This window comes from Solanum verrucosum, unplaced genomic scaffold (assembly GCF_900185275.1).
Source record: "Solanum verrucosum unplaced genomic scaffold, falcon-dt-bn FXZP01000435.1, whole genome shotgun sequence".
Taxonomy (NCBI): domain Eukaryota; kingdom Viridiplantae; phylum Streptophyta; class Magnoliopsida; order Solanales; family Solanaceae; genus Solanum; species Solanum verrucosum.
In genome coordinates this window covers 327,766-399,854 of record NW_026020465.1, presented here as the reverse complement: position 1 = coordinate 399,854, position 72,089 = coordinate 327,766, and the positions used below count along the sequence as shown (strand labels likewise).

Below are 72,089 nucleotides of genomic sequence, written 5' to 3'. Positions count from 1 at the left end.
TAAGGAAATTGTTAGTAGAAATCCCAACCTTACTTAACGGGGGAGCTTCCATATCATGAGATTAACTTTAGAAACCCGGCCTTTCATAACGGGAGAGCCTCTATCTCGTATTCAATATCCACTCGGTGCTAAGCATTACTTCCCACAGTTACATGCTTAATCTTGAATTGAGTTTACTTGCATGGAAACTCTCTTAACCCTACATCTAACACAACCCATAAAATAGCTCCTAGATTCAATAGGTGAGAATGGACTTTCAACCTTAGAATCATCATATTGTGAGAAGAACTTTCACATCATGTTCATTATGTGTTTATGGGAATGGACTTTCAATCAACACAACAATTAGATTATAATCATGTCCACAAACATGTATAATAAGTCTACAATTTGTATAATTATCATGTTTTACCCCTCTTGGGTCAATGAATACATTCAATCCAATACATCTAGATTTACAACATTAGATATAGAAGACAACATGATTCAGATCACCAAATTACTACAACATAATCTCATAAGATTTATCTCACCACAATTCACCCACTTCACAAGTTCATAAATTGGGGACATGGGGTTATCATGGATTCATGGGAGATTTCATCATAAAACTATAATAATTCCACAATTCAATCATAAATTAATGTAATTAAATCATAAAAATCATTTTTAGGAAGAATCCATGACTTGGAGTCAAAACCCTAGCTTTTAGGGGTTTTCTACTTTTGAAATCAAGAGTTTGAGGGGATCCATGGATGAAAACTATCCATGGATCAAGACTACCATACCTTAGGTGAAGAAATCCAACAAATTCGTGTGAAAAAAACTCATTCTTCAAGCTCTAACTTGATCTTCTTCTTCTTCCTTGGAGTTCTAGAGAGAAGATTTTTTTGGGAAATTGATTTTGATTTGGGAAGTTGGTAGTTATGATTTAGATGACTTAGTTTAGGGTCTTAAAACACTTATATAGTTAGTTGAAAATAATACAAAACGACATCACTTAATAATTAATTAAAATGGAAAACCCAAAACTACCCTTCAACTAACTCCCAAAAACCACCTTCCAGGTGTGACCCACAACCACCTCACTTACGAACTGTGGTTGGAACCACGGCCCGTGCTGGTGAAGCGTGGGTCAGGGTTTGGGCTGGTTCTGGGAGCTGTTTTTGGCATGCTTGACCCACGACTCCCATCTACGGGGAGTGGGCTGACCCACGAGGCGTGGGTGCCCTCTGTGGGTCACTGCCAGGCAGCGTCCTTGAGGCTTTTCCTCAAGGACCTAGGTTTGGTCCTTAGGGTTTAGACCTTGACGTTCTAACACTAACACATGGATTTTAAGGTATGGGAGGGTACGTTCAAGGCTCTAATCCTAACGTCAAACTCTAGCTATGTCACGCCCCGAGCTACCCCCGAGACGCGGATACAGGACCTAAGACCACAAGTGATCCCAAGCTAACCCTGCTGGCATGATCATGAGCATACTAAAGATAATAAACTGATGCGGAAGCTAAATCATAAATAAACTGAAGAGATGGGGAATACCCACATACTATAACTGAGATATATGAAAACTGATGAGTTTAATACAAAGAAGTTATTAACTCAATACTAAGCTGAATCTATCTATGTCTGAATTAAGCCTCTAAACTGACTAGAAATGTTGGGACATGCCCCAATTAGATCCAGTAAAACTGAAACTAAAGACTAAAAGCAGTAAGGATAAACATGTCACTAGTCCTCGAAGAATGAGGACTCACCACTGATGCTGCTGAACTGAAGATCGGGAATCGATCTAAGCGTGATCTGGATGCTGAGAACCTGAACCTACATCACGAGAAGATGTAGCGCACGTATGCGTCAGTACTTGAAGGGTACTGAGCATGCAAGATAGAGTAAAGCTGAAATAACATATAACTAAACAAAGCAATAAAGCAATGAAATAATCTGAACATGATATAGATACTGAAAATACTGAATACTGAGCTAACTGATGCAATGACCAAATTTATAACATGCTGAGACTGAATACTGATTGTACTGAAATATGAACAATGCAATAGAGTCTGACTGAATTGTGGGAGCTACTAATAACCGACATAAAACCACATGAGCTAAATGTGGAGTCTGATGTATACGCCCCATCGAAAGGACCCAATATACCCTGCCAGAGGTATAGAGGCATGCTGGCGTGATCACTAAACTGATGTTGCCCACATAGGGGACTTACACCTACGTGGCTCGTAGTTCTAGGACTATATGGGTACGCTGAACCCTAGTCCAACTCGGTATTATGCTACTCCCAATAGATTAAGTGGTTAACACATTATGACTGAGTTTCTGTAAATACTGGATAGCTCGAAACTGAACATGCAAACTGAGAATGCAACAATTAATCTGATAATAATGCATTCATAAACTGAGGCATGTATAACTGAATACTAAAATATCTGACCTAGCATGTGTAATTCAAGAACTAAAGAAATACATAGCTAGGGTTCTAAAATTCATGCGATAAACTGAGCAATAACATGATAATCTGATTTGGAACATTTAAATAACTAATTCATGATGATCTATTGAAATTCTAGAAACCCTAGGTCTGTTCATAATCATGGAATCAAGAATCTGACTGAATTCTAAGGACCTAATGGACGAAAGGAACCCACTAGTGAAATCCCACATACCTGGTGACGAATTCTACGGAGAAATCTTTTGATTTCGGGGCTGGAACTGATGGAACCTTGTTGCGTTCTTGAACTAGGGTTCTTGACCTTTTTCTCTTCTCTTGCTTCTAATTTTCTAAGTTTTGATTAATGAATTTGACTTAGGTAAGTTCTAGTTATGTTTCTAGGCTTAAACTAATTAAAACCTCATGATTTAGGGTCTAAACGACGTATCTTAGGGGTTAAACGAAATAGGAAAAGACCAAAAGACCCCTGAATTAACTGATATCGAAGTGACTGACGGAATGGACTGACGGTCCGTCAATCAATCGACGCTCCGTCGATTGGGTCCGTAGGTCGAGTCTGCCCGACAGGGCTTCACTAAAACGGGCATAACTTTTTACTCAGATGTCGAAATTTAGAAAACTCAGTGGTGTTGGAAAGATAATTCAATTATCTATATAACCATAGGTCATAGGACACATAATTCATTTTGTGCTAAGAGTTATGACCATCTGAAGTTGACCCATCAACAATTTTCAGCTAACTGGCTGCTAATCCTCATCTATGGTCAGACCTACGGACCGTGGATCGATTGCTGGTTGACTGTAGTTTGTGTCAGAGGCTGGTTAGGGAAGTCTCGATCCACGGACACAGACTACGGACCGTGGTCTGATCTACGGACTGTGGGTCTGTCCGTGAGTCGGGACTTAGCCAATTTTCTGAGCTGGTTTGGGGAGGGGTTGCAGTGGTGAACCACGGACCACCAGCACGGGCCGTGGTCTGACCTACGGTCCGTGGATGGTGACCGTAAGTTGCACCTGCAATTTCTCATAATCTGCATTTTTGTCTGTTTCGAATACGGGGTGTTACAAGCTAGGTCTACTAATTTCTGGTTTGTTACAATATCTCCCCCTTGGGAACATTCGTCCTCGAATGATGATTAGACACCTTACGGAAATAAAAACTTAAGCCCATTATGCATGAAACATCAAAATAATGCACAAATCAAAGGAGGAAACATCAACTCCATCTCAAAATATAACAATGCAACACAAGGGAGTAGGAACTACATCTAACAACCCAAATATGCATGAAACTCAATATTTCTCATAATCATAGGAGGAACTAACTTCTCGAACTTAAATAATGTTCAACACATTATCATGGTGCCAATAAGCGATTACTCTCAAAAGCATACTTAAGCATGTTCATTAACCCATCTCATGAAGTCAAAATAGGCAATTCATACTAAATGCACAACGACATGAGGAACATAATTCATTATGACTTATTTTCTCACTAAACATGAATTTAATAAGGAACATTCATAACATAAGGAAATCATGGAAAAACTCATGTAACACTCATGACCTCCAAAACACTAAAACTCAAGAGGAACTAATTGCCTCAAGCTTGAATAGGAGTAGAAGGAAATAGATGAGGATATTGGGACTTCATATCGGCCTCGGCCTCCCAAGTAGCACCCTCAACTAAATGATTCCTCCACAAACCCTTTACGGAAGCTACTTCCTTGTTTCTCAATCTCTTGACTTGCCGGTCAAGGATCTCTATCAGGACCTCTTCATAGTAAAGGCTTTCATCTACTCCCAACCCTTCTAGGGAAGTAATGGATACCGGATCTCCAATACACTTCTTTAGCATAGAAACATGAAATACCAGATGTACCAGTGCCAACTCATTTGGCAAGTCCAATTCATAGGCAACTTTCCCAATACGCTTCAAAATTTGATATGGGCCCACATATCGGGGACTAAGTTTCCCCTTTTTGCCAAACCTCATCACACCTTTCATAGGTGAGATTTTCAAATAGACTCAATCATTAACTTAAAATTCTGGATCCCTTCTCCTCACATCGGTATAAGACTTTTCTCTACTTTGAGTTGTTCTCAACCTCTCTCTAATGAGCTAAGCTTTCTCAATAGCCTCATAAACCGATTCGGGATCAATAAGAGCAATATCACCTACCTCAAACCAACCAACCAGAGACCTATATCTCCTACCATACAAGGCTTCAAAAGAAGCCATAACGATACTTGAGTAGTGACTATTATTGTAGGAAAACTCTATTAATGGCTAGTAGTCGTCCCAAATACCCTTGAAATCTATAACACACACTCTTAACATGTCTTTTAAAGTTTGAATAGTGCGCTCTGCTTGACCATCCATTTGACGGTGGAAAGCGGTGCTAAGCTTCACCTTAGTACCAAGCCCCTTTTGGAATTACTTCCAAAAGTGTGAAGTAAATTGAGGACCCTGATCCGAAATGATGGATAAAGGAACTCCATGTAACCTCACTATCTCCCTTATATACAAATTTGCATAGTCTTCCGTCGAATGAGAAACTTTGACGGGAATAAAGTGGGTTGATTTTGTCATCCTATCAACAATGACGAAAATAGAATCATGTTGCCTTCAAGTACGAGGCAAACCCACAATAAAATACATATTGATCTCTTTCCACTTCCAAGTGGGAATTGGTATATCTTGCAATGAGCCTCTCTGCCTTTGGTGCTCAACCTTGACTTGTTGACAATTAGGACATTTGGCTACAAATCCCGTAATATCCCTTTACATTCAATTCTACCAATAGACTTCCCGTAAATCATGGTACATCTTGGTGACTCCTGGATAAATAGAATACCGAGAACTATGAGCCTCCTCTAAAATTTGCTCCCTTAACCCATCCACATCCGAAACACATAATCGACCTTGGTACCTAAGTACCCCATCTCCCCCTTGGGAGAAAGCCTTAACAGACTTCTTGAGTACCCATTCTTTCAATTCTACTAATATAGGATCAAGATCTTGTTTAGACTTCACATCCACCACAAAGGACGATTCAGAGCCATTATTAACCATGAAACCACCCTTGGTGGAATCCACTAGTTGGACACCTAGCCAAGCCAACCAATGTACATCACAGACTAACTATTTCTTTTCATCTTCTATATGAGCCACACTACCCATGAACAATCTACTAAGTGCATTCGCTACAACATTAGCTTTTTCGGGGTGGTAAAGGACATTCATGTCGTAATCCTTCAAAAGTTCAAACCACCTTCTTTGTCGAAGATTTAAGTCCTTTTGACTAAACATATATTGACGACTCTTGTGGTCGGTGAAAACATCCACATGGACCCCATACAAGTAATGTCTCTATATTTTCAAAGCAAACACAACCGCTGCTAATTTAAGATCATGGGTCAGATAATTCTTCTCACAGACCTTAAGTTGCCTCGATGCATAAGCAATCACCTTACCATGTTGCATGAGCACACATCCCAACCCCACTCTAGAGACATCACAATAAAAAACAAAACAATATGTACTCTCCGGTAAGGTCAACACTGGAGCGAAAGTAAGTCTATATTTCAATTCTTGGAAGCTTTTCTCAAAAGTCTCCGACCACTCAAACTTAGCTTTCTTTTGGGTCAAAGCCGTTAACGGAGAAGCAATAGAGGAAAATTCCTCAACAAACCTCCTATAGTAATCGGCAAAACCCAAAAAACTTCTAATGTCAGAAGGAGTTAGAGGTCTAGGCCAACTCTTGACCGCATCCGTCTTCTCAGGATCTACCTCAATACCCTTGTTTGACACTATATGACCAATGAAGGCTACATACCTTAACCAAAACTCACACTTACTAAACTTCGCAAATAGTTGGTGGTCGTTAAAGACTTGTAATACAATCCTCAAATGGTCCATATGGTCATTTTCACTCCTTGAGTAGATCAAAATATCATCGATAAACATGATCACAAACATGTCTAGGTATTGCCTAAACACTTTATTCATTAGGTCCATAAATGCCGTCGGGGTATTAGTTACGCCAAATGACATCACAAGGAATTCATAATACCCATACCTAGTTTGGAAAGCCGTCTTGGGTATATCATCCCCTCTCACCCTTAGTTGGTGATACCCCAAACGAAGGCCAATTTTTGAGAAGTAACTAGGCCCTTGGAGTTGATCAAACAAATTATCTAGCCTCAGAAAGGGATATTTATTCTTTATGGTCACTTTGTTCAATTGGCGATAGTCGATGCACATTCTAAGAGAACCATCCTTCTTTCTAACAAACAACACTGGAGCACCCCATGGAGAGATACTTGGTCTAATAAAACCCTTATCTAGCAAATCCTTCAATTGCTCCTTCAACTCTTTCAACTCGGTCGGAGCCATTCTATAAGGAGGAATGGAGATAGGTTGCGTATCCAACAAAAGGTTAATGCCAAAATCTATTTTCGGTTCGGGTGGAATTTTGAGCAAATCATTGGGGAAAACTTGTAACACCCCAAAAAAAATTTCGAATTAAGACTTGAACCATCCTTCGTTGTGAGTAGGATTTTACCAAGGAATTAAAATTTCTTAAGTGTTAAGTTCACTAGATGTAGCACCTTAAGTTCGAAAAAGAACTAAATTGGAAATAGCAAAATCTGAAATTTTGCAAGTTATGCTTAAGTATGAGTTTTGGGTCGACTTCAAACAACCATAAATCCTAGCTCAGGATGAGTTAGGTGTACTACAAGATACCGTAGCGAATATCTTTGAATTATCTTTCCAACGCCGCTGAGTTTGCTAAGTTTCGAGGTCGAATGAGTGAGATATGTCCTTTTGAAGATAGGCTGACCAGTTAAGGAAGGTTAGCCGAAAATAGAAAGGGGTATTTTGGTCTTTTCCTTACCCAATCAGATTTAATTCGTTTTTAGTAATATTTTAGGGGTCTAATCTGATTAGGTTCAGTTTTATAATTCTAAAATACACCTAGGGTTTTAGTTGAGAGTTCAAGAAGAAGAGAAAAGAGGAGAAAAGAGAAAGGATGAAAGCATTCGTCGAGATTCTTGCATCTTGTTGCGGATTTTCGCCATGGGTTTAATCCCTAAGAGGTATGTAAGCTTCCATAGTGTTGGATTCTTTCACCCACACGCCAATCATGATTTATTCAGCGTAATTTCGTTCTTGAAATTTATGGATTTAAGTTCTTGATGAGTTCTTGATACGTGTTCTTGAAGTTTATTAAGTTTTGAAGTAAGATTCTGCTTAGGTCAACTTTAAACGACCATATCTCTTAGAATATTAAGAGTTACGTGAGCCATAACCTATCCAATTAAAGGTAATTGAATCTACTTTCCAACCCCATCACTTTCACGTCAATCCAATATCTGAGTAAAAAGTTATGACTATTTTAGTAACTTATACAGTGCTGTTACGAATTAGCCGACGGGAAAATATTGAAAATAATCGGTTTTTGTCTTTTTACCTCCAAGAAAACCATCAACGAATTTCTTGACTAATAAAAAGCTCAAAACAATCAGATTTTCATCTTCACTCATGAAAATCATAATTTTTGGCTATAGAGATTTTAAGAAACTAACTCGAGAATCTCAAGAAAGGTCTTCTTGATTGTTTACCTTCAAGCTAGGGTTTCAAGGCTTCTAATCAAGTTCTTCTTCAAGATTTTTAAAGATTCTTCAAGATTCTTCAAGAATCTTGTTCTTCTAGGTATGTAAGGCTATCATAGTGTTGGACTAGTTCGTCCTCACACCCTATATCTACTTTCAGATCAGTAAAAGAGTAATCTATGATACTTTCCCTAGATTTGAGTATTTTTGAGATAAGTTGATTTTGAGTTCTTGAATTCATGTTTCTTTTAAAAGTTCTATTCCTAATTATTGAATAGCTATATTGTTATTGAGATCCTTCATATCATGAATCATAACTCTTGAATTCATAATTCATAATTCAAATTCAAGAGAGAGTTAAGAGTAGAGTTCAAGGAAGCCTTTGAGTTCAATTGTGAATCCTTTGAGATCAACTATCGATTTGAACTAAGTTTTGAGGAAGTAAGTCAGATAATGAGAAGAGTCACATACATGAGTTTCACAATGTTATGTAGACCTACGAGTCAAGTCGTTCATGCCCATAAATTCCGCATGAACTCCAGAAGTTGAGTATCTTTGAGAGGAGTAGTATCTTCAAGTTCTAAGTCTTGAGTATTGAGTTCCTAATCCCCTTTGAGATTATATTTCTAAGCATGGGACTATTATATGTTACCCATAAAGTCTTTGAGTTGAATTGTTCATGCCCATAATTCCGCATGAATCCTATAAGTTGAGCAGTCTTGAGAAGAGAAGTATCTTTGAGTCTTTGAGTTGAGTCGTTCATGCTTATAATTCCGCACGAACCCTCTGAGTTGAGCATTCTTGAAATTAGTAGTTCAGGTCCTATACCTTTGGCCGGGTATAGGATGCGCTGGCAGCGTGAGGTAGATCGCTGTATCATCACTATAGCTCTTATGTGATGGTTGTCGGTTAGAGAAACTCCCACATAAGTTATTGTATTTTTATATACATCAGTTTATTGTATTTTTATATACATTTCAGAGTTATGTTGTATCCTTGCATACACACAGATTTGACAGCATGTTTTTAAACAGTTTGTTTCTTTATATTGCACTTGCTTTAAATTGCTTTATATTGAAATAAGTTCAGTCATATTTAGTTGAGTATTCAAAGTTGAGTATCCAGAGTCGAATATCATATCTTTGAGTAGAATATCATATTCTTGAGTTGAGTATCTAATCTCGGAGTTGAGTATCTTATCCTTGAGTACTTCTGAGTTGAGTATCTTTGAGTAGTTTTGAGTACCCTTGAGTATTCCTTGAGTTGAGTAAGTTTGAGAAGAGGTAAGTATGTTTCATTTCTATCAAGTTTCAAGCTTATGTTTATGTTTTAGAATTCCTCTTACATGCTCGTACATTCCACGTACTGAGCCATTTGGCCTGCATCTTTTCATGATGCAGACACATGTATTCAGGATCATCAACAGGAGCTTCGTTGATACATCCGAGAGTTCAAGTTAGCTATGGTGAGCCTCCTTGCTTTCGGAGGATTTCATTTACCTTTCAGTTATATCAGTTGTTAGGATGTCGTGGGTCTTGTCCCGACTTCCATCTTTATCAGTTAGAGGTTTCATAGATAGTCAGTACAGTTGAGAAGTCTGTATCATTTATTTTATTAAATGTTTTAAAGACTAAAGTTGCCTTTTTATGGCGAGTTGTATATATTTTATTATACATAGTTTTCTTTGGACTTAAAGTTTGTATTTAAGTTTTATGAACTTTTATTTCAGTTTTTAAACTTTGTATGCTTGAATCAGTTTTTCGCTTGTAGTCAGCCAGGATGAGGGTTCGCTTGGGGACCAGCAATGGTCTTCGAGTGCCGGCCACGTCCAGGGTGTAGGCTCGGGTCGTGACAAAACTTCTGGAAACTTATTTACTACTGGAACCGACTCTAGAGAAGGGACTTCAGATTCAATATCCATTACCCTAAAAGATGGTAAATACACCCTTTGGAGATCATTCTTCTATCTTTAAGATAAGAAACAAATTGACCTCTAGGGATAGAATTTCCCCCTTTCCACTCTAGAATAGGCTCATTTGGAAATTGGAATTTAACAACCCGAGTCCTACAATCGATAGAGGCATAACTTGCATGCAACCAATCCATACCAAAATCACATCAAAGTCTAACACGGCTAACTCTACCAAATCCACTAAAGTAACTTTATGGGACAAGGAAATGGGACAACTTCTATGAACTTTTCTAGCCACCACTGAGTCACCAACCGGAGTAGAAACCGAAAAAAGGTTTAATAACACTTCAGGGAGTATTTCAAACTTCATGGCCACAAAAGGTGTCACAAAGGACAAAGTGGCACCGGGATCTAACAAAGTATATACATCAATAGAAAAGACTTGTAACATACCGGTCACCACATCCGGGGAGCTCTCTTGGTCTTCTCGGGATCGAATAGCATAAAAAACGGGTTTGCTTTTGAGCATTGGAGTTTGAACCAATTGGAGAAGTTTGCTTATCTTCTCTCCCCTTGGTAGTAAGTGTTAGGCAATTTTTCAATTGATGACCGATCTTACCACAACCATAACACACACCCAAACCGGCCAAACATTTACCATCATGCTTTTTTCCACATTTGGCACAAGTAGGCTTTGCCACAGTAGTTCCCTTATCATAAACTCCTTGAGGCTTAGGGTTAGACACCCTATCCTTGTTGACCATTGGGGAAGCACTAGAGGAACCTTGGTTGGAAAACCTTTGATTGAACCTTTGTCGACCTTGCCCTTCGAATTTAGCATTGGAGAAATTTCCATCACTGGTTCTAGTTCTTTTTACCTCCTTATTCATTTTCTTGAATTTTTGAACCTCAATTCGTTCGGCATGGACCATAAGACTTGAAATATTCATACTTGGGATAAGCATTGCCGAACGACATTCATTGACTACCAAGTCGGACACTCCAATCACAAGTTTATTCATTCTATCCCTCCAGTCCACCACCATGGTTGGAGCATGCTTGGATAGTTGGGTGAACTTTAGAAAATACTCTTTCACACTCATACCTCCATGTTGAAAGTTTATGAACTATTGCAGTTTTTGTTCCCTCAACTCTAGGGGAAAGAATCTATTAAGAAACTCTTATTTAAATGATTCCTATTCTATCGGGCCCGCTCTTATGGGTCTCTCACCTTACCATTGATCATACCAAACTTGAGCCACATTTTTTAGTTGGTTGGCTGCTAGCTCCGCCTTCTCCTCCGAAGACACCCCATAACATCAAACACCTTGCCAACCTCATCTATGAACATTTGGGGATCCTCTTCCACCTTGGAACCAAGAAACTCGAGAGGGTTCATCCTTGCAAAATCTCTCAATCTAGAAGCCGTGGAATTCATATTAGGGTTCACATGAGTCCCAACATCTCTATTGTGTTGGGCCGTCATGGCTTGAGCCAATGTTAGAAAATCCGACCTAATTTCCACATCCGTCATAGCCGGAGGATTAATCAGAGCTTGATTGACTTGAGGAAGTTGATTACGATGAATAGCTTCCTCATTCACGTTGTCACCCTCCGTTTTTCTTACGTTAACCGTTCGTGTATTCATTTTATGAAGACATGAGAGAAGGATTAAGAAAGTGACTTTTATAGAGTTAAACTCTAAGGAACGACTTACGAGTAATAAAGAAAGTGAAATTTCCTAAGATCTTATAGCCACTCATTCATAAATGTGGCGCGCTTCACACTCATGAACAAGACTCTACTAGACGTGGCTTATGAGACATCATCCTAGAATCATTCTAAACCTTATGCTCTGATTACCAAGTTTGTCACGACCCAAGGGTACCCCCTAGACGTAACAAGGCACATAATGCCCCTAAAGGCATCATGTAAGCCACTTAGCATATCATAACATAAGTAAAAAATAATAAAGAGTAAAACGCATTTCAAACACCGGAACCTACACTTTGTGATAAATGTAGAAAATATGGGTTAGTACGAAAATGCACTAAGTATGATAGCCATGCATAAAATCCTTTAAAACATGCTAAAATGGACATTTTAGTTAAATGCATGCAATTTGTAAGTTAAAACCTCATTTAGAAGACAATGGAAAAAAACAATTCATAAGCATGTTCAACATTTAAATCATCATAGTTTAATGGAATCTTGAATTGAGTTTACTTGCATGGAAACTCTCTTAACCCTTCATCCAACACAACCCATAAAATAACTCATAGATTCAATAGGTGAGAATAGACTTTCAATCTTATAATCATCATATTGTGAGAAGAACTTTCACATCATGTTCATTATGTGTTTATGAGAATGGACTTTCAATCAACATAACAACTAGATTATAATCATGTTCACAAGCATGTACAATTAGTCCACAATCATGTATAATTCTCATGTTTTACCCCTCTTGGGTCAAGGATCACATTCCATCGAATACATCTAGATTTACAACATTATATATGGAAGATAACATGATTCAAATCACCAAATTACTACAACATAATCTCATAAGATTCATCTCACCACAATTCACCCACCTCACAAGTTCATATATTGGGGACACGGGGTTATCATGGATTCATGGGAGATTTCATCATAAAACTACAATAATTCCACAATTCAATCATAAATTAAAGTAATTAAATCATAAAAATTATTTTAGGAAGAATCCATGACTTGGAGTCAAAACCCTAGCTTTTAGGGGTTTTCTGCTTTTGAAATTAAGAGTTTGAGGGGCTCCATGGATGGAAACTATTCACGGATCAAGACTACCATACCTTAGGTGAAGAAATCCAACAAATTCGTGTGAAAAAGCCTCCTTCTTAAAGCCCCAACTTGATCTTCTTCTCCTTTTTCCTTGGAGTTCTAGAGAGAAGATTGTTTTTTGGGAAAATTGATTTTGATTTGGGAAGTTGGTAGTTATGATTTAGATGCCTTAGTTTAGGCGTTTAAAACACTTATATAGTTAGTCTAAAATAATACAAAACAACGTCATTTAATATTTAATTAAAAGGGAAAACCCGAAACTACCCTTCAACTAACTGCCAAAAACCACCTTCCAGGTGTGACCCACAACCCCCTCACCTATGGACCGTAATTGGACCCATGACCCGTGTTGGTGAAGCATGGATCGGGGTCTGGGGATGGTTCTGGGAGCTATTTTTGGTAGGCCTGACCCACGACTCCCTTCTACGGGGCGTGGGCTGACCCACGAGGCATGGGTGCCCTCTGTGGGTCACTGCCAGACAGCCTCCATGAGGCTTTTCCTCAAGGACCTGGCGTTGGTCCTTGGGGTTTAGACCTTGACGTTCTAACACTAACACATGGATTTTAAGGTACGGGAGGGTATGTTCAAGGCTCTAATCCTAACTTCAAGCTCTAGCTAGGTCTACTAATTTCTAGAGTGTTACATACTTGCTTTTCGAAAGACCTCTTTTTACATTGTTTTCAGTATTTCAGTTGTTAGGATGATCAGAGATTTCGTCCCGACATTCCTCATTGTTTTAGAGGCTTCATAAATGCATAGTTATAGTTCACTATTCTTTCCATTTTCAGTTGTTTATGTTAAGACATTGAGTTGCCATTTTGGCTAGTTGAATGTTCTTTTAAGACATTCCAAGTTATTGCATGAGTTATATTTTGAGGTTGTTTCTTATTTTTAAGTCTTCCACTACAAGTTAAGCCATGTCAAGGGTTTGCTTGGGGCAAACAATGGTTCTCGAGTGCCAGTCTTGGCCAGGGTGTAGGCTCGGGGCGTGACAAATGGGTACTTATTTCGAATGGTGACCCTATTCAACTGTCGGTAGTCTATGCACATTCTCATACTACCATCCTTCTTCTTAACAAACAAGACAGGAGCACCCCATGAGAAAGCACTAGGACGGATGGAACTCTTATTAAGGATCTCTTGGATCTGGGTCTTAAGCTCTTTTAACTTTGTTGGAGCCATGCGATAAGGAGATATAGAGATTGGGCGAGTGTCCAGGTCCAAGGCAATACAAAAATCTATAACTTTATCTGGAGACACACTAGGTAAATTTGTAGTAAACACTTACTTAAACTCAAACACTACAAAAATAGTCTCAATAAAGGGGGACTCTGCATTGACATCTCGAATATGAGCCAAATACGCCAAACAACCCTGCCCACCAGTTTCCTAGCCCAGATGAAAGATATGATCTTAGTTGGCTTAGGCCTGTACACCCCTTCATATTGTAACTTGGTCCCTACCCGGGATCTCTAGAGTCACAATCTTAGCATTACAATTAAGCACAACATAATATGGGGACAACCAAGTCATGCCTAAGATTACATCAAAGTCAGTCATATCCAAAATAACCAAATAAGTCCAAGTCTGACAACCCATAAACAGGACATAACAAACACGATAGACATGAGTGACTACGACAGACTCTTCAACTGGGTTAGAAATATGGATTGAGACATCAATCACATTACAATTAGCATCAAATCCCAAGGCAAATTGTACTGACACATAAGATTAAGTAAAACTTGATTCAAACAAAATAGTAGCCATTTAGTCACGGACAAGAATAGTACTTGTGATCACTGAATCAGACGCCTCAGCCTTGGTCTTGCTCGAAAAGGCATAAAATTGAGCCCTGTCATCCTAATGAGCAACCTCTCTGCCTGGCTGCACTGCTCCCCTACATGGATTACCATTTTTCTGCCTCTACGACCTCTCTAGTTTCCTCCTCTCCCACCTTGTGGACGTCCTTTGCCATTATTACCTCCATCTGTCAGTACCACTGCTTTGTTCTGCTGTTGCACGGGTTCAGTCATGCACTGATGGGGACAATCTCTCCTCATGTGTCATGGTTATCCAAAATTGTAACAGTTGCGGTCAAGATATGGTATGTTTCTTGGAACAAAAGAGGATCCCTGACCGTCCTTAGTAGGATTCTGTTGCAGAGTCCCTAAGTAACCACCCGTAGAAGCGAGCATAGCTGACTAAATTTGTCAGGCTGCAATTGCCGGCCTACCTTAAGCTCTGGAGTAGGAGCCATTAAAGTTACATGTACTCTTGGGCCTCTTAGCCAAAGTCTTGGCATGCCCGTCCCCGTCAAACTCCTTCTACCTTCTTCACAAAGTCTGTCACTTCATTAAAGCTTTTACCTGCAGAGGTCATGTGAACAAATAATACCTGCAACTCGGGATTCAACCTCTTGACGAACAAATGGATCCTCTCTTCCTCGGTAGTTACCAACTGCGTAGAATATCTGGACAAGGCATGGAACTTAGCCTCATAAGCAGTTAGTCATACCACCTTGCTCCAAAGCCGTAAACTTATCCTTCTTGCGGTCCCTCAAAGTCTTGGGCATATACTTCTCCAGAAACAAGGCTTTGAATTGAACCCATGTGAGTGGAGGCAAGACTGGTGATCAGCATTCCACAAAGGCTCTCCACCACTTCTTAGCCTCACCTTGAAGCTGAAAGGTCACGAACTCAACTCCATGCTAGTGCACAATGCCTAACTTGTGAAGTCTCTAATAGAAATTTAGGATGAACTCATAGGCATCCTCACTTTCAGAACCATGGAACATTGGCGGATTTAACTTCAAAAACTTGGTCAGCATCTCATGCTCAATGCCAATCATCATCGGGCCTAAAATTGGACGGAAGAAGGTATCAAAACTCAACACTCCACCTATCTTAGGGATTGTAACATCAAGATGGTGGTTGACTGAAGGTGAGAAGCTTGCACCATGAGAATGGTTCCAGAGCTGACCAACCCACTCTAATAAGTCAAAATCTACTAACCTATTTTTGGGTCCAAAGGGGGAAGTTCTGCAGTCCGAACCTGTGCATCCTCTTTTGGTTCAACATTCTTTTTCACCTTAATCTCCACATTCTCTTCTACCTCATCCTGGGGTGCGGGAAGGGTCTCTTCCCTAGGTACATTTGAAGCTTGGGCTTCACCCCTGGCGGGTGCAACCCTTCCTCGTCCTCTACCCTTTTGTCTTCCTCTACCCCAACTCCAACCACGTCCTCTCGCTGCGGGCTCCCTTGTTGGCTCATTGATTGGAGCTACTGTCCTGACATGTTATTTCGCGTATTAACCATCTACGGACCGAAGAGTGAAAGAGGTTAGATACCAATTCTCACCAAATAACAATTGGAATCAAGTTATAGCACGAACGAAGAAGAAGATGGAGAGATTTTCCTAATTTCCTGTAGCCTTTCGAAGAAAAGTTCAAACTTCTCTGTACCGTTCTGCAAGACTCTACTAGACTCGTTTTTGTACAATGAGATCAACAAACCTAGGGCTCTGATACCAACTTTGTCACAACTTAAACCGTCGTGATTGGCACCCACACTATCGCTCCGGTGGGAGAACCATTACTACAACCCAACTAAATAGTACTAACCAAAAGACAGACATTTAAAGATGTGGAAACTGGTTTAAATAATCAATCTAACAGTTGAGTTCTCATAAACTCAATTAGTTATTAAAAAAAAACATAAATAAGTGGAAATTCAACCCCTAGAACCTGAAATTTATTGCACTAAAACTTCTAACTAAACGGTCTAAGATAAGGGGATGCAACCCTAAAAACTCTAAACATGAAGCAAGAGTCTGAAAGGTCTAAGTCCAAAGGAAATGGACTAAGATTCTAGATGAATCCATGGTAGCGTGAAGGAACTGGCTCACCCTTGAACTGACAAGTCAGTGATCTCCTAGCTAAGGTCTCTCAACAGCCGCCTGCAGATGCCATGTACTCAACAAACAAAGAGCAAGTGTAGTATCACTACATAAACAACGGTGTACTGGTAGGATCACACGGCTATTCTAGTAAGTGAGACATACACAAATAACTACAACATAATAACCCATACATATGCAAAAAGAATAACAATTTATCAATTCATGCCCAATATATTAGTTTCACAATATCAATCTCAAATGCAACAATCAATAATAGTCCTCTCATGGTATCCACACTTAAACTACTAATGTGTTGGAACATGACACCCAATCCAATTATGTGTCAGAACGTGACACCCGATTCCATTATGTGTAGGAATGTGACACCCAATCTAATAAATCATAAATACAATCAGTACCATAATAAATGATTTACATGCTTGTATCGTACAATCAAGTAACAAGTTCATTGCATGCTACGAAATCACAATTAGTCATTTCATCTTTCCCTATTCACATACATGCATGAGTCGAATGGAGCGCAGTTAGCAAGCATATATAACACAGACGGGAAATCAAAGCATCACCTACCTCGAAATCAAGCTTGAATATTCTTAAGGAACTTGAGTTTTCCCTTTCCGAAGTCTCTCAGCTTGTTCCTAGTCTAAAACAAGTAAATTATGCAAATGATCAATAATGGAGGCCTAGTTAACCCGGATTATATCCATATAGTAACCATTTGCCAATCCCATTATCCTAACACCCAACTAAGGATTTTTCCACCATTAAATTCAAGCCAAAACACTCCCTCAAGGATAAATAGAAAGCATTCTAAGTTCTAAGAATCAATATACGAATTAGGGGAGTAATTGAATTACCTTTAGCGCGAGAATTAGTGAAAAGACAGAAGAAATAGCCCTAGGTCGCCCTTTTCCTCTCCAAGAACGAAGTTTACAGAAAAATAACATTTTTGGGACTTTTCCCATTTTTACTCGCTATTGGCCCGTCATAGAGAAAATAATTCCACTGTGGCGGGTTGCACGGAGAAAGAGACTCGAAATTTTTGTTCCAAGTCTAAATTTCACAACACACCCTCAAATCTTGATGTAATAAAATTACCTTTTCATGCTAGGATTAATCACGGAAGTTCTACCCGACCAAATTTGATTCCGTAAAGCCATACAGACTCCTTATTGTCTTGGCTATTCACTAAAATTATTAAATTCCATAAAGTCGTACAAACTCCTTACCATCTTGGCTATCCACTAAAATTATTAAGTTCATAATTAAATCGCCCATCCATTACCAGATTACCCTAAACCTCTTCTGACTCAGATTTTATTCAAGTCTGGCCAAGGCTGGAAATTTCCATTCTCTGGCCCAAATTCATTCCCCATTGGCTTGTCCATAACGACGGGAACATGTTGTTACATAGTGAATCATCAAAATTTAATAACCTATTATCTCGTAAGAGAATACACATGGGTACATCTAAACCCAATCTATGTAATGGTTTGACTGCTACTTGAACCTGTCATATATGAAGAAAATTATAATTTTTCTTATACCTGTTATATTGTTAGTTGTTAATAATTTAATAGTCTCAATATTTTTATTATCGGCAACAGTAGACTCAGAAGTCTTAATATTATAATTTTTAAAAATATTGAGATGCCCTTTTTTTAAAATCTTTTTAAAGTGTCCAAGGACGTATCGCTTTAAAAAATTGGGCAGAGTAATGAAAGGGATCAAGAACATATAATCCTTTAAACAAAAATTTAAACAAACTTAAATAAAAAAGTAAGAAAACAGTAAACAAAATTCTAACCCATTCAAATGAATGTTGAATTAGTGGAATATTATAAAAAGGAAATTAATGATTTACTTGCTAAAAAAATTATTAGACCATTCATATCACCTTGGAGTGCTCAGCCTATTATGTCAATAATAGTGCCAAAAAAGAAAGAGGTTCACCAAGACTAGTTATCAATTATAATCCTCTTAATAAAGTATTAAAATGGATTAGGTACCCCCATGCCTAAACATGTGATTTTCTTAAAAGAACTTATAAAGCTAATATTTATAGCAAGTTTAATATGAAATCAGGTTTTTGACATATACAAATCACCGAAAAGGATAAATGCAAAACAACCTTCAATGTCCCCTTCAGACAATATGAATGAAACATAATGCACTTTAGACTAAAAAATGCTTCGTTTGAATTTCAAGATATCATGAATGATATATTTATTCAATATAGTCTTATTTCTATAGTCTGTATAGATGATGTGTTAATATATTTCGAGGATATTGATCAACACTTTAAACAACTTTACACCTTTTTAAAGGCTATTATGCAAAATGAATTAATATTAAGTGTTAAAAGGTTTAACTTATTTCAGACTACCATTAGATTTATTGGCTATGATTTATATCGAGGAACCTATAGACCCATTTGTAGAGCTATATATAGAGTTCTCATCTAGATTTTTGAATGAATTAATAGATAAAACACAACTCTAAAGATTTTAAGGAAGTCTCGATTATGTTGTAGATTTTATTCCTAACATTAGATAGATTTGTAAGTCTCTTTATCAACGTCTTAAAAAGAATTCAGTGCCATGGAGAATATGGCATATTAATGCAATCCAAAAAGTTAAATTAATAGTTCAAAAACTTTCATGTCTAGGTATATTACATCTGGAGGCTCTTATGATTGTAGAAACGGACGGCTCAGGCATAGGATATGGAGGCATACTTAAACAAAAGATTTTTGTATGATCTGCTAAACAATTAGTGAGATTCACTTCATGAATTTGGAATGATACTTTAAAAAAATTATAGTACTATGAATAAGGATATTTTAACTATAGACTATGCATTGCCAAATTTCAAGAAGATTTAATAAATAAAGAATTTTTGTTAAGAGTTGATTGCAAAGTAACCAAAGATGTTTTACAAAAAGATGTTAAAAATCTAATTTTTAAATTATTTTTTTCCAAATGACAAACTTTATTATACAACTTTGATTTTGAAATAAAATTCATAAATGGAGAAAATAATTCTCTCTTGATTTTTTTACAAGAGAATTTTTACAGTAAAATAATGAGATCAGGAGTATCGAGAATAAGGTCCCCGAGGCTCCCACTCCAGCCCTTCAAATTCGAGGATAAAATGAAAAGATTCTTCGAAGATGGAGATAAAAAGTTAGAAAATCGATACTCAGTTCTGGCAGAATTCTCGTCCCTGCCAAAACCCAACATCCCCTTATCATTAAATGAATCTATGACTAGTAAATCAAGTCTTATAGAAAATCCCCCATCAACAGGTATTTCTATCCAAACAAAAGATAATTATATAATGAAGCTCCCAAAAATATATTCGCAGGTGATTGTTCCAACTACCCTGACAAGGAATAAAGAAAAAGTCACTCCATCAATTTTTTTTCCAGATAACAGTTTTACAGGTACATCTAATCATGACTCTTGATAAGAAATATGAAGGTTTTGGAGTACCAAACCTTTTGAAACAAAGTTACAGCAATCACAATTATGTGGAGACAGAAGATCCACTGAAAAATTGAAGGTATTACGAGTTTATATTAACAGACGTGATAAAAATTGAGCATAAGTTAGCAGATATCAATGATCCACATAGTATTCAATTTTCAAGGTTTACGATCAAAAAATTTTAAGCCCTTTTGAATGGTTTATGGATCATCTACATAAGCCTATTCCCCTATCAACATCGTATCGACCACAAATATATAATTGTTATGATTATAAGGCGGTATGGTATAATTTTATGTATGTAAGGCCAAACACCCATACTTGGTTTGTTAAATATTCAGAAGAGATAGGAAATATCGTAATTCTCAAATGATTCTATGAATGATGGAGCCAATTTAGAGGAAATAAACATGTATTATCACTATAGTGTTTAGAACAAAATATCTCCTTTTCGTATATACAATATAAAAAAAATAAATTATCCCATACTTCACACTCTGAAAGTGAAATTGCGAAGTGAAATATTGATGGACCACCTTTTGATTTATTGTTTATTGTACATGGGGTCCACCTTTTGATTTATTGTTTCTTGAATAACTTATCATTGAAGATTGCTGGCACTTTCAAGTAGATATATTTCACTCCACCTAAATAAAAAATAAATTGTGTTTGATGTTGAGCTGATAATACTTGTTTATTTTCTCCGAAATGACTTCACCATTCGTAAAACTATTGGGGAATTACTACATTCTTCTAAATATTTTATAAACCAATTATGGATGTTGGGATTAACAAAAATAAAATTATACCAGGCTGCCTTATAATCATATTAATTATATGTCTGGGATCGATGCGCTTTTGATAAGAGAATGGTGATATGTAGATGATCTACAAACCATTTAAAGGGTCTTAGAATTATTTTAATTGTGAATTTCGAGTATTGTATACTATCTGAATTATTTACCCCAAATATATACTCAATTTATGCTAAATCGATATATGTTAAGATAAATTCATAATACCTATGAATTTTGAGGATATATCTTGTCTCCACATCGATTCAAGAAAAGATTGAAATTACATATGAACTTATAAGAATAATTAATCAAAAGTTAAAGTCCAATTTATAGGTTAAAAATGATAAAGTCATAAATATTTTATCCAAAAATAATGATAATGAAACAAATAAATTAGGTTCTAATTATTCCACCAAAAAGAATTATTACAAGAGACCCTCCTTTCTGAATATGTTGTATGAAGTAAATAAATTTTTATCTCATACTTCATACTTTGGAAGCAAAATCGTTGAGTGGAATATTGTTAGACTCATGGAACATGAAAAGATATAATAAATTATATGAAATGAGTATGATCATTACGACATATAAAATGAAAAATTTAGTAGATAAACAAGCTGTCACTTTGATTACAGCCGGATTTACTGACACATTAAAAATTAGTGGGGCAATTACTTCATCGAAGATAATAGGCAAAAGATAGTACATGCTACTATTATTATTCCTATCATTAAAACTGAGTTTGCAGGGCAAACTATAGAAAACCAAATTTTGGAAGATGTCATTATCAGCTTAATTTATAGCATAGCTAAACACTTTATAGGTGAACCTCAATTCTTTCAAGATAAAAGTTTAGAAATATTATCTAATCTATTTTTTCAAAGTTAGATGATTTTAGGTGTTATAAAGATATTTTCGTTAATAAAGTTATGATTCAAAAAGACTGTAATCATGACTATCGAAAGGAAGAATTTATTAGTGGTTTATCAATATTTGCTAAAAAGGTTAGGATAAAATTAAAAGATAGATAGATTTGAGGGAAAAATTTCTTATAATCAACTAACCTATGGTGGCATTATGAATTTTATAAACATTATAGGATTAGAATTATGTACAGCTATGAAACTTAAAAATGAACTTAAAAAAAAGATAGTAAAATATCACGTAATGAACTAGAAAATTTTTGCCAAAATTTTGATTACATTAAACTATTCGCGCCCTCAAAAGAGACTTCTAAAAGAATAATAAAGGGCCATAAGTGTCATGATCCAGGGTACCCCTAGATGTGACACGGCGTACAAGACTCTGAAAAGCCTCATACAGGCCTCTTAGCATATCATAACATAAGATAATAGAATATGGTGCGGAAATTTAAAACAATCGAAGTCTTTTAAAAACTAGTAGAAGTCTATAATACTTCAAACCATCTATAACCACTTGAATAAATCTTTGGGACGCAGCCCATACAAAAGTCTAAAACATAAAAGATAGGCAAAAGGAAAGGTGAACAAATCCTCGATGCTATGAGGACTCACCAAGTCTTCAACTCCTTGTTATTCAATAAACCTAGCCACGGAGATGAAACTCAAGATCGCTGGACCCTACATTTGATAAGAATGTAGGTAAGAGTATGTGTTAGTACAAAATGTACTAAATATGATAGCTAGCATAATACCATAAGAGCATAAGAACATAGTCATAAGCATAATCTCCAATACAGACATAATGTAAACATTAGCCAACATAAGACATAATCCATAAGCATAGTAAATCCTTAGATCTTCATAACATAAGAGAATTTACTCCTCAAGTAACCTCAAAGCATACTTGTGCAATGCATTGATAAGATCCCATAATCTCACCCACACTAAGTATCATTTTTAGGTTATCATAATCATACTTACCATCTTTGGATCTCATCCTTAGCATAATTCTCATAGACAAGGGAATCTTCACCTTTAGTCCAACATATCATGAAAGGCAACTATAGCAACAATCCAAGCTAAGCATACAACATATAAGAGGACATTTCGTAAGTAGCTTCAAGTCATACTTGTGCAATGCATGGATGAGACCCCATAATCCCACCCATACTAAGTATCACTTTAGGCCATCATACATAAATGATTATTATTCATCATTTCTAGACTACCAAGGAGTAGCACCATATTAGGCTATACCAAGCTACCATGAAAAACATACTATCATGCAAGTCCAAGATATTCTAGAAAGGGTACTATTGCTAAAACCAAGCTAATCATCTTGCTAACATAACCATATTATGCTAAATCAAGCTACCATGGGAAGCATACTATCATGCAAGTCCAAGCTATTCTAGGAAAGGTATTATTTCTCCATCCTAGCTACTAATGAAATGGTTTGGCCCAACCAAGTCATGCTACCATGCAAGTATACTATGATACTAGTGCAAGCTACCCTTAGGAAGAGTGTGATTTCTCAATCCAAGGCTACGATGAGGTCTTATACTCAAGCTACCATGAGATAGTATTGTTTTACCAAGTCAAGCTATTCATGAAAGGATTTCATAACACAACTTCAAGCTAACATAACTAAACATTCTTTGATTCATTTTGGGTGAGCAAGCCTTTCAACCTAGAATCATTCTATATGAGAGAACCTTTCATCTCCTATCATTTTCATGCATAAGTGTGTAAATGAAAATATCCTTTCAACATCACAACAACCTATCATGATCATAGACACTTCACTCTCAAAGTGTTCTTAAGCATATACATAGATTTCATAATGCATACATAAATCTCATATTTTACCTCCTTGAGGTTCTAGTCTCTCCTTTAATCATCATATTTAGAATTCTAACATTAGACATGGATAACATCATAACTCAAGTGATTCTATCACTTCATACATTCAACCATTCATGAGGTAGATTAGGTGGGTAAGGTTCTTCCATAACAACTCTATCTAGTAGTCTACCATTATCATATAAGCTTCACTCTTAAAGCCTTAACATACATAATTAATCATACTGGCTTTACTTTTAAAACCCTCGTAATCAATATTCATGACTACATGCCTTACTCACAAAGCTTTACTTCTTACAATCATTATACATACTTAGATTACAAGGCATTCTAATCACATGCTTCATTCTTAAGTGATTCTAATCATATATCATCATAAAGATTCAATCCCAAGCCTTATTAGTCATGATCATCACATATACATTATTCTAATTCAATTCATGTCTACATACTTTTATTCTTGAACAATTACTATTAATATCACCAATTCTAGAAGATCATCTATGAATCCTCAATTCCCCTTCGCAAGGCATACATCCACATTACTTCAATTTCATCAATTAGACTAGGGTTAACCATGAAAAACATGTAATTTCTTCATAATAACATGATTCACTACTAATTCAATCATAAACAATCTATATACACTCAATTGGATTCATATTCAACTTAACCCACAATGTTGGAAGGAACCCTAACTTGAATTGGAGATTTCATCTTCACAATTGCAGAATAACTAGGGGACTCCATGGATGGAAGAATCCATGGATTAATAAGCTATCATACCTTGGATACAAAGCCCTCAAAAAGCTTAAAGGATTGGAGGAATTTGACCTAGCTTTGACCCTTCTTCTTCTTCTTCTTCTTCTTCTTCTTCTTTCTACAGATGATTTCTTGGAGAGAATTGGGTTCTTTTTGGTGGGTTCATAAATAATGATTTGGAATGACTAAATTAAGGGTCTAAAGTCTTTATATAGTAGGTCTAAACTAGGGTAAAATGACGTCACTTAATAACTAATTAATTTTGAAAAGTTCTATAAAGTCAACACTTAACCGCCTAAGACAAGTTCACTGCCCCACCCGCGAAACCACACCCACAGGCCGTGGGTGGATGATTAACGTTTCATGGACACTTCATCCAATTCTAAGCGTCAATGATCGTTAGTCAGTATAAAACCCAACTAAGTGAGTTGGGGTCGAATCCCACAGGGAGCGATACGTGTTTAAGATTTAATAGTAAAGTATGAACATGGTCAAATCAGTCATAGAAATAGAATTTATCGAATAAAAACATCATTCAAATCAAGGGGTGACACGAATGTCAAATGGGGGGTTTTGGTTTGAAATTATCAACTAGAACAGCAGCAAACAATACGAAATAACAATAATGAGACGGGTTCTTGGATGTGATTCGATTATAGGCTAATATAGACAAATGGGTAATTGCAACTATTAGAAAATAGCTAGATATTAATGAGTAAGCTAGACTATAGAGGGGGTAAACTATCTCTCGAACAGTTTACCCCGAATTAAGTTGATTTCTCTCGAACATCAACAAGTATGCAAAATAAGAACAACCTACACTTTAGTCCATTCACTCTCTCGAGCTGAATGTGTGGAAAAGGGTTTAGGATTCACTCTCTCGAGCTGAACCCATGACAACCCAATACCCACATACCATCAATCAATAATCCTAGTTTTAAAACCTCTCTCTCGAGCAAGGCAAAAACACAAAGGTAGAACTGCATTTACAACTACAATTCTTAAATTAAATCACAATTAATGATTGAACTCACTTCTAAATAGCATTTAAACTAATAATTAGCAATACTCATAAACTAAATCAACCCATAATCACACCCCAAGAATTGGGGTTTTAGCTAGACATTATAAAAAGATAAAAATTGTTACCAAATTGAGTTTCCATCAACTAGATAAGATTGATTTCATCTTTACAATGGTCCAAGTTAAAGAATCTCAAAGACCCCCTTCCAATTTCTCAAAAGTGAAAAACTTCAACTCTTCAAAGCTAAGGAAAACTAGAGAAAGATTGTCTCACACTTCAAAACTTGATAAAAATCTCTTCTAAAGAGTAATTGATACTAAACTAAATGTTCAAAATTGTATTTATAGTAGCCAAAAATGTGCTGCGAAGAGGGGGTAAACTTTCTCTCGAATAGTTTACCCCGAATCAAGTCGATTTCTCTCGAACATCATCAAGCATGCAAATTAAGAACAGCCTACACTTTAATCCATTCACTCTCTCGAGCTGAATGTGTGGAAAGGGGTTTAGGATTCACTCTCTCGAGTTGAACCCATGACAACCCAATACCCACAGACCATCAATCAATAATCTTACTTTTAAAACCTCTCTCTCGAGCAAGCCAAACACAAGGGTAGAACTGCATTTGCAACTACAATTCTTAAATTAAACCACAATTAATGATTGAACTCACTTTTAAATAGCATTTAAACTAACAATTAGCAATACCCATAAACTAAATCAACCCATAATCACACCCCAAGAATTGGGGTTTTAGCTAGACATTATAAAAAGATAAAAATTATTACCAAATTGAGTTTCCATCAACTGGGTAAGATTGATTTCGTCTTTACAATGGTCCAAGTTGAAGAATCTCAAAGACCCACTTCCAATTTCTCAAAAGTGAAAAACTTAATTCTTCAAAGCTAAGGAAAACTAGAGAAAACTTGTCTCAGAGTTCAAAACTTGATAAAAATCTCTTCTAAAGAGTAATTGATACTAAACTAAATGTTCAAAAATGTATTTATAGTCGCCAAAAATATGTTGCGAAGAGTCACTCGGCGAAGTAAGTCGGGATCGCCGAACCACTCGGCGATCTACCCTTTGGTCATTTCCATCGCCTCTCTGCCTTGGCCTTTAGCATCCTCAAGGTATGTAACTTTGGGCAATCCAACACTACATCGCGAACCACTCGGCGATCCGCCGACTACTCATTTCTCTCGCCGACTTGGTTCTTTCCTTCAGGGCTTGGCACATTAGAACTTTAGGCGGTCAAATAGCCATTCAGCGACTCGCCAAGTGGACTTGGCGATCACCAGGCTTGTTTTTCTTCATTCGTTCAGCTTGCTTCGTTCCTTTTTGCAAATCCGTGTCCTTGCTTTGTTCCTCAATCCATATACCTGGAAATCAAAGGTTTTACATCAATTATTGGCACAAAATAAGCATTTGAGGACACTAAATCATTGTAAATAAAGCCCTAAATGAGTCCAAATCTCGAACTCATCAACACCCCCAACTTAAACTTTTCCTTGTACTCAAGTAAAACTCAAGTTCAACAGTTCAAAAAGGATGTCTCAAACGGTGCTACAAAGGACTCAATCATGAATGCACACAACAAGACTCAACTTACTTATGCAAGGATCAATTCTGCACTCAAAGATTTAAGTTGTGACTCACCATTACCAAAGATTCTCAAGTTCACAATACTTGCTTCAAATGCAAGTTCAAGCTCAACAAAGGTACTCAAATTCCCTCACACAAAGATGATCCCATATTCACACACAATTGTTCAATAATTTAAAGCTCCGAAATCACCTACAACTCTCACACTCACAAAGATGAACACATGCATGACTTCACTCATAGGTTTGCCCTTATTTTCCAGCAAACATTCGTTTCAACTCACTCAAGATCAAAAAGGTCTTTTCAAGTCTTGTAATGGATTTGAGTGTAAAGGTATGGTCATTTAGGCTCGGTGGCTGTTATCCTCATAAAATGTGGTATGAACAACACTTTCTTTCATTTTCTTCAACATTTGCACTCGTGCTCAAAATTCACCCCATTATTCACTTCTCATGGAATATCGGGCACCCCATTTCTTTTGCAGCTTTCACAACTTTTTTGTTCTTTTTCGTTCTTCTTTTCTTTTTCTTTTTGTATGGAGGGGTTCCATCTTTCTCAAAACCATGGATCAAAGGGGACTTTTTTACACTTCTTAATTTACTTTCCCTTTTCACCACACCCCCAACTTGGCCTAAGTTGGCTAGTCAAATAAACTACACTTCATGAGGATTATAGGTAAATGGATAAAGAGGGGTTGCAATTACATCATGTTTCTTCCAAGAAAATGATAAGGTTAAAAGGGTGTTCAAACAAAGTTCACACACCCACAAGGTAGGCCACAAAAGAGGTATAATGTCAAATTGTTTCACTTTTTAAAATTGTTGCCTAAGATCATTTCAAGAGCTTGCATCACTTAGTCAACCGGACCAACGGGGCAAATTCTAGGTGTCATCACACCTGGTTCACGGTATGCTCATCACACAAGGCATTGGCACCAATATCAAATAAGACTCCACACTTTTGCTAGTGTGCAATGTTCACCGGCTAGTCACAACGAGATGCAAAAAGTTCACATATTGTCTATGCAACTTCATTTGGCCTCATTGTAGCCTCACATTCATTTTTGTTCGATTAAGAGCACTATTCAAGTCATCCATATTGATCATAACCGATACTCAAATTTGCACAAGAACAACCACATTCAAACACAATCAAGAGGTGGTAAAAAAAAATTTAGAAGGGTCAAAACCATTTGCAATTAAAACAAGGATCCACAAGCTCAAACATCCACAAAATAGTGTCAAAATACAATTTAACCACAAAAACCCAATTTATACAAAAGTAATAATCACAAGAGGTAGGTATGGAAATACCTCACCCCCACCATAATAAAAATCAAGTTGTCCTCAAATGCAACAAAATACTGAAAATCAATAAAGATGACAGATGAGAGGTAAAGAAAGATCATGTCTACGCAGTTGCTCCATCTATCAGGGAATCAGTGCTCGGTGCAACACTCTGATCTTGGGCATCAGTGCCTAGGGTATCAGTAACACTAGATCCGGCCATGGTGGTATCTGCCAATGAAATCTGCATGGCTCAATCTATCATTGCCTCTTCAACCTCTCAGGCCCTCATAGGTCGCCTCTTCATCGACACCAAGCTACTACTTATCAGTCTCAGCCTCAGACTCTGCAACAGCTATCTCCTCAACTCGAACCTCATCTCCGGTGGTAGCCGAAAGCACATCTGTATCAGCAGGCATATCGGGGATATCCACAGTCCCGAATATCATGGAATATCTATGGACTTCAGCTGGTCCACATCCTTCCTCAGCTCAGCAATAGCGGCCTAAAGAGTCGTCACCTCCCCAATGGCCCCTTGGCCTTGCTCACACACCGTTATCCGTGCCGTAAGGGCATCAATAGTCACACTCAAGGGTGTCACAACATCAGCAAGGGCCCTATCGATCATGCCAGGAATGGTGGCCTCAAGCCTGGAGGCGTGCCTATCAGCAGAATGGGTTAGCTACCCCATCTGTAGTAATGCAGCCTAGGTAAGTGGAGGTCGGAAAATAGTAGCAATAGAGGCACCAGACCTAAGAGGCAAGGGAACAACAGAGGAACTAGGCATCATGGAAGGGGTCGTGCTAGGTATACCTAAAGGCCCAAGGGTCGGAGTAGGCAAATGTGTCTCTGAAGGCAATGCATCAGTATCCACAACCGGGGATGTATCCACCGGGGCTGCCGTCTTCTTCTCGGCCTCATCCTTCAAGTACTCAGCCTCAATCCTTCAGATGTCAGTAGAAAATATGGGAATCACTTCCACATCCTTCTTCTCATCTTGATGCACCCGAGCCCATCTGCACAACTCAGTGATCAACACCAGAAAAGAGATGGAGGTTTGGCACTGCTTGACCCTCATGGCCATCTCATGTGCAATAATCATACCCAAATTAAGCATTCTCCCATCAATGATACAACCAAGGCAAGTTGTTTTCGCGTGGCGGAGAATCGACTCATTCTGAGATGGCATGATAGTACTACTGATGAAGCTAAACCAGAACCTTGTTGCTATATAGAGGTCCTTTTTTTCAGTGGGTGCTCCAACCTCGATCCACTTAGGAGTATCGTCAAATATCAGAAAAGCAACCACTTTTTCATATTCTCCAGTATTTTTGTCATGATCATGTATTGACAGTCATCCTCAATTTCTTTTGAACACTCCAGGACTGCATTGATAGCATCACTATCACACTTCACCTTTCTGCCCCTGACAACCACATAGTCTACCGGCTTGAATTTGGCGGCCTTTTTCTTTCTTTGTGGCTCTAATGCTCCATAAGCAGAATAGAAATCTTGGACCCAATTGGAAACATAAGGGCCATGAGGTCAAGTGAATAGCTGGATCTTGTGAGACCTCAAGCAACTCATGATCTCCGAGTATCTGTCTATGACTCCATCAGTAGACAAGATATTTTTTTCGATGATAGTTCTAAATACCTTTTAAACTAACAATTAGCAATACCTATAAACTAAATCAGCCCATAATCACACCCCAAGAATTGGGGTTTTAGCTGACATTATAAAAAGATAAAAATTGTTACCAAGTTGAGTTTCCATCAACTGGGTAAGATTGATTTCGTCTTTACAATAGTCCAAGTTGAAGAATCTCAAAGACCCACTTCCAATTTCTCAAAAGTGAAAAACTTCAATTCTTCAAAGCTAAAGAAAACTAGAGAAAACTTGTCTCAGAGTTCAAAACTTGATAAAAATCTCTTCTAAAGAGTAATTGATACTAAACTAAATGTTCAAAAATGTATTTATAGTCGCCAAAAATATGCTGTGAAGAGTCACTCGGCGAAGTAAGTCAGGACTCGCCGAACCACTCGGTGATCTACCATTTGGTCATTTCCATTGCCTCTCTGCCTTGGCCTTTAGCATCCTCAAGGTCTGTAACTTTGGGCAATCCAACACTGCATCGCGAACCACTCGGCGATCCACCGACTGTTCCTTTCTCTTGCCGACTTGGTTCTTTCCTTCAGGGCTTGGCACATTGGAACTTTAGGCGGTCAAGTAGCCATTCAACGACTCGCCAAGTGGACTTGGCGATCACCAGGCTTGTTTTTCTTCATTGTTTCAGCTTGCTTCTTTCCTTTTTGCAAATCAATGTCCTTGCTTTGTTCCTCAATCCATATACCTAGAAATCAAAGGTTTTACATAAGTAAGCATTTGAAGACAATAAATCATTGTAAATAAAGCCCTAAATGAGTCCAATTCTCGGACTCATCAGTGGACCCATAGGGCGTGCTGGTCATCCGTGGGTGGTGGTCTGCAACTCTGTTCCGTAGGTCTACTGTTTTGAGGTAGATTTTTGGGTCCTCCTCAAGGACCCTTGGTTGGTCCTTGAGGAGTTGTACTTTGACATTCTAACCTTCAACCCTTCATTTTAAGTACGGGAAGTTATATCTACGACCCTAACCCTCACGTCAAGCTCTAGTTTAGCCTACTAGTTTCCGGGGTGTTACAATAAGAATGACTATAAATTGGAAAGATCGCGTCACTACAAAAAGAGATTCAAAAAAATTAACCAAGACCCTAGTAAAAATAGATTCAAATCAAACAACACTGACAAGTGTTGGGACTGCAAAAAAATAGGACATCGAGCCAATAATTGCCCAACCACTAATAAAAAGAAAGACAAAATTAATATGTTAGAGTTAGAAGAAGAGGTTAAGAATAAATTATATTCCATTCTAGAAAGAGATGAAAATAACTCCTCCGCCAGTAAAATTTTTAGCGATGACGATAAGCTAAATATAGCTTATAGTTCTGATATTAGCAAATTATCAGATCCTTGTGGATGCCGTATTGCAATTTGCACCTGCAAAACCATTCCATAAATATAATTGCTAGTAGTAATAAAGAAACATTCTCTGATATGATAGATCATATTGAAGACCCTGATTTAAAGAAAAAATATTTAATTGCCTCAAGAGATTTAATTCTTGATAAACAATCTGATAACAGAACTATTAAATCTTTCGACATGACAAATGTATTAAATAAATCTAAAGAACCAAAATCTAAAACAACACTACAGAGTATTCAGACAAAATTATAACATGTAAACGATGAAATAAACGATATTAGATATAGACTTAACATTTTAGAAGTCGAATCAATTACTAATAAAATATTAAATAATCTACCATCTAATCAAGAACCGAAATTCTATAAATCTAAATCTGAAGATACATCAAAAGAAGTAGAGTTTCTTGAAGAACCTCTATCTAAATTAGGAATTAATGCAATTACTATCGTTAAAACGCAAAACTACCACATATCTATTACATTAGTTATAAATAAAAATTATATCATCTATAAAATTGTATTATTTAATACTAATATAGATCAAAATTGCATTATTGAGAAATTAATTCCTAATAAGTACCTAGATGTTGGTCCAAACTATGACTAGCCCTACAATATAGAGGCATCTTGGTAGAATGATACAATTGACACTACGCTTATTTAGATATTTTTTTGTGTTGTATATTGAATAGTGTGTCTAAAATTAATTTAAAAGGTTTATTATTAAAAAGGACAAAGTAATCTTATTATATATCTTATATATGTATATATTTTATATATAAATGAAAAAATTGTTACAACAAAATTAAAATTAGAAGGTAAATGTAATATTTTGAATCACAAAAAATGTCAGTGTGGATGAAGAGAAACCTATACGAAAGTTTTGAAATTATTTCTTTTAATTTCTTTTAGTGAAAATGTTAATTTGTGAAAGGTTACAAAGTGATTTAACTAATTAAATGTGAACCTCCTTCTTTAATATTTTTAAATAATTAATTGGTTTATTTTATTTACCATGATTTAAGTAAGATTTATATAAGGTGAGAATCATTAATTTTAAAGCCTTATATATTAGAACTTCTAATATAGTTTTAATAAGGAAAGATGTAAGAAATAAAATTTTAGTCAATGTAAAGTACTAAATATTAGGATTTCTTACCTATTACAAATAAGTAAAGATTTAATAGTTATAATTTTAATTAATTTCAAAATCCTAAATATTAGGATAATAATTAAATAACAATTATTTGAGAAAAATAGCAAATGCCTATTTTGTCTATTGTAGAGTTTAATGAAGGGAGAAAATTCAATCAACATTTTTAAATATCTTCATATTTTTAAAATAATACTAGTTTAGTGTACGTGCTTTGAATAGATGCCGCAAATCAATAAAACTATATACAAAAATAAATAAAATTATTAAAAAATAGCAATTGACATTAACACAAATATTATATCTATCTAAAATATAAAAAATTCATGTAGAAAGATTACAAAGTTGTATTTTAAAAAATAAAACCTCTTACTTTAATACTTTTGCTAAAAAATTATTGTTTATCATAATTTAAATAAGATTTATATAAGGTAAACATATCGATTTAAAAGTCTCAAAGTTAAGACTTTTAATATAGTTCAAATAAAGAAGGATTTAATAAGTGGATTTAGTCAATTTAAAGTAATAAATAGTAAGAGTTCATACATATTATAAATGAACAAAGATTTAACATTATAGCTTTAATTAATTTTAAAGTCTTAAATATTAAGAAAATAATTAAATGACAATTATTTGCAAAAAATAGCAAATAAATAATTTTGTCTATTAATTTTTTTTTAATGAATGATAAAAGTTCAATCAACATTCTATGAAACCTTTATAATTTTAAGTTGTTTGTGTGTATCACATAAAGCAATAAACATATTAAAATTATTAAAAATAATAACTAACGTTAAGATAAATATAATATTTTTTAAAAAAATGATGAATTAAATGTTATTACATAACTTCTGAAGATGCAAAGCGATGAATTTCGTTAATATATGTATCTCACTACACAACTTTTTACAAATAATATTATTTAACTTTTGTTTTCTTTTGTCATTTTGATTGCATTATTATTATTAAAATTTTATTTTATTATGATACATATATATTATCAAGTAATTACTTCATCAAAATATTTATTTACCTAATAACTGATTGATTGTATAAATACTTTTAAACTCATTAATTAACCATAAAATTAGTAAACATATTCACTATTTGAATTTGAATTATTGGAGGTTCTCTAACAGTTGAGGACTCTTGTGATTTTTTTTTTATTTTTTTTAATATATATTTTTTTTTTTCTTGTGACTTGGAGAAAAAGTTGGAACCTTCTAACGTCAGCAGTGCAACGTATAAATAATATAAATAACGTTACATTTGAGGAGAAATTTCCCATATCTTTTACTTGGGTCCTACCATGATTTAAATAAATGGTACGTAGTAAAGTACAAGTACTTTTCGCCAATAAATAATTTCCATCCATTTTCATTTGTGGTATCGTTTAGTTTGATATGATATTTTTAAAAATAAATTGAAATTGAAAGTGTAAATAATTTATATTATAGTGGTTATAAATTATTTAATTAAAAAAAATTAAAATTAAATTATTTTTAATTATAATAAAATAATATTCTTTTGGGACAAATTAAAAAAAAAAAAGTAACAACACTTAAAATAAATGGGACAGTGGAAGTGGAGTATTTCTTTGGTCGTCTTTTTAGTTGTCCATAATATTAAAAAATAAATATATTTTAATTTAAATAACAATTTATCACATTTACTAAAATTATTACAAATAGAGAGAAGTATTGAAAACACCCTTAAGCTTGATAATAATTATTAATTTCTTCCCTAAATTATTGACGGCCTTTAAATTGAACTTAAATACACCTTCGACCTACCACATGACACAGTAAGTGGATTCAAGCTCTAATAGAAACATGAAACGCGTAACCTTGTTTGAATGTTTGTTACCATTGTACTGTATTATATCGTTCGTTCAAGTAACATGTTTGTTTTGATTGTTACTTATATAATATTGTATTGTATTATTTAAATTCATCGTTAGGTAACAACGAAAAGTCTCATTTTACGTAACGATTGATTTGGTGTGATTGTGTCATTACCTTAATATATTCTTCTCATTTTATCTTTACTTATTATTTAATTATCTTATTTTATCTTTTATTATACATTTTCATAATAATTCTACCTCGTACTCTACTTTTCTTACAGATTTATTATTTAAATTGTTGAAGTATGACATTACATAACTATAGAAAATAATACAGTCTATCCAAGCGCTACGTTTAATAAACAATACAATACAATATAATGCGACACATTATGAAATAATATGTAACAACCATTTGAACAAAATATTAATAAAAATTCAAAAGATTGTAAATATATTTCACTTATATTAAAAAAACTAAAAATATATTTAAGGATATTTTCAATGTTTTTCTCTCTGTCATTGTTCGTACGGCGAAAGAATCGGTAAGAGCATCTCGTAATTTACCTGGTTTGTGACTCAACCAACCAACCGAAAGACTCAACGCAGAAAAATCAAAAAACTATAGAGAGACTTGAAAGGAGTGAGAATGAGCAAAAAGCTCCATAATTCAATCTCTCTTTCTCTTCCAAATTTCTGTATATTAGGGTTTCAATCACTTTTAATTTTCAATTTATCATCATTATTCACCCATCTCCTTCGCCCCCTATTCACCTCTGACACCGGAATTTTTCTATTCAACAAACCCTAGTGTTGTGGGGTTTTTTTAAATTCTTGGTCGAAGAAAAGTATGTAAGATTTTGGGGGATTTCAAGAAATTGTGAGAATTTGGGTTACGTACGCAATGATGGATGATCCGGAGAGAGTGATATTGGATATAAGTTCAGATGAAGAAGTGGTTTTTGTGAAAAACAGAGGTGGCGATGGTGGCGGCGGCGGTGGAAGAGGGAGCGATGACTATGACTGGATAACGGAACTTTTGGGTGAAGGAGGGGATGGACGCAGCAAAGTTGATTCTGATGATGTTGTAGTGGTGGGGGAAGTTATTGTGAATCCAAAACAAAATTTGAAGTTGTTAACCAATGCTGACGATGATGATGATGATTGTGTGGTTTTGGAGGAAGACCCAGATAAGCCTGTCGAAGTTGAGAATGATAGAGGTGATGATTCTGATGAATTGCTTGTTGTAAGCGAAAAGGGTCAGGTACTGAGTTTTGCAAGATCACACCTTTATTTTTTTTATTGTTAGAGATAACTCCTTTTTTTAATATTTACCCAATTGACCTAGTGTCTGTTTTGTTTGCTTCAATAAGTGTCTTGATTTGTGCTGGAAAGTTTTAAGTGAGTAGTGAAAAAAGACCTAGCAAAATGGCAAAGGGAATGAATATACAAAAAAATAGAGGAAAGATTATGAACATGTGGAGTTTTAGAGAGATGATAGTCTCTGCTCATTTCCTTCAAATAGTTTATGACTTCACTATTAGATTTCTTGGCAGGATCTTCTAACATTTGCTGGTATCTTGTTCTGGTGATATCAAACAATCATCTATTATTTTAATTCTGTGAATTACAGAAAAAAAATCTCTTCATCTAAAACCCCATTGAAGCTCCCTAGGTTCTAAACTCATAAAGATCTTAGGGATCGTTATTTGGGAACAAGTTATCCCGGGATCATTTATCCCATGACTGTTATCCCACCCTCAATGTGGGATAAAAGTAACACTACAATCCCAGGTAAGCTATCTCTCCAGTTTATCCCAACCAGACATAGGATAAACTCATCCTAAAATTAATCTTGGGATTTGTTATTACTTATCCCTCCTGCCAAACAAGCCTTTAATTTAAAAATTACCAATAATAAAAAAGAAGGATCTTAAACAAGAAACCTCCTTCTACATGTCATCAAAAAGTACAATCAAAGGTGGAAAGGTGGACCTTTTGTAATCTGAAACACCACTTGTGCTTTCCACTCATTTCTTCTGTATGATACATTTGTGTGGTTTTTCTCTAACAAAGCCGGTTAAGTGAGAAGCAGAAGGGACCTGAGTGGCATGTCTGTGTACTGTGTGTGTGGTGGTGGGGATATGTAGAGAGTTTGGCATGAGAAGTTGAGGCTTAAGTTTGGAGAACAAAGCAACACTACAGAGGTCCAATGGAGAGTGCCAGGCTGGGTGGGAAGAAAGACCCTTCACTGTGTTAGTTATCACATGGCTTATCTCCTTAGCTACACCTACAGTTGTATTTCTTTTTTAGTACAAATTCGAAAGGTCCTTTGGTTGTTCATTTAGGTCTTCACTAGGAGGATTGTCCAGCCAAGTTTATCTTATAATTGTCTTTTTTTTAATAAGCGTGATGTCTGGACCACTTTGTAGTTTGTGCGCACCTCGACTAATTCCACAGTGTAATTGTTACCTCCCACTAGCATAGGTACTCCGTCCACCAAGCCTGGATAGATGGGAAGATCACCTAGTTTTTTTGCCGTAAACTTGAGACCTTTGTTGTCTTTTTTTTTTCCTTTTACGGATAGGGAAACAAAAAAAAGGTGGAACTTTTGTAATCTGAATTCTACCTGTGCTTTCCACCAATTTCTTCTGTATGATACATCTGTGTCATTTTTTCTCTAGGCTTTAGTTGGGCTCAGCGTCAAAATTGCTTTTGCATTGCAATTCACTTTTGTTCAAGAATAATATTTATTTGCATGAAACCAGAAATCACATGTCAAACTAGTATGCATTCTGGAATTATAAACAATTAGCGGAAAAAAAGATCTTCCCCTGTAGATTTTGTTTTTCAAATTCAGCCAACATTGGGTCTGGGCTTTCCACACTTTCCCTCTTTTATGGAAGTGTCAAGCTGTCTTTATGATTATCTGCATTAGCTAACTAGTGGTATCATAATAATAGGCGTAGAGGTGTTCTTTCTGTATCCCCTTAAATCTTATTCTTTGTTACTTCAATGGATTTGTGTTGATTCAGACTCAAAATATGTTTCTTCATGGCCATTAGGCACTGGTCATTCTCTAGCTTGTTACACTACTAGATTCTCTCTCTCTTTAACCTTTTCTCAAGTCAGAGCATGCCCTTCATGTTGGGGTAAATTTATTTTTTCTTAAGTCACTGTCACACCACCTCTGCTTGATTTGTTGGATGCACTTTCTTATTAAGGCATAGCTCAAGTGAGATGCATCTTTTATTTATATTGGTTAAGGCTTTTCCCTCAAAATCCATATCTTTACAATTGTGGCAATAGGGTTATGGTTAAATGATTAGCCAACATGATTCTTTCTAGTTGGTTGCTTCTGTATTCTTACAAGCAATTAGGGATTAGTATGGTTGCTAATTTGATTTTTTTCTTGAATTTTCTAGTCATTGTTTTGTTGTCTATAGACAAGAGGATTTGGAGGTTGTAGAGTAGGGTAGAAGATTAGCCGCTAGTTGAGTGTCCTCTTCCTTTTCTGAGGGATAGGCTTGGTGGTAGTACTTGTACCTACTTTCTTACCTTTAGTACTAGCACTATCCTACGTAGGGGCCATCCTGACCATTTCAATAGTTTTCTCCTTTGCATGAGTTTGCTTTTATGTATTCCTTTTTACGTACTAACCTATATTTGCCCCTATGTGGGCCTGTTGCTTTATGCATTTCCCTTTCCCTAAATGTGCCCCCTATTTCATTTCGCTTTGTGTACTCCTTGAAGGAGCGTTTTGATTAGATATATGAAGCTTATATTTTTGGGCAATGGAATGGTCTAAATACGGCACATACGTCTTTCAAATCGGTAGGCGGCCCCCTTGGCAAAAAAAGGCCACATACCTGCTTGGGACGCGCTATATAACTATTTATGTGCTACGTGTTATAACTGCTTTGTGTGATTGTGTTGCTTTGTTCAGGAAGGGCTAATCCACTCCTTTTCAAAAATATCAAGTCACTATTAAATGTCTGTCCAAATACTCTCCAAATCTTGAGTTTCCCAAGAAAAATCCAAACCTTTCACTCTCCAAATTCTAAATCATACTCTCTCATCTCCGAAAACGTTGTACTTGCCACCCTCAAACATGGAAAGAGATTTGAGCTTACAAAATACAACTGCTCCTGTGGAAAATAACATTTGTACCCTTTTTGAAGTCCAGAATACCAAAGGAAAACATGTTTAATTGATCTAGCAATGAGTTTGTCCTTCTCTGGCTTATATCATAAAAACATGTATCTAGACTCTATGATGAAGGAGAGAAAAAGAGGCCTAATCCTGTATGGCTAAAGAAGACATTCGGTTGATTAATGCAGTAAGTTACCTGAAATTAGAACATTTGATGAAATAGTAGAGTGCTGTTGTTACAATCAAGTGATCGTTTGTGTGCTCTGCTATCTATTTTGTTGTGGATTACGGTGGAAGATGTGGAATTAAGCATTTCTCAAGAAGTATTTTATTCTAGCAAAATTAGTCATTGGTAAAGGTTACAATGTACTGAGAGTTTATGCTGCCGGTAACCTGACCAGAACTCATTCATTTATATGAACAAGTTCAAATGGATACGCATGATTATTAACTCAACTCGGAGAGGATGTATTTTTTTCACCTTCAAGTAGACACGGGTCGAAAGAAGAGAAGGGATCATCCACTGAAGTTTAAAGATCCACATGTTCTCGATTATCGGATCAGTGGAGAAGTGGATGTGTTTTTTTTCACCTTCAAGTAGACACAGCTCGAAAGAAGAGAAGGGATCATCTACTGAAGTTTGAAAGATCCACATGTTCTCGATTATCAGATCAGTGGAGGAGTGAGTATCAGTCGGCAGTGCATGTATTTAAAGATGAACTAGCAGAGAGATAGTAATGACCTTGTCACTCACGCCTCATGTCATTCCTCGTTTCTGTACAAGAGCATATTTATTGCCAAGTCAATAGAACAATAGAAGCCTTGTATAAGTTTATTGATTTTAGGGTTATAGGCTTCTGAATAAAAAATCTAGTTGGCATGAGTGAAAGAGTTGGTGAGGCAGGAGACAAGAGTTGATCTGATTGTGCCACATAGACGATAGATGACTCCTTAGGAACTTATTATAATCAACACTATAAATCATGATGGTCTGATCCCTTAAAAGGATTTTGATTTTCTGTTCAGATTACTGTTGCAGCACCAGATGGCTGCAGTTAAATGGATTCCCTTGAGGGCGAGGTCCTCTACCTCGACAAGAAATTTCTATCATTTATCTGGGAAGCCAGGTCAGAAGTCTCCACAATGGGGTAGATCAAGCCTCAGTGACTGTGAGCTTTATTTTTCAGAGAGACAAGATAAGAATGGACTGATAAGTAACATATCACCGTGAAAAGTCTATCATGTTGCTTCTTCCATTTATATGTTGGCAGTGACTGCCTAAATGACATACATGAATTAAACTGCACCCTTACATGATCATTATGCTTTGATGTGTGTGAACATGTCATAATCTTTCTGGTTGAACCCTAGTACACTTGGATTTCAATACAGCGTCTTGCAAAATTCCACCCCTTGTAATGAGGAAATTGATAGTTAAGTTACATCATTTAGGGTAATGCCCACTCTTGCCTAACTTCTCTTTTCTCTCTCTGCATGTGTCCATGCTGTAAGCTATGTTTGTTACAGAAGGTCAAACATTGAAGTTTGGTTGACTTTAACTGCACCAATTCCATGTAATGTTCTCTTAGGAGGTGAAACTGACTGAGTGATAGTAGTCTGCCTATTACATTAGCTAGACAGCTGTGTGTCAGAGCATTCCATGGAGTTGTGTGATTTGATGGATAAGTTATCCCCCCGCCGCCATACAATGTGTGTGTATATATATTTTTTTTTATTTTTTATTTTCTTTGGTTCTCATTAGCCCTTGTACTACAGAGGACATTTCCAACAAGGTAGTAGTGAATTTGTGAAGGTAAGTTTACATCCCTTCCTCCTGGGGGCAATTTATCGATTTTGGAGATGAGATTACCTGCACTTTTATCGTAGTAAGATAACCCATGTAATTAAGGGAACGATGCATATAAGAACTATTTATATGTCTACAAACAATAAAGACAGCATATGTTGGAAGGGAAAGAAAGATGGGATCCTTACAGTCAAATCATGCTACACCCTTCTGCTCAATCCACACAATGCAACATCAGTTTGGGCCTTGGAAAAAAGTTTGGAAAAGCCATGCCCCTTACAAAGTTCAGATCTTTATTTGGTTAGTATGCAAAAATGCATGTCTCACACAGTGGAATTTGCAAAGAAGAGGAATGCACATTTGCTGTAGAGCATTATGTGAAGAGCAACCAGAGGACACTAACCATCTATTTCTGCATTGCAACATAATTGCTCAATTGTGGGACATATTTTTTTGTCACCTTGGGCCAAAAATGGACAATGCCTAGAGATGCATAGGATCTTCTACAAAGTTGGCACAAGAGGGGGCTGAGTGGCATAAATTCAAGACTCTGGAATGCAATTCCTGCAACAATTTGGTGGGTTATCTGGAGAGAGAGAAACTCAAGAATTATTGAAGACAAAAAGGAGAATGTAAATTAGTCTCAAGTCTCATTGTATTTCCTTGTTATCTTTTTGGAGCAAAATGGCAAATGTACATGATTCTCTGAATCAGCCATGATTGACTTGATTAGTTCTCTACACAACCTGTGAGAACTATTTTGATGTATAGCATACTCTTGATGCTGATACTTATATAAAATTTTACCTTACAAAAAAATACACAAGTCATTTGTTACCTAGTCCTATGTCGAACTTGCTTAACTTGTGGTTGGTAGTGAAATAGCTGCTTTGCTATAGTTCTCCTGCATGATCTTTGCACGTGATAGGGGCTAGATTGGTCCACTATGAGCATGCACTAAGACACATTGATGAGTTTTTAATGGTGAATGCACTTAATATCAGTGGCATTGCAATTTTTGTGGAGTAAGAAGTGTTGAATGGAGAATTCCCCTCGTCTGTTATTGTACATTTTCTCACACTAATTTATTATTACAATGATTATAATTGTACGGTGTAATTTACGAATCTCACTTGGGAGTTTGAAGGTGGTCTTTTGATGTTGATTTCTTCTGCTTGTCTTCCTTTTTGCAGATTGCCTGCAGAGATTATCCCCATTCACGACATCTTTGTGCTAAATTTCCCTTTGGTTCTACTCCCCATGAACGGCATTGTGATCAGGTAATTTTATCCTTCATTTGAATTCCATTTAGTTTGAGTGAAAATTTGTTAGTCTTGATCACTATTCTCTTAATTTCAGTGCCATTGTTATGTTTGTGACACAATTGCTCCATGTGTCTACTGGGGCACTGGCATTTCCAGCACAGCCCATTGTCATGCCACTGACAAGGACAAGTTTTGGAAAGCACAGAGACAAAACACAAGGAAAAGTGATAAAGTGCTTCCACTGGTCACTCCATGCCGTGGTACTTCAGTATCTGTCCCCCCACCTGTAGCTAACCAAGCTCCAGGTTTTATTCAGAGAGTACCCAATTATCCTCCACATAACCAAATGTCTAGACAAGCCCCGATTCGTCCTTGTTCCATGTCAAGCAGTCCTGGGTTACCAAATTCAACTAGACAGCAGTCCACTGCTCTTAGAGACAAATTTCATAGCCATGTTGTCTCTCAACAGTTGCGCAATGCAAGCATTAATGTTAATCCAGGGGACAGAAGGCACAGTGTTAGTCACATGGGTCCCCAGTTTTTTACTCCCCGAACAGCATTCAAAAGGGCAGGGTCATCTGGACAGGCGTTTGCAACTGATAGATCTGGATACAATTCACCAAACACTTGTTCTGTGCCTCAATTTGGTAGAACTCATTCTTCAGCGGCTAGGTGGCAGGTGCCTTCTGCCTCACGGCCTGTAGGCTCCAATAAGTATATTGCTTCCTCCCAGCACAATGCTGGCATACTTGGTGCTAGGGCTGTTCCTTACCAACCTCCACTACAGAGGCAACCTGGTTTTGTGGGTGTGCCTGCAAATTATGCACCAATGAGACCTCAGATACCCGCTCAGCCCCATGCTGGGATACGTGGTGTTAATGCTGTTTCTTCCCAACATCAACTACCTCGGCAGCCTGCTCTTGTGGGTGCACCTGCAAATTATGCACCAACGGAGCCTGAGATCCTTTCCCAGCCCAGTGCTGGCGTAGTTGGTGTTAATGCTGTTTCTTTCCAACCTCGGTTACCTAGGCAGCCTAGGTTTGTGGGTGCATCTACAAATTATGCACCAATGGAACCTCAGATTCCCTCTCAGCCACAGGTCAGTGCTTGTGCAAATTCGGCGTCTTCGGAAGCTCCAACATTCCTTCTGCCATATGCTAATTCATCACCTTCTCAACCTCACTTGTCTACACTTCCTAGTGTTCTAAGTGAATTTGAAAGTCTTGTTTCCTGTGAAAATTCAGTATCCTCCCAGTCACAGGTGGGTAATATGTATAACAACCCACTGTCATCTGAAGCCCAAATGTTCTCTCAACAGTATGCAGACGGAAACTCTGCTAACAGTTTGCCTCTGCTATCTTCAGTAGCCTTCCATCCTGAAGGAGGAAACACTTCTGTAAATACCGCTGCTTCCCAGTATCTACTGGCCTCCCCGACAAATGCAGTCACCGCTCTTGGAAATTCAACTACCCCTGTCTCCCAGTTGTCCAATCAGCCAGATCATGGAACCTCACCAAACATTTCAGTTCCCTGCAGTGGCGATTTACCTTGCCCTGCTACAATGGAAAACACTTTTGGAAGCAGGTGTGAGAACACTTTCTCTTGCCAACCTGAACTATGTGGACAGCATATTTCATCATCATCATTTGATAGCAAAAATATTTCCCAGCATGGATATCAAGGTGAAAATACTTTAATTCCAAGTTTCGAAGATTTTGACTTTGGTTGGGAGACACATGTTAGCCAAACTAATAGTTCGGGTAATGTATATAATCCTAAACCTGGAGAGACACCGGAGGTAAGTAGACATCCTCAGTTAATGGAAAACATAACCGATTTGGACATTCAGTATGCTGATTGGTTAGTTTCTGCACCTTCAGACACCCCAGTTTCAACAGGATTTAACATATTGTCCCCTGAAGCTCCTCCCATAGATTCTGGATTTTTTGTTGACTTCTAAATGTTGGTGGCATCCTTGACGAAACATGGACTTCTGGTTTCTTCAAAGTTTTTTCTTTTAAAAACAAAATTAGGAATGCTTCTCCCCTTTAAAGGGTAGCAAGGTACATATGGTTAAAGAGTTAGGGTTAACAGGTTAAGTTTTCTTCGGGTGTAAACTGCCTTTGTTTCTGAAACACAAACAAATTCCATTCACCTGTAAATGTTACTAATCTTTTATGTTATGCTATCTAAATGACAGCTTATTTCTCGAAAACTGATTCTAGTGAAGAGATGTGATCTACAATTGTCAAATTTTATGAATATCTGTGGCCTGGAACTCATTGGTTTTATGGGCTACCAGTTTTGCAACAGTTAAGAAATTCACCTGTACTTGGTGCTAATTTCTTATGTAAATCTATCTTAACAGCAACTGTTCTCACTTGAAAATGGACTAGTCGAGATATGATTTAGAAATTTTTTAAATGGATATCAGTGCTTTACCTGGACCTCAATGGTTTTATTGATGACTAGTTTTGTAACAGTTGAGAAATTAACCTTGTATCTGCTGGACAACAACAATGGTGGATAGGTGATTCTTGCCTGCTGTCTGTCTTGCTGGGCAAAATTACACGGTGATTGTGCTGATGGGAGATAACAGCTATCATTTGCAAGTTGACTCATACTATAGTTAATAGAGAAACAATGCTTGGTTGGTTAGAAACTGTACTTTGGAAATAAAAGGCTCTTGGTAGCATGATTTATCAATGTAAGATTATGGAAGGTTATATATCTAGTCAACAGATTATGGAACAAAAAGAGGTGGGGAAGGAAAGGATAAAGTAGTTAGGTTAGACTTTGGTCAAGGGGTGCGTGGCCTTTCTATTTTGGTAATAATTTTCTAAGTATAGTGCATGGAGGAATTGATTTCCTACTGTCACATATAATTTTCTAGTTATATGATCGATAAATATCTTCGATGAAAAATGTCATATAAAGTAATATTTTTAATAGACTAAGATAAAATCTTCTATTAGAGAATCAAATAAATCAAGCTTACAGAAGAAACAATCAAAATTTAGCATTTACTTCTCTTATATATTAATTTGTCAACATGTGCGCGTAGTACCTATTTATGTAAACTAATATTTATATTAGTCGAACAATGATTTTGAATAATACATTATACCAATGAAATAATAACTTGCAAATTTATATGAATGATCAATGTGAATCATTGTATGTGGGTTTGTTTGTTGAGGTCAGTCATTGGATATCATCTCAACCGATAAAACTAAATAGTCAAAGTTTAATTTGATACATGTGAATTATTTTTTTAGTTATTTTGATTCATGCGGGAGGCAGTGATGGGATATTTTTCGCAATGGGCGAAAGCTTGACAGAGGAATGTTGCGTGGAGGTAGAAGGCCCATGAGGCATAAATATGTACAATGATATGTGTATTTCACTTCTTTATAAATGATTTTCCCAACACATATTTCTTCCATTTTAAGTAAAATTTTAACAGATCAATTCATAATCGACTTAATAAAGTCAAAAGTTCATAGTATGTGTAAAGCAACTTCAAGAGCTTGGGACCTTAGTTCAAAAACATTATTTTGTTCCATATATCATTGAACATGTTAAGTTGATTTGGTCAACAAAGAATGTTAATCAAGAATGATAACATGATATAACTACTTAAATAACATGGAAGAAATGTGGATTCAAGGGGAAAAAATTGACTTTACAATCTTCAACATTAGACAGGGCGACCCCATGTCGTCATATCTCTTCATTATGTGTATTGAGAGGCTTTCCAAAAATATTGACCTTGAGGTTTGAACTAAGAATTGAACACTAATCAATAATGTTACCATCAATGGCCCAAGGATCTCCCACCTTTTCTTTGCCGATGATCTCCCCTTATTCTTTAGAGCTAATCCTAGGAATTGCATTACCATTATTAACACCCTGAACAAGTTCAATGCTAACTTTTGGCAGAAAATTAATCATAGCAGAACTGAAGTCGTCTTCTCTAAATATTGAAGTATGTAATACTTTGAGAAGTACTTGGGCTTCCCAATCTTTCATTAAAGTTTGTTGAATTATACATTGTTATTATATCATTGTATCCTGGAGAGAACAAGTCAAGAGGATAAATTGTTGAATCGGTGAAAATATTTATTAGGTGGACTTAATCTCCTTAAAAAAAATGAAATATCTGCGCTTCAACCCGAAGATTCATTTTCTTCATTTTTTCAATTGTAATTTGTAGTTTCATCAACAATTTTTAGGAGATTCCTGGAAACAATTGAAAAATTCGAGAATGTTAAGATAGGAGTTCTCAGCAAGCCATTTTGATTCAATAGTACTTATTTCAAGAGATGAATGAGTAAAACACTTTTCAACTTAAGTCTTTTCAATGTTTCTTATGTGCTAGTTGAGAAGAATCCTAATAAGGTAGAAAACACCTCCATAAATGATGATGAACTTATTTCTCTTCAAGAGAGGTGAAAAATATGATGATAATTCCTATAAGTGTCGATATTATATTTTTAATTTTCTATCTGATTATTTTTATGATTATTGTGATAGAAATTACTCTAGTGCAAAGAAAACTTGAATATGATTGTTGAGTAAGTATGATATCGAAGAGGTTGGAGCGAAAAAATATGCTACTAGCAAATATTTTTATTTTCAAATGTTGGACAACAAATCAAAGGTAGATCAAGCTCAAGACTTTACAATGATTGTTGGAGAGTTCAGGACCAAAGAGATTAAAATTTGAGATAAACTTATTATTTGTGGCATAGTAGATAAACTTTCAACTTCTTGAAAGGAATTTCAAACAATGATGTGCTAAAAACAAAAGAAAACTTATCTTGAGATTGTAACGACCCCTTCCGGTCCTTATAGGTAGGTCAACGGTTAAAGAATTGTGTAAGAAAACTTTTTGAGTTGTAACTTAAAATTTTTTGGCTATGCCAATTTAAACGAAATCTGAGCAAGGTGAAGTCTAGGGAAATTCAAGAAAGTATTGGGTAAAATATCTAAGCTTGGATTGATTTTCTATTAGCAAAGACATTAAGGAGTTCGTAACGCTATTCAGAAGTGAATTCAAGAAAGTAGAACTCCCAATATCAAACTTGGCTATGACAATTTTAAACGAAATATGAGCAAGGTAAAGTCTAGGGAAATTCAAGAAAGTATTGGGTAAAATATCTAAGCATGGATTGATTTTTCTATTAGCAAAGACATTAAGGAGTTCGTAAAGCTATTCAGAAGTGAATTCAAGAAAGTAGAACTCCCAATATCAAACTTGGCGTGAAAGAGTTAGTTTAGAACGTCAAGGTTCGAAAGTGTATTGCAAAATGGGGACGACTTTTGAGAAGATTTACGAGTTTCTGTCTCTATGCAAGTTTCTATAACGGTTGGGGTCTGCTATAGCGGGGTAAGTCGCGAATTTGAAAAGTCTAAAAAGCGGTCATGATTCTACTAACTCATTTTTGGGAAGAGAAAGGGGCAATCTAAGTCGTCTTCTTTAGTTTTTCATTAAATTCTTCGATAAAGGTAAGTTAATTACTTTTCCTAATGTAGTAATTTGATTTTTGGACCTTAAAATCAATGGTGGTTATCTTAGGGGAGAGTTTTGACTTGAATTAATGGTGGAAAACCCTGATTTGAGCGTGGTGATCATGGGAATGGCTTGGAGTTTAAAATTTGAGTATAATTTGAGTATTTTTAGTTCATTGTTTATTGAATATGTTCATTTTTTTAGATCAAGAACAAGACGAAATTCATAATAAGGGGAAAACTCAAGTTCTTTAGAGCTTTCAAGGCTTAATTCAAGTTAGAGGATTGTTGCTTATTTTCCAAGTTATGTAATGTGTTCATGATAACTGATTCTATAGTAATACTTGTATAATGCATGTTGGGGAAACATAAAGAGATGAATATAAAATGGTATCATGTTGTCAATTTTGTGCAATGAACTTATTTAAATTACTTATGGCTTACAAGTGTGTGTTTGTGTGTGATTGTTGGTTGGCTCGGATATTACGTAGGTACAAGTTACTATTGATTGGCTCAGGTACCACACATGGTGTGGAATATCATATTAGTTGTCTCATGTACCATTTCGGTACAAGTTAGTAATGGTTGGATCGGGCACTACACTTGGTGTGTGTTGGTTATTCTCTTGTATGTTGATTCCTTGAGTGAACCGGACATGTTTGTGATCATGTGAGACATGTTTCATTAAATATATTTATTAAGGAAGGTAACTGAGAGTTTAGTTGAATTGTTGATTGGACTAATGTATGTATTGTATTGTAATTACTATTATTTAGTTATGTGTTTACATTCATATATGTGGAACTAACCGGTGATCATACCAATACATTGTAGTTGTGTAGTGATACTGTATTTGTTCTTTCTTTGTTGAGTACATGACATATTCAGACGGCTATTACGAGACCTCCATTGTGAGACACGCGATATCTGAATCAAAGGGTGAGCTACTTCTTCTGGGTTGCCCCAAATTCCTCATATATTCTTAGTTCATTTGTTTGGACTTAATATCTTTAGACTTATGTTTTTCCTTATTTAGGGTTGCATCCCCCTATATACTTAGAGTTTTGGTACACGACTTTCAGTTTTTAGGGAGATTATTTTTGCAAAGTTATTTTATGATAATGGATTTTGCTTATGGAAAATTATTCTTTTATTGTTTTAAACTGTTAGCTTAGGTGTTTTAGTTTTTTGCTTGGTTACAAATTGGTTGGTAGTTGGTTGGAGGATGCGATAGAGTCAGAGGTAGAGACAGGGGAAGATGGAGAACAACACCCACCAGGTGTAGAAAGGCAGCAAATGGGCCAAGGCAGGTGTCCCCTCCTCCACTCCTGGATCATGTCGAATAAACGGTTGAGATAGAGTTTAAAGAGGAAGTTGAGACAAAGGTAAGATCGTAGGCTGGGTTTGCTGGTTTTCCCCCTATGGATTTTGGATGGTTTCAACAAATGTTAAATTTTCTGAGTGGGTTGGAAGGTACTAGAGCCACTCTCATCTACTAAGGCCCCGGGTATTTATCATATTGCTACTATTGTTCCTAAGATGGATGAAGCTTCGAACACTGATGTGTTATTCCATCCGTTGCTAGGTCTTGCGATGGTTGAAACATAACTTAAAATGCAGACTAAGTTTTAGAAATTGAAGCCTCCAGTGTTCCAAGGTACAGAGAGTGAGGATGCATTTAAGTTCATTTTGAATTGCTATGAGAGGTTTCATAAGTTGGGCATTGTGCAACAACATGGGGTTAAGGTTATCACATTCCCATTATAGTGAGAGGCTAAGTAGTGGTGGAAGGCCTACGTAGAATGTCGTTTACCTATTCTACCTCTATTGACCTGGACTCAGTTTCATGCTCTTATTTTGGAGAAGTATGTACCCCACACTCTGCGAGATCGTAAGAAAGATGAATACATGGCTCTTGAGCAGGGTAACATGTTTGTAGCAACATATGAGACTAAGTTCCATACCTTGTCCCACTACGTTACTTAGTTTGTGCACACAAGTTTCATACCTTGTCCCGCTATGTTACTCAGTTTGTGAACACCAAGGAGAAGAGTATTCATCTTTATGTAAAGGGACTAAACAGTACTTTTAGGTCTTATATGTGCATATGACTTCAGCAAGGCAGGCAGCGGTGCAATCAGGTAGATGAGTTTTTCAGAATGATAATAGAGCTCCATGTTACGCCTTTTTGAAATTAGGCTGAGGTATTTGACGCCGTAATAATAGGTAATATTCTTGTCTATGACCGAATGTCTTATGTGCTATTTGACCCGTATTTTACATATTCTTATGTACCTGTTAAGTTTTCTTCGGGACTTGACTCAATGTGTGATACTATTGATGCCCCTATTCATGTTTCTACCCCGATTGGAGAGTTTTATGATAGTAATTCATGTGTACCTTTCTTGTTTTGTGATGTTTGTGGGTTATCAAACTTGGGTAGATATGATAATATTTGATATGTTAGACTTCGATGTGATCTTAGGTATGACTTGGTTGTCACTATATTTTGTTGTGCTAAATTGTAATGCTAAGATTGTAACTCCAGAAATTTCGGATAAGGATAAGTTAGAGTGGAAAGGTGTGTACATGCCTATGCCAACAAAAAATATATCTTTTATTCTGGCTAGAAGGTTAATGGGGAAGGATTGTTTGGTCTACTTGGCTCATTTTCGGGATGTTAATGCGGAGTCCCTTCTTTCGCATTAATCCCTATATTTTCATAATTTCAGGAGGTATTTTCTACTGATTTACCTGGTACGCTATCAGATAGAGATATAGATTTTTTCATTGAGTTGGAATCAATCACTCTTCCAATCTCTATTCCTCATATCTCATGACTCTAATTGAGTTGGGAGAACTTAAGACTTAGCTTCAAAAACTCAAGGAACTATAACTTTAGAAATCTCGGGTAGAGAAAAATTAGAGTGGGAAGGTGTGTACAGGCCTAAGCCAACAAAAATTATATATTTTATTAGAGCTACAAGTCTAGTGGGGAATGGTTGTTTGGCCTACTTGGCTCACCTTCAAGATGTTAAAGTTTAAAAAATATTGTTTAATTTTGAATGTCGTCTTCGAAAGGTAACAATCATTATAATGTTGGTGATTTTAACATGTGTTTATAATTAAAATTAATACGAATTATTATATAAATAAAAAATGATATTCTAATTGGCATGTTCAATAAAGTGAAAACTTAATTTACTTTTCAACACTTTTAGAATAATTTTGATAATTTGTGTAAATACGTTTTCTTTCAATGATTTGTTGTACAAAATTAAAATTAAAATCAAATTACGCAATATCTAACTAAAATATAAAAACTTTTAAAATAAAAATAATAATTATAATAAATTTTATTTAAACATAACTTTTAAGGCTAAATTTACATTTTTGACTCATCTTGATTTAGATGTTTAGGCCGGTTTAAGACAAAAATGAAGTCTTAAAAAATAGCAATATGTGATTGCAAGAAATCAAACTTGAGCATCATGAAGAGTTATGCATGTGTTTTCTTGCTGGGCTACTTCTCTATATTGTTCTTAGAGTTTCAACGTGTTTTTATATATAACTAGCACTCTGAAGTTGGTCAAACAAGTCATCAATCCTGGGAATGGGATACTTATTCTTGAATGTGACCTTGTTCAACTGCCTATAGTCAATGCACATTCAGAGAGAACCATCTTTCTTCTTTACGAACAACACGGGTGCACCCCATGGCGAAATACTAGGTCTGATGAAGTCCTTATCTAAAAGGTCTTTCAACTGTTCTTTCAATTCCTTAAGCTCTATTGGAGCCATTCTGTAAGGAGGAATAGAGATAGGACCGGGTATCTGGAAGGATATCTTTTGGAAACTCGTTGACTACTGTAACTGACTCAAGAGTTGGGGTTTTGGAACATGAATCCTTAACCCGAACTAGATGATAGAGATAACCCTTAGAGATCATCTTTATGGCCTTAAGGTAAGAAATGAATCGACCTATAGGCATTAAGCTACTACCCTTCCATTCTAAGATTAGTTCGTCTAGAAACTCGAAGCGAACAATCCTAGTTCTACAATCGACTGAGGCATATCAGGAATGTAACCAGTCCATGCCTAGAATGATATCGAAGTCTCCCATTTCTAACTCTACAAGATCTGCTGAGGTGACTTTTTGGGAGACTGTGACAGGGCAATTTTTGTATGCCCATCTAGCTATAACTGGGTCACCGTTTAGAGTAGAGACTGAGAAGGATTCTGAGAGAGTTTCTGAACTAATATTGAAGTTGACTGTTATATAAAGAGTTACAAAAGACAAAGTAGCCCCTGGATCTAACAATGCATAAACATCAAGATCAAAGACTCGTACGTACTAGTGACTACATCAGGAGAATCTTCCTGATCTTGGCGAGCCTGAAGAGCATATAACATGTTTTAATGCTGTCCACTACCTGTACCAGATGAGTTACCCTATTGAGTCGGGTGACCTGTTAGCGCTGCTGAAGTGGTAGACTGGGCTCTATTATCATTGCCTCACTGACCCTGCTTAGAAGGACAATCCCTCAACCTGTGACCAGTTTGAACACACCTAAAGCATCCTTCATTTCCTACAAGGCACTCGCCCGGATAGTTCTTACCACACTTAGGACAAGTTGGGTAGGGTTTGGTACTTGAAACACTTCCCTAAGACTTAGAGCCTGATGCCCTACTTTTCTGATCTTGTCTGAAGTTGGAGAATGGAACACTAGTTGATGAATGGGTTGGGGCTGAAAATTTCTGCTGACCTTACGAGCAATTTCCACCACCCGATTTCTGTTGAGAATACTCATAATTCCCAGTCCTAGCCTTCTTATTTTCCTTGGCATGTTCCCTAAGCTTATCACCCTCAACCTGCTGAGTATGAGTCATAAGCCTAGAGATATTCATGTTTTCCAGCAACATAGCATTTCTGCACTCTGTTTTCACCAAGTCCGACTCTTCATATAGAAACTTGTTCATTTGGGCCTTGGAATCAGCCACCATGTGAGGAGCATACCTGGAGAGTTGGGTGAACTTGAGACCATACTCTTGGACTGTCATGCTACCTTGCCTTAAGTTCATGAACTCCTGAGCTTTTGCCTCTCTCAACTCTCTTAGGAAAAACCTGTCCAGAAAGGTCTCACTAAAGCAATCCCAAGTGATAGGAGTTATATCTGTACCCTTGTTCTCTTTCCACTGAGTATACCAGATATGAGCTACATCCTTAAGCTGGTAAGATGCCAACTCAACCCGATCATTTCCAGTTACCTGCATCACTTCAAAGATCTTCTTGACCTCATCAATAAAGTTTTACGGATCTTCTCCAACTTGCGATCCTAAGAACTCTGGTGGATTCATCCTAACAAAATCCTGAACTCTAGCTACAGTTGTCCCAACATTAGCATTTGTCTGAACTGGAACCCGCTGATTGTTCTGGTTGGCCACACTCTGAGCCAACATCTGAATGGCGTTCCAGAATTCTGCATTTAAAACTTCCTGATTTGGGACTTGAGGAGCTGCGTTTGCATTCCTGGCATTCTCATTCTTGGCGTTAGCTCTACGAGGAGGCATGATCACTGAAACGTAGAACGTCTAGTTAGAACAGAATTAGATCATACCTTACGCACGATAAGAGTAACAAGAAAATGAAGATTTTTCCTAAAACACTTTGTAGCCTCCCTCTCATTAGATGTGGTGCGCACTACACACCCATGAAAAGAACTATACCTAGTGCGGCTTTTCAGACATCCTAGGACACTTAAACCTAAGGCTTTGATACTAAGTTTGTTACGCCCCGAGCTACCCCCGAGATGCGAACATGGGACCTAGGACTACAAGTGACCCAAGCTAACCCTGTTGAACATGAGCATACTATGGATAAATTGAATAATAAAACTGTGCGGAAGCTAAATCATAAGAGATACTGAAAATAATGGGGAATACCCATATATTGTCTGAATATATAAAAGCTGAAAGTTTGAATACAAAAGAGAAATCAAACTCTAAAACTAAAGCTGAAACTAACTATGTCTGAATTAAGCCTCTAAACTAACTAGAAATGTTGGGACATACCCCAGCTAGATCTAGCAAAACTGGAAAAAAAACTAAAGACTAAAAGCGATAAAATAGTCATGTCACCAGTCCTTGAAGAATGAGGACTCACCATTGAAGTTGTTGGACTCAAGATCAGGAACCGATCTATGCGTGATCTGACTGTTGAGGACCTGAACCTACATTACGAGAAGATGTAGAACAAAAAATGCGTCAATACATGAAAGGTACTGAGCATGTAGGATAGAGTAAAGTTGAAATAAACATATAACTGAACATGCATAGTTTCGTAGGGAAGGATATATATAGGTTAAGTTTTGTCTTTTCATCTCCCATCTTTTAACCCATTATTATTCTACATTAATAAAATTAATTAAGAGTTTTATATATATATATATATATATATATTAAAATCTCTAATAAAGAAGGTAATTATTGTGGGAGGTGAAAAGTTGATGAATTGAATAAATACTTTTTAAATTATGAAAAATAAAATAAATAAATAAATAAGAATGGAAGTCATAGAGAGGTGCCACATCACCTTGTCTATGTTTCTCCTTTTATATATATATATATATATATATATATGATTGTGTCTCATAATATAATATATATAAATTTTTAACATTTATAATTTATTTCATTTTCTTTTTGGAAATTCTATATTCCAATATTTAGCAAAATCTGATAATTTGATCCTTATACTCCGAACAATTTCGTATAATAAGGGATAAAAGGAGTTTTTGTTTTGGTTCACGGAGAAAGTGAATGTAACTTCTTATTTTTCACCCTGTCACACCCCTATTTTTCCCCAAACGAAATGTTTGAAAAATAGAGTTTCTCCAATTAAAGTGACGTTTCGAAAAGGGATTATTTTATTTCAAAGTCGCCACTTGGAATTGAGTTTTGGTGTTCCAAGTCACCTAATTTTTACCCCTAATCAAAAAGAAGTTGACTCTAATTTTTAATGGTCTGCGAACTAGAAATCTGGATAAGAAATTCTATTGACCAAGGGGAAGGTATAAGGCACCCCTCGAGTCCCGTGGTTCTAGCACGGTCGCTTCATTGACTTATATCCTGGCCTGACTTAGCTTTTGGATATAGTACTTATTAGCTATACATTTACCTATATCCCACCCTCTCTGATTTATCGTAACTGTCTTATTTAGATTTTTTTAAAATCCAAGAAATTTTAATATTGTCGTTTTAGTGGGAGTAGATATTTGAATTATAATAGGAGGTAAACTTCTATGAGATTTAGGATTAATTTTAGAAAAAGAAAATGTTAAAGAGGTTAAGACCAATTTCTTGGAAATTTCTTTTATTTTTTATTCTATTTCTTGCACGTTATTTTTTGTAGTTTTTATTTTTATATTTTTTTATTTTTTTTAACATTCTGTTTCTTCTTCTTCTTACCGTTATTTATTTTATTTTTTTTGTTTTTGTCTAACAAAAGGTTTCTCTTCTTTTTTCATTTAAATATTTTTTGGTTAAGTTTTGTTTTCCCCTTTTTTATTTTTACCTTTTCTTTATTTTTTTTTATTATTATTACTTTTTATCACTATTCATCTTTTGTTTCTTCTGTTTTTGCTTTTTATAATACATGTTTATTTTTTTTATTCTTACTTTCTTTTTAATGATCTATTCCTCTTTTTTTTATTATTATCTTCATCTTTCTATTCTGCACTATTTTCTTTTATTATTATATTTTTCTCTGCTCACGTTTTCTTTTTAATTCTATATATTATTTTTTAATTAATTTTTCCTTTAAACTAATTGAGAGAAAAATAATATATACGTAGTGATATAATAATTTTTCTTCACCAAATGATGATAGTGTGAAATTACTAATAAAAGAACTATCTCACGTTGATGAATTAATGACTCACTCAAATGAACTAATGTTCATCTCCTCCATTTTTAATATTTCGGATACGATAAAAATTATTCTAATAATTAATTGTCTCCATAAGTATGGCAATATTATTTATTTATTAAACTCCAGAAACTCTAAATGATAACTAATACAGAATCTCTAACCAATTTACATGTAATTAAATTAAAGTCATAAACGAAATTGTCAATTTGTACCATCAAATAAATGTACATAAACATGTTGGAATAAAACTAGGAGTAAATAACAACCATCTTTGGATCAAATTAGTTGATTAAATTAACGTCAGGTGTAAAAATAATTCGATGAGCAAATTTAAACAGTAGCAATTCATGCAATCAACAATATGATATGCGTCATAAAATAGTGGCATATAACAATACATGTAATTTTAAGGACTTCATAACATCATAATCGAATTCAGAACAATTATTTCATTGAACTATATAAGGAATTAGAATTACCTTTTCGTAAAACTTAATTCCAACAAAAGAAACCGTTATAATCTACTGATTTCCAAAGTTAATTATAATTAACTTTAAGGAGCCACGAACTTGAATCCACGAACAAAAATCTTTTTGACTTAAAGTGTATTGCTCTTTTTTTTTTGTGTGCCCTCTTCTTCCGTATAACTGATGATGCTTAATGATGGTGATGTATTGTGATATATATAGGAGTCCTCCCCTCTTTTCAGATACGTGGGGGTGTGGGTCTCTTTTTGGTTTTTTTTAAATTTAATTTTAGTCGTGTATGTATAGGGGTTTGTTAGTTGCTGATAGTTTTTTGTGGGGATATAGTAGTATAGGGGTGAGTATATGGGGTTTGTGGGGTATGGGAAATGGGGGTGAATTTTCTTATTTTTATTTTTAGTTTTATTTTTACTTTTAAAAGAATAATAATTAACTATACATATAAATAATAAATCATAATAATATATCAACTAATTAAAGGAATATTAAAAATTATATTTTATTATTGGTACAAAATAATAATAAAACTAACAGCAAAAATAGCCCACAAAGGCACATAACTGAAATTTAAAACTCCATCACTTCACATAATTCTTAGGCACAAAAATAGAAACTGATTTTTTAATATATATATCTATTTATGTTTTATTTTTTATTTTTTTTCTAACAATCTTTGACTAATTCATGCATGATATTAAAGCAAATCAAAATAACACGCTACTTTGCTTTTTTTAAAAAAAATCATTAATAATGTAAAATATTTTTATTATTTTTATTATTTTTAAAAATAAAAATAAAAATAAAAATAAATAAAAATAATTTATAATCAAAGAAAATATATTTTTAAATGTCCAACGAGTTTCGTTTTTTTTTTAAAAAATGTCCAACAAGTTTAATACATTGAAAATATCTTTTTATTTTTTATTTTTGTTTTTATTTTTTTTTATTTTCAAATCTTTTAAAACAAACTTACTAAATAAGACAAAAATCAAAATATCTAACTTAACCTAAAAATAAATATTTAAGGAATAAATAATTTTTTAAAAAAAAAACAAGTGTAAAGTCTTATGTTCGGTCAAAAATTACGTGTCTACACACCCGATATTCAATACTCGCTTGGTGATTCAACTAATTTGAATTCAAACTCGCACAAAAAATCTTACTTTGCCAGTGAAGCACTCTATCGAAAAACGACTTCATATTCAGAGTTTGAATTCGAGACCTGAAAGTTGGCCGTCTACTTGGTTGATTAGTCAATGCTCTATAGTCTTAAGGAATCATTTGGTGTGATAAATAAGATGAATTAATCCTAGGATAGCTTTTTAGTGGCCTTTAATTCATTGTTTGGTTGTAAAGGTAGGGATAACTTATCCCAGGATTAACAATTAGTTATGGGATAAGTTATCCCTCACTCGGGGTGGTATAGTAATCCCAAGATAAGTTATTCTCGGATAAAGTGTGAAAATAAGAAAAATGCCCCCCTAAACTCTCTTTTATACACCACTTTTACATTCATACATATTAACATAATTTTCAACAACATTTATAATAGCATTCACAACCTTAATTATTCGTTGATACGCTCAAATTACACCTCCCTAAAGAAGTATATGTGATAGTTATCAAGTAAAGAACCCAACTTGTAGGTTGGGGTCGATCCCACGAGAAATACGGTTTAGACTTAACTTTAACTTATAATTATATTCGTTTAGTCAACGTATTTCAGAGACAAGTAAGTAAAGGGGGGGGGGGATTTGTGAAACAAATAAGCTCATAACGCGGGTAATCCTAGTAATAACAATACTTTCCTAATGTATCACATGCAAAGTGGTAAGTTATGTATCTCTAATTCCTTGGTCCGACAACTAGAGAATTTCACTCCGCACCTTGGTCCAGCTACGTGTGTATAATTTACTAACCCTTACCTTTACCTCATTTTAGACATCACATCAATGTATGACTTAGTTTTCACCCTCGCACCAATTGACACTAGACTATTAGATAATATCACACTAAATCTATGTTGATAATTCTTTTCTCATTAACTAACTCCTTGGTCCGGTAAGTAGCAACAAGGCGAGTTTTGACATTTGCAACCGCTAAAAAGACTTTTAAACAAAAGAATTATCAATGCATGCAATAACACTATTCAAGAATTACTTAGTGACTATTCATATTTTGTTAATCGTTCATGGTTCCCACAACTGTAGTTGTGGATTTAGTTACCCATAGTAGCAAGAATACAATTCATATTAGTAGAAGAAGAATTCATGAACTTATGTAATGAGAGGAAGAAATCCAAAAACCCAACTTGAATTTCAAAGTTAAAATCTTCAAAACGAACTTAGGAAATCAAGAATTGCTAGAGTTGCAAGTTAATCTCCAAAGCCAAAAACTAGAATTAAAATAATAGTGTCTAACCCCTGTAAACACCTAATTTTTGACCAAAACATCAAAATTTTACACCCAATTTTAATACTTAAATATTATTATTTCAGTAGGATTATATTTAAAATAAACTGAAAATTACAACAAATTATAAGCTCACTTTATGTTTAAAGTTTAATAAAGAAAGCTTTTGAATTTAACGTATTTTGTTTTAATCTTTCAAATTTTATCTAGTCTAAAAAATAATAATAGTCGTATATATCATGGAAAAGTAGAAGAAAAAATAATAATAATAATAATAAAGAATAAAAAGAAGAGTCCTAAAAATTTCAAATTACCTTACCTTTATCATAATTACCCCCAACTTCCTTAACTTATTTACTAAAAATCCTCCTCCCATTTAGTTTTTTTTATTTTTTTTCTTTCTTTTCTTCCCCTCTTGCACGATCTTTTCTCTTTTTCTCTTTTTATTTTTTTATTTTTACACGTTTTTTTTTCTTTTCTTTCTTTTTCTGTTCGTTCTTTCTTTATTTTATTTTATTCTTTTTTCTTCCTTTATCTCAATCCTAAAAATTCTCAACTAAATTTTAAATTAAATCCTAATCCCACTCCATCACGTTCCTTTTAATTAGCACCAGACTCACACCCCAAACTATTATAAAAACATACGCTCAGTAAAGAAAAGACATACACAGACACACAGAAAAAAAATCACAGAGAGAAAAAGATAACAAAAAGTGAGTTTTATTTTGAAAATTAAGTCAGCGTTCAAGGTTTCACTCAAGGTTTCGGATTCGTGGCTCTTTAAAGTTAATATTAGCTATTAACTTTGGAAATCAGTAGATAGTAGCAGTTGTTTTTGTGGTATCGATTTTCGCAGCGAGGTAACTCTAAATTCTCGCATAATGTAGTTGGAATGCTCGTACGAAATTTGATTCCAATAATATGAAGTTTTCTGAGTCGCATGTTATTATTATCTACCATTGTTTGTGATGAATTTATGAATGCTTAGAAAAACGTAACCGTTTAAGTTTCTTGCTTTAGAATAATATAAAAATAAAAATAAAAGATGTATCATACATTTTTTTTAATTATTGTTTTATGCTCTTTAGATGTAATTAATATTGAAATTGGTTTCGTGATATTTAATTTTGAATAGCTAATGTTTCTTGGACCTTAGTTTTCACTTAAGAATTTTTTTTGTTGAAATTATTTGTAGACTTGTTAGATTAGGATATAAATTAGTGCTTTAGAAAACCTATGAGGAATGTGTTTTAGTCTTCTTCTTTTTTTTTAATATATTATTTTTGATAAAAAAATAGTTTGCCTTTAGAATAAGTGTTAAGATGATTATCGCTTTAATTCGAATTATTAAGATATATAATTAAGAGGATATATGAATATTTGTTTAGAGATTTATGGTTAAAAAAATAAATAATGAATAATTAAGAAAACTAATTTTTTTTAAAAATGAGAAAGCATAAAATATACATATATATATATATATATATATATATATATATAAACAGAACATACGTAAACCGAAAAGAATAATAATAAAAAATAGAGCGTAACAGAAACAAAAAAAAGTTAAACCAAAAAGTAAGAAGAACAAAAAGAATAATAATAAAGAAAAAATGAAACAGAAAACGTAAGATGATTAAAACAATAAAATAAAATAAACAACAAAAAAAAAAAAAAGAAGAAGACGAGAAACAGAATGTCCAAAAAGAATAAAAAAAAATATTAAAAAAATATAAATAAAGGATAAAGTAAAAAAAAAAAAACGTAAAAAAAATAAATAATACAAAGAGACAAAACAAAAATAAAAAAAATAAAATAATAACTAATAAAACCAAAACGTCAAAAAAGGGATAAAAAGTAAAGAAAAAAAAAATTAAAAAATTAAGAAGGAAAAAATCTTTCTAAAAAATAGTCCTAATCTATTTAGAATTTCTTGCTAAAACTAATTCCAAATCACATAAAAATTTTATTTCTATTTCTAATCTAACTAAGAAAATACAATCCTAAAATACTCAAACTCAAAAAATTTCAATCCCACACAAATTCTAATTCCTAGCAATTAGATACCCATATATTTTCTATCCACAATAAAAAAATAAAAAAATACAAATACATGAAAAAGAAAAGGAGAAGAAAAGAAATTACCAGACAAATCAAGATTTGTAAATATCCATCTATTAATTTTACTTTATTATGTTTGAATAAATTTATGTGATATACATTCTTTTTAATTAACGAAAATATATTAATATAATATAAATAGGTTTAAAATAAACCAAATAATGAGGTAAATAACTTTTATTATTAAGTTAATAATACAATATCTGAAAATTAATTTAAGTCATATATAGTCAATGAAGCGACCGTGCTAGAACCACGGGACTCGAGGGGTGCCTAATACCTTCCCCTTGGTCAACAGAATTCCTTACCCGATCTTTGTTCTCGCAGACCAATAAAAATAAAGAGTCAAATTTCCTTTTGATTAGGGGTTTAAATAATAAGGTGACTTGGAACACCAAAACTCAATTCCAAGTGGCGACTCTGAATAATAAAATAATCCCTTTTCAAAAATGTCACTTTAATTGGAGAAACTCTTTTTCTTTCAAAACATACTTAAATTAAATATTGAGGAAAAAAGGGGTGTGACAGATGGCGACTCCGCCGGGGAATAACCAGAATTCGAGCTTATAATATTGACTTATATATGACTATTTACTTAATTATTTATGTTTTGGATATTGTATTTGTTGGCTGAATGTGCTAATTGTTTACTTTTTTACTATTTAATATTATTTGCATTGCATTATAACTGTCTTCTCTCGCGCACCCCTCTGAGTCTTCTATAATACAAGTATGGGAATTGCGACTGCGCACCCCACTTCTGTTAAGATAGCCAGTGGATCTTCGGTCCATGGTGAAGGATATTTAGTCATACATGTTTAGGATAGGGAGCACCCATGCACAAAGCCGGAAAGCGCTGCTACCGGTACGTTGCTACTCCCTAACTCGAGTTGTCCGCTCGTTTTACAGCCAGTCTAGATACCTTGCTCCACAAGTTTAACCTTAGTAGAACTGAAACCTCCATACATGATATCCTTACTAGGTTCCGCTTTATCTCATCACGTGCATTTAACTTAGCAAGACTCGGCATGGGGGCCGGGTCTGTCTAGGACAGGTACCTGTTCTTGAGACCATCATGTACATTTTTGTGCTACTTGTTGCATCATGTGAAGACTATACAAATGTTGACCGGCTTTAAATAATTGACTAAAAGAAGAAACGTCTATTTTTTTTCAGCAAATAATTCAAGATAAACAAAGTGAAAATAATATATATATATATATATATATATATATATATATAACCCTCAATTGTATTCTCGCTTTTATCAAAACATCAAGTTTTTACAACAAATAAAAATAAAAATAAAAAATAAATATATAAATAAAAAAGGTTATAGTAAAAAAAAAAAAATAATAATAATGCAATAAAATAAATTATTATATATATGTATGTCTTTAAATTTGTTTCAAATAAGCATATCCACCTTCTTTTTATTTCTTTTTCTTTCTGTTCTTCATGATTCACTTGTCAAAATTATCTCTTTATCCGATCATTTTCTCTTAAACCAACCTAGGCTTCCCTTAAGGAAGGTCAACAAAAGTCGTTTTCGAAACAATGACCACTTTAGGCATTCTGAGTCATTTTTCATATATATATTTTATTTATTTTTACTACTTCAACAAATGATTTCGAATTATCAAAATTTCATAAGTTAAATTTGGTTTTAAATCGCGAGTTTCTTTTCCTAACCAGGTAACCATGAAATCTATGAGATGTGATAAAAGACCAAGGGATGAAGCAGTCGAAATGGTTAATGATCCCCCAAAGTTCATGATCACGGATAAAACCCCACCACTACTCATGGCTTGGTGGAACGATATGCATGAGTTTAGGCGAACTGAGATATTCAAACATCTTGGTTTCCTCACAGATATCATGAGATTTAGTCCTGACAGAGATTTGATCGAGGCTTTGATCCCTTTTTGGGATTCTACAAGCAATGTGTTTCGCTTTAGCGATTTTGAGTTGACGCCTACATTGGAGGAGTTGGGTGGTTTCACAGGGTTAGGCAAGGATCTCCGAAGCAAAACACTCATAGCCCCAAGAAACGTCAGCGGGAACAAATTTTTAGAACAAATGCACATCATCTATCCTCATAAGGAGTGTTTCGATAATGGTTGGTTTCCTTGGAATTTCTATACTCAAGATATGGAAAGAAAGAAGGATTTTCAGACTACGGGAAACAACTTAAAAATGGGCAACACCTCCCTACTTGGGAAAAACATAGACAAGAAGCATTCATGGTGGCCTTTTTGGGAACCATGGTTTTTCCAAGAAGGGATAAAAAAATCAGTATTCGTCTGTCGGGAATAGTCGCTGTTATGATGAAGAAAAAGAAATCCACTATCTTGCCAATGATGTTGGCTGACATTTATCGTGCTTTGACTAAATGTAGAGAAGGGGAAGACTTTTTTGAAGGTTGCAGCATTCTATTGCAAATGTGGTTTTTGGAGCACTTGTATCGCCATCGTTTTGCGACAGATTTCAAATCTGAATGGACGAATTATATTTTGAGCCACCCAGACAGGATGAAGGAATTAGTAGACAAATTGCCAAAAGGTGTCAAAGCGTGGAGACATTATCTTCTTAAATTAACTGCATCTGATATTACATGGAACTATCATTGGTTCCCTGCAAGTGAGGTAATTGTTATGTCTTCCTATCGTCCATTCTTTGTTCTGACAGGCCTTCGAGGATTCCAACCGTACATACCCCTTCGGGTGCTACGCCAACTAGGACAAAAACAAATCTTACCTAGGGCCGAGGATACACAGAGTTTCGTATGGGAGGTGTCGTCTGAAGATCGAGATCGAGAATCAGAAGCTCAAAAGATTTGGGGTGGTAGTCGAACTTTAAGCTCGAAAGCTATGGTAGACGATCGTGTTGAAGGAGAAGTAGACCCCTCATACCTCCATTGGTTCTTTGATCAAGCCCCCCTCAAAGTAATGCCCGAAGGATCAGCGCGAGAACTCAGAGATCGAGAAGAGGAAATTGAAGTCAGAATCAAGCAAGCTCGGCTCGAGGTGGAAAGAAATTACAGGTCTACTCTGGATATCCTCAGTAATGATCTAAAGAATGCTAGAGAAGAGTTGGCTCAACGTGATGCAATATTCAAAGAAAGAGTTAGGTTGATTCAGAAAAGGGCTGAAAAAGAACATCAATCCACCATTCGAACCTTACATGAGGATTTGGGCATTGTCACAGGCGCTATGGAGCAACAAGAGGAGGAGTATAAAAAAGAAAAGACCCTCTTAATGCACACACAGGCTAGACTACAAAATCAGTTAAAAGCTTCGATGGGACGAGAAACAGACATAGCAAAGCGTTTCACATCGTATCAAACAGAAGTCGCAATCGAGAGAAACCAATGGATGGGGGAGCGTGAAGAACTTCATAATCAAATCGAAGAGCTTCAGGCACATGAAGAGGATTTGACCCACAGGGTTGATACTACTCAAGAATGGTTGCAGAATTGTCACGAGAATATGGAGAGGCCAAAGGACAAGTGCTTCAGCTGACAGAGAGCTTGATTGATGTTTATGGTGGTTATCTACATCGGAGTGATGAGAGCCTGGGTCGACATGCGCGTGCACTGGCCCCACATCTGCCAAAAGCTTTGTTCAAGGTTTACTCTAGCCTAGGGGGCAATTGATGATCGAGAAATATTGGAGAAGGATTTTTTTTATTATTATTATTATTTCTTTTATTTTCATTTTTTGTCGAAGTTTGTTTCAATCTTTAAGTACTTTGATGTTTTGGTTATTTATTTTAAGAACATTTTGATTTGAATGATATCTTCATATAAATAAATGTCGTGTTTTCTTTTTTTTAATAATTCTTCTTCACGAACTACGTAATGATCTGATTCATGTTCAACATGATACGTAGGCAACCTTCAACAGGTTCGATCAAAATGCGTTCAAAATATTCAGATGAGTAAATATGGGACTAAAAGACATAAGCAAGTCGTCCAAAGCCGGGATGAAACATAAAAGTCTTCCAAAACTCATTGTAGAAATAGGAATAATTTAGGTGCATAACATACAACGTGTTATTAATATTGCAAAGTGTTGAATCCTAACACATTTGTTTTTATATATAAGAGAGAAAGAGTTTAAAGGTGGTTGGTTTGTGAAGAAAGCTGGCATCTCATCAATATAACACAAGATTAAAAGGGAAAGCAAAAATGACACGCAAAGACGGAACAGAGTCGGGAAATGATGAAGTCCAAAATCAAATGGTTGCACAAGAGTCAGTATCTGTAGAAGAGGTCAAGATGTTGAGACAACAGATGGCCGAAATGTATGAAGCTTGGATGAATGGGCAGGCTCCCCCATCTTCAATTCGGGAATACCTGAATGTAAATATGCCATTCCCCATTCAAGTCTCAACAAGTGACCCGATTTATCCACCTGGATTTGGACCCTACGTTAACACATCTAATACTGCTGGAACTTCCTCGGTACACCCGTTGAATCCACCCATGATGAATAATCCACTCTTCATGCCAACTGTGCAAACTAATGCAAATCCTCAACCAACACTAGTACAAAAATCCAATGATGATCCTATACCCAAAGATCAATATGGCCAAGGTCAGGCCCCTAAATTGACTTTCAAAATTCCTGATTCTTACCACCACACTCATCAATACAGTACCCCCGTTGAGGTTGAAAAAACTATTAAGGACGAGGAACATGAAGAAATTGCAAGAAAAATGAGGAGTTTGGAGCAAAACATAAGGAATATGCAAGGGCTGGGAGGACACAAAAGTGTCTCGTTCAAGGACTTATGCATGTTTCCAGATGTTCACTTGCCTATAGGGTTCAAAACTCCAAAGTTTGATAAGTATAACGGTCATGGCGACCCAGTGGCTCATTTGAAAAGATTTTGTAATCAGCTAAGGGGAGCCGAAGGAAAAGAAGAACTTCTTATGGCTTACTTTGGAGAAAGTCTAACGGGTGTAGCCTCAGAATGGTTTATCGATCAAGATATTTCTCGATGGCATGTCTGGGATGACATGGCGCAAGATTTTGTCCAACAATTCCAATACAATATTGATATCGTTCCGGATCGCAATTCCCTAGCTAATATGAAGAAGAAATCGTCTGAAAGCTTTAGGGAATATGCCATAAGATGGAGGGAGCAGGCGGCTAGAGTCAAACCGCCGATGAAAGACTATGAATTGATTGATGTTTTTCTCCAGGCACAAGAACCTGACTACTTTCATTACCTTCTTGCTGCAATGGGGAAGCCTTTCGCCGAAGCAATTAAGATCGGAGAAGTGGTAGAGAACGGCATAAAATCGGGTAAAATTGTAAGCCAGACAGCCATTAGAGCTACCACACAAGCAATACAAAGCGGGTCAGGTAATTTTGTAAATCGAAAAAAGAAAGAAGAAGGGTCCATGATGACGTCTGGATCGAGAGGTATTCAAATGGGCATGAACCACCCTTATGTTCAAGTCCAACAAGAACAATCTAATTCTCCTCAACATTATTACCCATCCCAATATGCAGTTCTCAACACTCAAGCATATGTCCGACCTCCTCAGCGCCAACAATGGCGGGCACCTGCCCCACAAGGTTCTCGCCCCCAACAACAAAATTTTCAGGCACCCCATAATCCACGTCCCCGGATGGATTATACAAGAGAACAAGGTCGAAAAGAAAACTTTACCCCAATTGGAGAGTCATATACGAGTTTGTTGCGGAAATTAGTACAATTAGGATTGGTTGAACCTGTCAATCCCTATTTTGTCAATCCGAATGCAAGAGGCTTTGATCCAACTGTTATATGTGAGTATCACGCTAACACTCCAGGTCATAGCACAGAGAATTGTTGGACTCTAAAAAGAGTCATTGAGAAGTTGATTGAGGATAAGGTAATTGAGATACGTAATGAGGAGGCGCCAAATGTCACCAATAACCCACTCCCTGCTCACAATAAGGAGCATATTGTGGGGATGGTAGACATTTATGAAGATTGTGAGCAAACATGTAGAACAAAAATGGAAAGCAGAGATTCAAAAGAAGAGTCGAGTATGGTTTTAGAACCCATACAAAAGGCACCGATAATTGTGAATGGTGCAAGTTCAAATTTTGGAGACTCGAGAAAACTGTGTTGTATGTCCCTGGAGCTGTAAAAAGAAGAGAAGTACCGTTGAATGGACCAAAATTATACATTCCTGGTAAGCTTCGAGCATTTGGTCAAAATCAAGAAAGTGTGAAAGAGCCAGTTGTGATACAAATTGCAACACAACTTCCGATGACAAACACCAAGACCGTTCCATGGAATTACAACAAAGTCGTTGTTACCCACAAGGGAAAGGAGATTGTTGAAGAAACAAATGAAACAAGAGGATTAACTCGTTCTGGGAGGTGTTATGCTCCAGAAGAATTAAGAAGAGACAAACAAGCCAAAGAAAATCAGTTGCCGGTTAAAAAACCTGTCACTGAGGAGGAGGCTGAAGAGTTCTTGAAAAAGATGAAAGCTCAAGATTATTCTGTTATTGATCAATTGAGGAAAACACCCGCTCAGATATCCTTGTTGTCATTACTCATACATTCTAAAGAGCATCGTGAAGTTTTGACCAGAATCTTGAATGAGGCACATATCTCAGAAAGTATCACGGTGGGTCACTTGGAAAAGATGCCAACCGAATATTTGAGGTAAATAGAATCACTTTCACTGATGATGAATTGCCTTTGGAAGGATCTGGGCATAATAAGGCGTTACATTTAACCGTGAAATGTGAAGAACACTATGTGAAGAGGGTCATGGTCGATGGAGGATCAGGTGTAGACATATGCCCTCTTTCTACTCTACAAAGGTTGAAATCAACACGGATAGAATTCGTACTAACAATGTCTGTGTGCGTGCATTTGATGGCGCAAAACGGGACACTCTTGGTGAAATATACTTAACTGTTACAATTGGACCAGTGGAGTTCGGAATCACTTTCCAAGTAATAGACATGGACACTTCTTACAATCTACTTTTGGGTAGGCCATGGATCCACCTGGCTAGAGCTGTGCCGTCTACTCTGCACCAAGTGGTCAAGTTTGAGCATGACAAACTGGAAATCATTGTCCATGGTGAAGATGATCTCCCAATCACCGAGATCCGTCAATACCATGCATTGAGGCCAAAAGAGGTTGTGAATCCCTCAACTATCAGGCTTTTGAGATTATAACAGTCAATCAGTTTTCGGTAGGGAAGCCTATACCACAACCTCATCTATCATCTGCTTCAGTCATGGTGGTGTCCCAGATGGTACAAAACGGCTATGAACCTGGAAAGGGACTAGGGTTGTCTTTGCAAGGAATTGTAGATCCCATCAATCCGATGGGTAATCAAGAGACATTCGGTTTGGGTTTCAATCCAACTAGATTTGATAGAAAATGGGCAAAAGATCGTAAAAGAAATGTTTGGAATTTGTTGAAGCCAATCCCTCATATTGCTCAATCTTTCGTTAAATCTCGAGGTGAACCGAGTCCAGACTTCTCTTCCAGAATGATGTGGATGAAATATGTCAAGGTATCAAGGAAATGTTTTATGACGTAAACATGACTCAGATGGGTGAAGGCACTAGTCACATGGATGTGCAATTCATCGGCCCGAATGTCCAGCTCAACAACTGGGAAGCCACTCCTCTCCCTACAAGGAGGGAGTCTTGGTAGTTTATTTTGCTGCTTTTAATTTATTTATTTGGATTATTCTCAGGGTTGTAATTCAAACCTTCTAGCTATCTCACTTTGGTGTTAACCCTTCTATCATTTCTCATTTAATGCAATGAAGTTCTAGTTTCCCAATCATATTCAATCATCTTCTCTGTTCTTACTCTTTCTAATATATGTCCTCTTATTTTTCATTTCAGTTACGTTAATGTCGACTTTAATAATATGACATGCATGCGGAGTTTACAGTTAGATCCTAAAAAGTTGTCTGATCTCGAAACAATGAATCCAAAGTTTGACGAATATGATGAAGATGAAGCTTACGAAGAAATAAAAAAGGGATTGGATCAATTTGAAAATAAGCCTAAACCTAATTTAAGTGAAACTGAGGCGGTTAATTTAGGAACTCCTGAAGAAGTGAGAGAAATAAAGATAAGTATTCATGTTGATCAGAACATTCGAGACGACATAATTCAAGTTTTATTTGAATACAAAGATGTCTTCGCGTGGTCCTACGATGACATGCCGGGTTTAAGTGCTGATTTAGTAGTTCACAAACTTCCAATACATCTTGATTTTCCACCTGTCCAGCAAAAGCAGAGAAAGTTTAAGACAGACATGAGCGATAAAATTAAAGAGGAAATCATGAAGCAACTGACTGCAAATGTGATCAGAGTTGTCCAATACACTACCTGGTTGGCTAATGTTGTGCCAGTGCCAAAGAAAGATGGAAAGATCAGAGTTTGTGTTGATTACAGAGATTTAAACAAAGCAAGTCCAAAGGACAATTTTCCATTACCCAACATTCACATCCTGGTTGATAATTGTGCCAAACATGAGATTCAATCTTTTGTGGACTGTTACGCCGGATATCACCAAATTCTCATGGATGAAGAAGATGCAGAAAAAACTGCTTTCACCACCCCATGGGGTACATATTGTTATAGAGTCATGCCATTCGGTCTGAAGAATGCGGAGCAACCTACATGAGAGCTATGACTACCATATTCCATGACATGATGCATAAAGAAGTTGAGGTATATGTCGATGATGTCATCATTAAATCTAGAACGCAAGTCGACCATGTGCGTGATCTAAGAAAATTCTTCGAAAGATTGAGAAAGTACAACCTCAAGCTTAATCCAGCTAAATGTGCATTTGGAGTGCCATCTGGCAAACTTTTGGGTTTTATAGTTAGTCGAAGAGGTATTGAATTGGACCCCTCTAAGATAAAGTCCATTCGAGAATTGCCACCTCCAAAAACCAAAACTGAAGTCATGAGTTTTCTGGGAAGGTTAAACTATATCAGCAGGTTCATTGCTCAACTCACCGCCACATGTGAGCCGATATTCAAGTTGTTGAAAAAAGGACGCTGCTATCAAATGGACAAGTGAGTGTCAGGAGGCTTTTGACAAAATTAAGGAATATTTAGCAAACCCTCCGGTATTGGTCCCACCAGAACCTGATAGGCCGTTATTCTTATATCTTTCAGTGATGGATAATTCATTTGGTTGCGTTTTAGGACAACATGACATTACGGAAAAAAGGAACAAGCCATTTATTATTTGAGCAAAAAGTTCACAAGCTATGAGGCAAAGTACACTCTGTTAGAAAAGACTTGTTGCGCTTTGACTTGGGTTGCCCAAAAATTGAAACACTATCTTTTGTCCTACACGACCTATCTTATATCTCGAATGGATCCTTTGAAATATATTTTTCAAAAATCCATGCCAACAGGTAGGTTGGCAAAATGGCAGATTTTGCTTACGGAATTTGATATTATTTATGTCACTCGCACCGCCATGAAAGCACAAGCGTTGGCCGATCATTTAGCAGAGAATCCGGTCGATGACGAATACGAGCCCCTAAGGACATACTTCCCTGATGAAGAAATCAACTCTATTGAGGAAGAAATTCCTAATGATGGTCACGTGTGGAAATTATATTTTGATGGGGCTGTCAACAAAAATGGAGTAGGAATTGGGGCAGTTCTTATCTCACCAAACGAATGTCATTATCCTGCCACAGCACGACTTCGATTCTTTTCTACCAACAATACAACAGAATACGAAGCTTGCATCATGGGTTTGAATATGGCAATAAATCTGGATGTGCAGGAGTTGGTGGTTTTAGGGGATTCCGATTTGCTCATTCGACAAGCCGAGGCGAATGGGAGACTCGAGACATTAAACTCATGCCGTACAAACAATGTTTAGAAAACCTCATCAAAAGATTCAAGTCCATTGAATTCAGGTACATTCCCAGGTTTCACAATGAGTTAGCTGATGCTTTGGCCACCCTAGCCTCGATGCTTCCATACCCGGGTAATACCTATATTGACCCGTTGGAAATCCAAGTTAGGGATCAACATGGTTATTGCAATATAATTGAAGTAGAGCCAGACGGTGAGCCCTGGTATCACGACATTAAACGGTTTTTAAAAGCTAAAGAATATCCAATACATGCTGATAGAGATAAAAAAAGAACTATCAGGCGACTCGCCAATGGGTTCTTCTTGAGTGGCGATATCTTATATAAAAGGACTCCAGATTTGAATCTATTGCGATGTGTGAATATTCAAGAAGCAGAAACAATTATGAATGAGGTGCATTCAGGGGTTTGTGGCCCTCACATGAACGGTTATGTTCTAGCAAAAAAGATTATCCGGGCAGGGTACTATTGGTTGACCATGGAGCGAGATTGCTTTCCGATTTGTACGCAGGTGCCATCAGTGCCAAATTCATAGCGACTTGATTCACTCACCCCCTTTAGAGTTGCACCCTATGTCTGCTCCGTGGCCTTTTGTGGCTTGGGGAATGGACGTTATTGGGCCGATTGAGCCGAAAGCATCTAATGGGCATCGGTTTATTTTAGTTGCTATCGACTACTTTACCAAATGGGTGGAAGCTGTCACATTCAAATCAGTCACCAAGAAAGCAGTGGTGGACTTTGTTCATTCAAACATCATATGTCGTTTCGGCATACCAAAAATCATTATTACAGACAATGCAGCGAATCTTAACAGCCACCTGATGAAGGAAGTTTGCGAGCAATTTAAAATTGTTCATCGTCATTCAACCCCTTATCGACCCAAAGCAAATGGGGCTGTTGAAGCGGCAAATAAAAACATTAAGAAGATTCTTAGGAGAATGGTGCAAGGATCTAGCAGTGGCATGAAAAACTACCATTTGCTCTCTTGGGATACCGCACAACTATTCGTACGTCAGTCGGTGCAACTCCTTACTTATTGGTTTACGGAACTGAGGCTGTCATACCCGCAGAAGTTGAAATCCCTTCTCTTCGAATCATTGTCGAAGCAGAAATTGAGGACACGGAATGGGTTAAATCAAGGTTAGAACAATTAGCACTGATAGACGAAAAACGGTTGACATCAATTTGCTTTGGTCAATTATATCAGCAGAGGATGGCTCGAGCTTATAACAAGAAGGTACGCCCAAGAAATTTTGAAGTCGGTCAACTTGTTGTGAAACGCATCCTTCCCCATCAAGACGAGGCCAAAGGGAAGTTTGCCCCAAATTGGCAAGGCCCTTATGTTATTAAACAAGTGCTATCAAAAGGAGCTTTGCAACTGGCAAATATGGAGGAAAAGGATCGACACAATTGTTAACGCAGATTCGATCAAAAGATACTACGCCTAACACTCTTTGTTATGACACTCTCATGATTAACATTCTCAAGATGAGAGGATAAAAATGTATCCTCCTTTATTTCAAACACCACTTGTCTGGTACCAAAAAAAAAAAAAAAAAAAAAAAAAAAGTTTTATTGAACTACGTTCGACCTGATTCCTAAGAGGATACGTAGGCAGCCCTTCATTGGGGTTCGGTCTAATCACTGAATAAAACAATAATCATGTTCTTCAATTCTCCAAGGGCTGAGACATGACATTGTGACCTACGGTGTGTTACAAATAAAAAAAATAAAAAATAAAAAAATGAGAGAGTCTTATGAGTGAAAACCTCACGGGCACCATAAGACGATAGTAAGTTGAGAAAGAGATAAGAATGTCTTATTGGTGGAAAACCATGAAGGGCACCATTGATCAAATGATGACATTCCGTCTTGGCATGAGCACACAATCAAGATAGAAGTCAGGCTATAGACTTAAAGGTACAACATTGTTTCATGAGATTCGGACAACTTAGAAGGATCAAACGTTCAGTCCAAATGCATGTCATGATTC

At 35.9% G+C, this 72,089-nt stretch overlaps 3 protein-coding genes across 5 annotated transcripts; all 3 read left to right on the top strand.

Annotated features, from left to right (window-relative positions):
- Positions 1-35,103: 35,103 nt before the first annotated feature.
- Positions 35,104-44,291, top strand: LOC125808945 (uncharacterized). 3 transcript variants are annotated; one of them, XM_049488626.1, is made up of 4 exons: positions 35,104-35,781; positions 41,670-41,756; positions 41,836-43,423; positions 44,225-44,291. In XM_049488626.1, exons 1-4 carry the CDS (start codon positions 35,422-35,424, stop codon positions 44,269-44,271), a joined length of 2,082 nt encoding a protein of 693 aa, XP_049344583.1. In that variant the 5' UTR covers positions 35,104-35,421; the 3' UTR covers positions 44,272-44,291. The 3 variants fall into 3 exon arrangements, with proteins under 3 accessions (XP_049344583.1, XP_049344582.1, XP_049344580.1); XM_049488625.1 differs by lacking the exon at positions 44,225-44,291 and adding an exon at positions 43,529-43,956; XM_049488623.1 differs by lacking the exon at positions 44,225-44,291 and having other exon boundaries at positions 41,836-43,956.
- A 17,605-nt stretch (positions 44,292-61,896) lies between these two features.
- Positions 61,897-62,638, top strand: LOC125808949 (uncharacterized). Its single transcript, XM_049488630.1, has one exon. The coding sequence runs from the start codon at positions 61,905-61,907 to the stop codon at positions 62,517-62,519; it is 615 nt and encodes a 204-aa protein (XP_049344587.1). The 5' UTR covers positions 61,897-61,904; the 3' UTR covers positions 62,520-62,638.
- Positions 62,639-64,392: 1,754 nt separating this feature from the next.
- LOC125808960 (uncharacterized) lies at positions 64,393-71,544 on the top strand. The gene is given in 17 exon segments (XM_049488640.1): positions 64,393-66,090; positions 66,210-66,855; positions 66,858-66,918; positions 67,107-67,321; positions 67,324-67,692; positions 67,695-67,884; positions 68,086-68,214; positions 68,347-68,855; positions 68,858-69,246; positions 69,248-69,416; positions 69,419-69,837; positions 69,913-70,042; positions 70,045-70,558; positions 70,658-70,694; positions 70,696-71,022; positions 71,130-71,488; positions 71,490-71,544. Coding segments are annotated over 17 exon segments (6,216 nt in total).
- Positions 71,545-72,089: the final 545 nt, after the last annotated feature.

Bases quoted from the DNA above. Each gene is read 5' to 3' on its own strand.
- LOC125808945 (XM_049488623.1), top strand. From the start codon at position 35,422: ATGATGGATGATCCGGAGAGAGTGATATTGGATATAAGTTCAGATGAA. The intron at 35,782-41,669 runs GTACTGAGTTTT...TCCTTTTTGCAG, and splicing joins TTGTAAGCGAAAAGGGTCAG to ATTGCCTGCAGAGATTATCC. The intron at 41,757-41,835 runs GTAATTTTATCC...TCTTAATTTCAG, and splicing joins ATGAACGGCATTGTGATCAG to TGCCATTGTTATGTTTGTGA.
- LOC125808949 (XM_049488630.1), top strand. From the start codon at position 61,905: ATGAAATCTATGAGATGTGATAAAAGACCAAGGGATGAAGCAGTCGAA.